At 39.6% G+C, this 72,089-nt stretch overlaps 2 protein-coding genes across 2 annotated transcripts in view; both read right to left on the bottom strand.

Annotated features, from left to right (window-relative positions):
- Nucleotides 1-37,750: 37,750 nt before the first annotated feature.
- LOC131948824 (uncharacterized) lies at nucleotides 37,751-60,218 on the bottom strand. Its single transcript, XM_059310520.1, has 7 exons — nucleotides 59,986-60,218; nucleotides 59,360-59,506; nucleotides 58,002-58,060; nucleotides 57,365-57,457; nucleotides 55,842-56,020; nucleotides 53,494-53,648; nucleotides 37,751-37,892 (listed from the first exon to the last, which is right to left on the bottom strand). Exons 1-7 carry the CDS (start codon nucleotides 60,216-60,218, stop codon nucleotides 37,751-37,753), a joined length of 1,008 nt encoding a protein of 335 aa, XP_059166503.1.
- Nucleotides 60,219-67,346: 7,128 nt separating this feature from the next.
- The window catches only part of LOC131948791 (netrin receptor unc-5), an 18,789-nt gene continuing 14,046 nt past the window's right edge, over nucleotides 67,347-72,089 (bottom strand). The window contains exon 12 of the mRNA XM_059310478.1: nucleotides 67,347-67,503. Coding sequence (XP_059166461.1) covers nucleotides 67,347-67,503 — 157 coding nt within the window. The remainder of the gene's footprint in view (nucleotides 67,504-72,089) is intronic.

The following is a 72,089-nucleotide window of genomic DNA, read 5'->3' as shown; positions in this document are numbered from 1 at the left end:
TACCTAATTAGATTGAGACAGTTGAGACAAGCATCTTGTCTTACCTAATTAGATTGAGACAGTTGAGACAAGCATCTTGTCTTACCTCATTAGATTGAGACAGTTGAGACAAGCATCTTGTCTTACCTGGCCACGACGTAGATGATGAGTGTAGCGATAATGGGGAGGGATGACACGGCCACCAGGAAGTAGATGATCGTGCTGCCCGCTATAAGGATGAAAAAAATATAGGTCACTCAAGCGGAACGGTAGGTTTTTATCAGAATTTTTATCAGAATTTTTATCAGAATTTTTATCAGAATTTTTATCAGAATTTTTATCTGGTTGTCCATCTGAATTTATTTGATCTGAATTTGTATCTAAATTTTGTATCTGAATTTTGTATCTGAATTTCGTATCTGAATTTTTTCATATGAATTTTTAATCTGATTTTTTATTTTAATTTTTAATCTGAATTATTTGAACTGAATTTTTATTTAAATTTTCATCTGCATTTTCTATTTGAATTTTTTTGCAAAGTAAATATGTCGAGCACATGAACACACGGCTGATAGACCGAAGGTCTCGAGTTCGTATTCCTGGCTCGAGTCTGTATGAGCTAACCCAGTTCTAACGGGTACTTGACCTATGTTAGGGAATGTAAAGGCTGCTGGGCATTGTGCTGACCACACTATCCATTTATATGCCTAGGTAACAAAAACAGATAAACTCTAATTCATCTTCTCCACGGACTGTCAGATTTAAAAAATAACTTACTCTTCAATACAAACGGTTGGCAAAGTAGTAGTTTACATTTTCTTGAAGCCTTTATGTATTGTATGAGGTGGGTTGATGTTTAACATGTGTTATATTGTGTACAATACATGGTTGAGGCGATGAAGTATAATTGAATAGAGTGGGTTTGTATAATATTGTGTTCTATACGGCACTTTTTTTTATTTTCTTGTCTTTTTTAATTTTTAAAAATTAATTATTATTATTAGTAGTAGTCTTTGCAAAACATCAGCAACGGAGAATGCTTGTATAAATAAGATGATATCAACTTTCTAAACAGTGTTTCTCAATGAAGATTTGTAAAGAATTCTCCTATAGACTGGTTTCAATGACTTGCTTTAAATACAAATGTTGTCTTTGTTGTTTGTTTGAAGGGAGGGGGGGGGGGGGACCCGGAAAATACTATACAATATGAAGGATTCTTATCTTAGCAGATGCTATTAATTGTATATGAAGAATGGGTGGGGGCGTATCTGTGTAAAATGTCACGTGGTATCTAGAATGTAGAGTGCTTTTATTGCCGTGACAACCCGCAGCGCAGATGAAGTAGTGTGGTCATGTCTGTTATAGCCTAACTCTACTTCACCAATATGACGAACGGCCTAGTTGCGTTTAAAAAAAAAACCGTTTGTTGTAAATAATTCTAATTACTGACAATGAAATTACATGACCGCATTTGTTGATATATTATTGCAAAGTCTACTAAGTTAAATAATGAGTGCATGATTATATTGGGCTTATCGCTGATTAGTTAATGTAATTAACTAATGACGTCATACTTGGACAACTTCCGGTGATGCGTTCCACACAGTCGACGTCACATTTCTTGTAGCAGTCACTGGAACAGTTGAGTCCGTAGGTTCCCTGAGGGCAGCCTGTAGGGGGAACATTAGGTTTGTTGGGGTAATTTAGAGGGAACATCAGGTTTGTTAGGGTAATTTAGGGGGAACATCAGGTTTGTTAGGGTAATTTAGGGGGAACATCAGGTTTGTTAGGGTAATTTAGGGGGAACATCAGGTTTGTTAGGGTAATTTAGGGGGTGGGGGGGAACAACAGGTTTGTAGGTTAATTTAGGGGGGGGGGGAACAACAGGTTTGTAGGTTAATTTAGGGGGGGGGGAACAACAGGTTTGTAGGTTAATTTAGTGGGGGGGGGGGGAGGGGCATCAGGTTTGTTAGGTTAATTTAGGGGGGGGGGGGCAATAGGTTTGTTAGGTTAATTTAGAAACAACATGCGAATTTGTAAAGCTGATTTAGAGGGAAAAAAAATGTGCTTGTTAGAATAGTCTAAATCTAAACCAGGGAAAAATGTGTATGAAAGACTATTAGTACAGAAAGTAGCTACAATGGCTCGTAAATACGTTTGTTACTTTATTTTTTCCTGACGGCCAACGGGGATTTTCCCCAGAAGACCGGCGCGCCAGTCCATCCCTGGGTACGGCTAACCCACATGAGCACGGCTAGACCAGCCTTACCTAACCTTTGGGTACGTCTAACCCACATGAATGCGGGGTACGGCTAACCCACATGAGCACGGCTAGACCAGCCTTACCTAACCTTTGGGTACGTCTAACCCCCATGAGCACGGCTAGACCAGCCTTACCTAACCTTTGGGTACGTCTAACCCCCATGAGCACGGCTAGACCAGCCTTACCTAACCTTTGGGTACGTCTAACCCCCATGAGCACGGCTAGACCAGCCTTACCTAACCTTTGGGTACGTCTAACCCCCATGAGCACGGCTAGACCAGCCTTACCTAACCTTTGGGTACGTCTAACCCACATGAATGCGGGGTACGGCTAACCCCCATGAGCACGGCTAGACCAGCCTTACCTAACCTTTGGGTACGTCTAACCCCCATGAGCACGGCTAGACCAGCCTTACCTAACCTTTGGGTACGTCTAACCCACATGAGCACGGCTAGACCAGCCTTACCTAACCTTTGGGTACGTCTAACCCACATGAGTACGGCTAGACCAGCCTTACCTAACCTTTGGGTACGGCTAACCCACATGAGCACGGCTAGACCAGCCTTACCTAACCTTTGGGTACGTCTAACCCACATAAGCACGGCTAGACCAGCCTTACCTAACCTTTGGGTACGTCTAACCCACATGAGCACGGCTAGACCAGCCTTACCTAACCTTTGGGTACGTCTAACCCCCATGAGCACGGCTAGACCAGCCTTACCTAACCTTTGGGTACGTCTAACCCACATGAGCACGGCTAGACCAGCCTTACCTAACCTTTGGGTACGGCTAACCTACATGAGTACGGCTAGACCAGCCTTACCTAACCTTTGGGTACGTCTAACCCCCATGAGCACGGCTAGACCAGCCTTACCTAACCTTTGGGTACGTCTAACCCCCATGAGCACGGCTAGACCAGCCTTACCTAACCTTTGGGTACGGCTAACCCACATGAGCACGGCTAGACCAGCCTTACCTAACCTTTGGGTACGTCTAACCCACATGAGCACGGCTAGACCAGCCTTACCTAACCTTTGGGTACGGCTAACCCACATGAGCACGGCTAGACCAGCCTTACCTAACCTTTGGGTACGTCTAACCCACATAAGCACGGCTAGACCAGCCTTACCTAACCTTTGGGTACGTCTAACCCACATGAATGCGGGGTACGTCTAACCCACATGAGCACGGCTAGACCAGCCTTACCTAACCTTTGGGTACGTCTAACCCACATGAGCACGGCTAGACCAGCCTTACCTAACCTTTTTGACAGCCCTTGACGTGGTCTGTGTAGCCGGGCTTACAGCTCCCACAGCTGCCGTTGAACTTGTCGCACTCGCTGTCACAGTTGCCGCAGTCTTGGGTACAGCCGTAGTCGAACTTGAAGGCCGGGCAGTCTGGTAATGGGATGGGGGGGGGATTAAGTTAGAAGGGGGAGGGGCAATTTGGTGATGGGATGGGGGGGGGGGGATTAAGTTAGAGGGGGAGGGGCAATTTGGTGATGGGATGGGGGGGGGGATTAAGTTAGAGGGGAAGGGGCAATTTGGTGATGGGATGGGGGTGGGGATTAAGTTAGAGGGGGAGGGGCAATTTGGTGATGGGATGGGGGTGGGGATTAAGTTAGAGGGGGAGGGGCAATTTGGTGATGGGATGGGGGTGGGGATTAAGTTAGAGGGGATGGGGCAATTTGGTGATGGGATGGGGGTGGGGATTAAGTTAGAGGGGGAGGGGCAATTTGGTGATGGGATGGGGGTGGGGATTAAGTTAGAGGGGAGGGGCAATTTGGTGATGGGATGGGGGTGGGGATTAAGTTAGAGGGGGAGGGGCAATTTGGTGATGGGATGGGGGTGGGGATTAAGTTAGAGGGGGAGGGGCAATTTGGTGATGGGATGGGGGTGGGGATTAAGTTAGAGGGGGAGGGGCAATTTGGTGATGGGATGGGGGTGGGGATTAAGTTAGAGGGGGAGGGGCAATTTGGTGATGGGATGGGGGTGGGGATTAAGTTAGAGGGGATGGGGCAATTTGGTGATGGGATGGGGGGGGGATTAAGTTAGAGGGGAAGGGGCAATTTGGTGATGGGATGGGGGTGGGGATTAAGTTAGAGAGGAAGGGGCAATTTGGTGATGGGATGGGGGTGGGGATTAAGTTAGAGGGGGAGGGGCAATTTGGTGATGGGATGGGGGTGGGGATTAAGTTAGAGGGGGAGGGGCAATTTGGTGATGGGATGGGGGTGGGGATTAAGTTAGAGGGGGAGGGGCAATTTGGTGATGGGATGGGGGTGGGGATTAAGTTCGAGGGGGAGGGGCAATTTGGTGATGGGATGGGGGTGGGGATTAAGTTAGAGGGGGAGGGGCAATTTGGTGATGGGATGGGGGTGGGGATTAAGTTAGAGGGGGAGGGGCAATTTGGTGATGGGATGGGGGTGGGGATTAAGTTCGAGGGGGAGGGGCAATTTGGTGATGGGATGGGGGTGGGGATTAAGTTAGAGGGGGAGGGGCAATTTGGTGATGGGATGGGGGTGGGGATTAAGTTAGAGGGGGAGGGGCAATTTGGTGATGGGATGGGGGTGGGGATTAAGTTAGAGGGGATGGGGCAATTTGGTGATGGGATGGGGGGGGGATTAAGTTAGAGGGGGAGGGGCAATTTGGTGATGGGATGGGGGTGGGGATTAAGTTCGAGGGGGAGGGGCAATTTGGTGATGGGATGGGGGTGGGGATTAAGTTAGAGGGGGAGGGGCAATTTGGTGATGAGATGGGGGTGGGGATTAAGTTAGAGGGGGAGGGGCAATTTGGTGATGGGATGGGGGTGGGGATTAAGTTCGAGGGGGAGGGGCAATTTGGTGATGGGATGGGGGTGGGGATTAAGTTAGAGGGGGAGGGGCAATTTGGTGATGGGATGTGGGGATTGGCTCAGGAGTGGGGAGGGGGAGCTTACTTGAGGGTGAGCAATCTGTTGAAAAGATGGGGGTGGGTAATAACTTAGAGAGGTGAGGTGGTGGGGGTAGGTTTACTTGAGAGTGGGCATTATATCGATCGGATGGGAGGTGGGAGATTAACGTAGGGGGTAGGTAGTGGCGGGGTGGGGGTTACTTGGGGGCAGGCAATCTGCCGCTGGGACTTGAGAGTTTTGATTAACTTGAGGGTCAACCAGCAAGTGGACAACATGGGGGGGGGGGGGTGCAGGTGAACTAACAAGAGATGTTAAGATGGTGGGGAATACGCTCAACTTCGGGTCTGTGGCTAAAAGCTGACCAGTGACAGTTACTGACCACTGACCAGCCAGTGACAGATACTGACCAATGACAGATACTGACCGCTGACCAGTGACAGCTACTGGCCACTGACAATTGACAGATACTGACCACTGACCAGTGACAGATACTGACCACTGACCAGTGACAGATACTGACCAGTGACAGATACTGACCACTGACCAGTGACAGATACTGACCAGTGACACATACTGACCACTGACTAGTGACAGATACTGACAACTGACCAGTGACAGATACTGACCACTGATAAGTGACAGATATTGACCAGTGACACATACTGACCAATGACTAGTGACAGATACTGACAACTGACCAATGACAGATACTGACCACTGACCAGTGACAGATACTGACCACTGATAAGTGACAGATACTGACCAGTGACACATACTGACCAATGACTAGTGACAGATACTGACCAGTAACAGATACTGACCACTGACCAGTGACAGATACTGAACACTGACAAGTGACAGATACTGACCAGTGACACATACTGACCACTAACTAGTGACAGATACTGACCACTGACCACTGACAGATACTGAACACTGACTAGTGACAGATACTGACCACTGACCAGTGACAGATACTGACCACTGACTAGTGACAGATACTGACCACTGACAAGTGACAGATACTGACCAGTGACAGATACTGACCACTGACTAGTGACAGATACTGACCACTGACAAGTGACAGATACTGACCAGTGACACATACTGACCACTGACTAGTGACAGATACTGACCACTGACTAGTGACAGATACTGGCCACTGACAGATACTGACCACTTACTAGTGACAGATACTGACCACTGACAAGTGACAGATACTGATCAGTGACAGATACTGACCACTGACCAGTGACAGATATTTACCATTGACTAGTGACAGATACTGACCACTGACAAGTGACAGATACTAATCAGTGACAGATACTGACCACTGACCAGTGACAGATATTGACCACTGAACGCTGACCACCGACAGATACTGACCACTGACCAGTGACAGATATTGACCATTGACTAGTGACAGATACTGACCACTGACAAGTGACAGATACTGATCAGTGACAGATACTGACCACTGACCAGTGACAGATATTGACCACTGAACGCTGACCACCGACAGATACTGACCACTGACCAGTGACAGATACTGACCACTGACCGCTGACCACTAACATATAATGATAACTGACAGATACTGACCGCCCGGACACAGGATACCAGACACACACAAGCCAACTTTTTCTTGCGTGTTCTCTCCCGCGCAATCCTCGCCGCCATTGACGGGCTCAGGGTCGTCACAAAACCTTGGGAGGGAGATAAGGTTGGAGCTTCTTGATGGTCAGTGGGTCAGTAGGTTAGTGGGTCAGTGGGTTAGTCGGTCAGTGGGTCAGTGAGTCCGTTAGTTAGTGAGTCATTGAGTCAGTTGGTTAGAGGGTCAGTTGGTTACTGGTTCAGTTGGTCATAGGGTAAATTGGTTAGTGGATCAGTTGGTCACTGGGTTAGTTGGTCAGTGGCTCAGTTGGTCAGTTTATCAGATGGTCGGTTGGTATGTTGGATGGTTGGACATTTAATCAAGTTGTCATTTAACAGGTAATCTGTTCGTCGGTTAGTTGGTCAATTGGTCAGTTGGTCGGTTGTTCACTACGTCAGAAGGCAACATCACAAATACATACACGAAAGTTTAAAGAAACAACATAACGCTATTCAGCAAGGTACACCAAGGCGAGATACAACACAACACAGCACAACACAATACAGCACAAAATAACACAACAAAACACAACACAACAAAACACAACGCAACACAGCACAACACAACACAACACAGTACAACACAACGCCTCATAAAGCAGCACAGCACAACGCACCTCTCCCTAATCCACGATGAATTGGCACATTTTTCTGAACACCCCCAAGGGCCCCATACGCCCCACGCCCCAGATCCTGTATAAAAAAAAACATGCGTGATACTTGTGATACTTGTATGTGATAAAAGACAATCATTGACACAAGGCAATAATTAATAACGAAGGGAAATTGTATGAAAATTTACAGCTTGCACATACTTCTCGGGTGTTTCCTTAAATCTTCGTCAACCAAAGAATCCCCGTCGTCATCTGAAATAATGCACACACATATAAACACCCAATGTGTCTTTTGTTGTTGTGTTATATTAGGTGACTCGGAGGGGGGGGGGGGAGGGACTCAATGTATACCTGAAGTTACTAATGTTTATTTTAAAACAATTTTGTGTTCAATGTTCGTAGTGAACCAATCAAAGAAAGTTTTACAAAAAGCTTGCATTTCACACATATGTTTAGCAAATGTAGATGGAGTAATGACAGTAACTAATGCAGCTGTAACATTGAATGTTACTCTACCTCGGTCAGCTAATACCGTGCTCCAAAAAAGCTGAGGGCGCAGGTTGAAACCGTTTAGTAGTAGCGTAGTGTAAAATCAGAAGGCCAATTAATGTATGATACCATTCAGCAGGGAAAGCGGAAGAGAGGGCGCCCAAGACAGACCTGGAGACGGAGTCTTCTTGAAGAACTGAAGCCAATAGGGATGTCTTGGGAGATGACAAAAGTAATAGCCGGGGATAGGAAGAAATAAAAGGAAATGGTGGAGGCCCTATGCTCCATAAGAAGCAGACTGGACTAAGTCAAGTAAGTCAAACATTCAGCACTAATTGTTTGAAATTAGATACAGATGTCTAGCAGATACCTCTTTTATTTTCGGACTCTTCGTCAATTTTACCATCACAATCGTTGTCTATCAAATCACCGGCAGACATTGAATATATTGAACTTGAGCATCGCTGTATTCATATATATATATATATATATATATATATATATATATATATATATATATATATATATATATATATATATATATATATATATATATATATATATATATATATATATATATATATATATATAATTTATAAATATTCAACTAGGTAATTATATATATAGAGAGAGAGAGAAAGAGAGTGACGTAAATCTTTGTTGATATACCATTACATCTCAGCTTACGTACAATTTCGAGTAAAACACATAAGACAACGTACCGCGTTAATAGGGCTAGCCATAAAGCCGGCAGGGTGGATATAGCCCACACTGCTGCCCAGGCCGTACAGGTAAAGTCCGAAGGGGAACGGTTCTGCTCCTGCAGCAAGGTGGTTTCCTTCTTCAAGTCTGGTGGTTCCTGTGGTCCATTGTTCCATATCCAGGATATCCTCCCACGCTATACTATATATACATATATATATATATATATATATATATATATATATATATATATATATATATATATATATATATATATGTGTGTGTGTGTGTGTGTGTGTGTGTGAGAGTGTGTATGTCTATGTGTCTGTCTATGCACAACTTCCCACAATACAAGGCAGCCGTACACATAATCGTAAACAAGAACATAAAACTAAAACTAAGTTCACTCAAAATTCAAGACTATCATACATTAATCGAAATCTTCAACACATCATTCAAGACGATCACAGCCAACAGTCCATCATACGTCACTCACGCACACCATCATAATTCACACCCAACTACCACGCCACTCACGGCAAACGCCCCAATACACGATTCACCCACCCGTTAGAAATGAGTCGTTCGTTGATGGTTATAAACGCACGATGTTCCTTCTCCACGATAATGTTGGCGTAATGCAAGAAAATACCACGTGTTGTCATGTTCAGGGTTCTAGAAAAGTAAACAAAGCGTTAAAATTTTGAACAAAGTGTTTAACGCGAACACCCTTTTTTTTTAAACATCAACAATGTATAAAACATGAATGCCGTGTTAAGGGGGGAGGCTCCGTTAAAAAAAAAAAACTTTCTTAATACTCGTTAGAAAACAGTTATTTGTTTACAGTTTTTTTAAAATACATCAGCATATGCATTTCCACTAAAAAAAATTGGTGGAAAAATTTTGTAACTATGACAACGGCGGCTATCTTGAAAAATTAACACCCTCGTAGGTTTTCCACCATTCATAAAATATTATATTTTAAGCCCAGTAAATACTTAATTCATAATCTTCTTCCATATTTTGGGGTACTCAGCTAAAAATTTTAAGTGCATATCTTCAAGATAATTTATTATATCTTGGTACATGAACAATGTGTGTAGTACCAACAAGAACAAATGAACAATCATTTGAACAAGTGCACCGCGTTTAGTAGAAACATGAACTATCATTTCAGCAAGGACATCCAATGTAAGAAAAACAGGAAAAATTAGTTTATATGGTGCGACAAAAGTAGTCTCCAACAAAAAATTATAAAAGGAGGATTTGAAACTTATACTTTTAGGTTTTGTTGAAGATTTTGAAAATGGGACGTCATTAATAATTTGCATGAAAAGATCTATATTTTGGCACCTTTAACCCTAACCCCTAACCCCAACCCCAACCCCAACCCTAACCCTATAGTCGGATAAGAATTTGTGTTGATGGCGTGCGTTTAAATATTCCAATGTCAAGACATCAATAACATGTCATAAGTGGCGGGGCTTAACTTTTCACCCGTGCACTTTTTGCATTAGTGGCTTATCCGGGCATGTCCCGTTTTATTTTTTCATTCTATTTATTTTGTTTCGTACTAATAAAAGTCGCCAACGCAGTATTGACAGAAAACAAAGGAATAATAAATAACAGAAGCTGGCACCCCTAATAAGATGGACTCACCTCCAATAATAGGCATTGTAGAACAGCCGTGTGGGCAGTACCAACGTGAACTCGGGGGCGCCGTGTGCTGCGCCCTTCGTGCAGGGGGAGCGGAGGGCGTAGCTGACGATGATGGGTTTACTGCCGGACAGCTTAAAGGCGTAGGACGGCCCGGAGAACTGGTCAAAGGGCAAAAGGTCACAATGTCAAAGGGTAATAGGTCACTATGTTAAATGGCAATAGGTCACAATGTCAAATGGCAATAGGTCTAATGTCAAAAGGGCAATAGGTCACAATGTCAAAGGGTAATAAGTCAAAATGTCAAAGGGTCAAAAAGTCAAAAGGGTCGAGGGTCAACAAAGGTAACAAAGCACAAAAGGTCAAACGGTCAAAGGTTCAACAGGGCAAAAGAAAAACTGTCAAAAGTTCAAATGTTTAGGTACAAAGGTCAAACGTATACAGACAAAGGACTTATGTCAATTTTATATCACCCAAAGCAAAAAAAAAACAGTTGTATGGAAGCTTCAGAAACAGTGACGTCAATTTGAAACTAAAATTTAGCATAATTTTTTTGGTTTTAAAATGGCGATCTGTTCCTTCAAAGTATTAAAAAGTGATTATCATATCTAATTTTAAAAAAAATATGTGTGTCTTTGGGGATATGGGTGGAGGGGTGATGGAGTGTATGCTGAAAAATTACGTCATTAAGTGTGACAGGGAGTGAAGTTTTGTGAAGTATGTGATGATGTATAAAACGGATTTAAAAAACCGGCAGATATCTGACAATACATACAAATCATACAAAACTAAACACATATTCATGCTATATCAATACATGATTTATAAGAACAAAATACTTTAAAGTAAAAATTATAAGTAGTTTAATCCAATTTTCTTTAAAGCAGATTTACCAAAGAAAAGTAATAGATACTTAATAAAGGGAGATAAGAAAATCAAACTTCTTCTTCTTCTTCTTCGATCTTAATTTTAGTTTTGGAGGGATCACCCTCCAACACAATTAAGGATACGTGTCAACTGGTTATGCGCCATTGAGGCCAGTGACTCCGATTTCAGCCTGCTTTTCTTTTTGAATTTGCTTCCATAGCCTTTGTCCAACCAAGAACAAACTACAAGGCAGCAGTTGTTTGATTTTGGAGTTGTCTCTCCTAGAAGAGTGGCTGTCCCCAGCTAACGAGCCTCATCTGCCCGAGGAAATCAAACTAACAGGAGACTATATACCATGGGGAGTTAACTCTCACAAACGAGAAGACAACTCCACCTACTTACACTTATCCAACTACCAGCATCTGTCAGACGGTACGAGCCAAAGTTGGTAACGCCCTCCCTCCGTTGGATGAAAGTGACCAGTGTCCTGGGCTCCGTGGCCGCCACCGTGATCAGGCCGTACTGCGTGCCGGACATTACGTGGAAGATGATGAACTCACGTCCGTAGGTCTCAGACGGGAGCATAGCATCTGCATGGGAAATCACATTTTTCAAGGTTAATCACATATTTCTAAATCAAGGAAAATCACATCTTTCAAGGGAAATCACATTTTTCTAGGGAAAGCTCATCTTTCAAACTATATATCACATTTTGCTACTCAAGGTAAATCTAATTTTTTTTAACTCAAGGAAAATTACTTGCTTGCAACCTACTTGCCTGAATCTACTTGCCTGCAACCTACTTGCCTGAACCTACTTGCCTGAACCTACTTTCCTGCAACCTACTTGCCTGAACCTACTTGCCTGCAACCTTCTTGTCTATCAACCTACTTGCCTGAACCTACTTGCCTGCAACCTACTTGCCTGCAACCTACTTGCCTGCAACCTACTTGCCTGCAACCTACTTGCCTGCAACCTACTTGCCTGCAACCTACTTGCCTGCAACCTACTTGCCTGCAACAACATTCGGTTGACCAACAGCGCTGGGCCTGTCGTCAAAAATCGTACACCACAGCATCTCCGTGTCGGACAGACAGTTGCCACTGATCACACCAATAGGAGCAGTAGCCTCGACTACAGACCCTGGGGAGAATGTTTATCGAGCATCTTATGTATAGTGGCCTATATATATATATATATATAATATATATATATATATATATATATATATATATATATATATATATATATATATATTTATATATATATATATATATATATATTTATATATATATATAACTGGGTGTATGATATATATATATATATATATATATATATATATATATATATATATATATATATATATATATATATATATATATATATATAAATGTGTGTGAATATATATGTATGGATAAATATAAACTCCGGTAAGTTTAGTATGTATACGGAAATGAAAAAAATGGTGTATTTGCAAAATATAAGCATAAAGTAGCTTTAAAAGGCAAAGGTGTATTTCACACCCACGTTGAAGTAAAAAATGTGACGTCTTATAGAAAAACTACATTGGGCCTTACCTGATGGTACAGGAACTTAATGTTACAGTTAAACTAGGGAATCTTACCTGTCTGTGACGTAGTATATAGGGACCTTACCTGTCTGTGACGTAGTATATAGGGACCTTACCTGTCTGTGACGTAGTATATAGGGACCTTACCTGTCTGTGACGTAGTATATAGGGACCTTACCTGTCTGTGACGTAGTATATAGGGACCTTACCTGTCTGTGACGTAGTATATAGGGACCTTACCTGTCTGTGACGTAGTATATAGGGACCTTACCTGTCTGTGACGTAGTATATAGGGACCTTACCTGTCTGTGACGTAGTATATAGGGACCTACCTGTCTGTGACGTAGTATATAGGGACCTTACCTGTCTGTGACGTAGTATATAGGGACCTTACCTGTCTGTGACGTAGTATATAGGGACCTTACCTGTCTGTGACGTAGTATATAGGGACCTTACCTGTCTGTGACGTAGTATATAGGGACCTTACCTGTCAGTGACGTAGTATATAGGGACCTTACCTATCTGTGACGTAGTATATAGGGACATTACCTGTCTGTGACGTAGTATCAGGGAACCTTACCTGTCTGTGACGGCTACAGGACATTACCCCCCTGGATAATTCCCACCCCCCCCGGACATTTCCCCCCCCCCCCCCCCCGTATTTACCCCCCCGGAGCAATTACCCCCCCTGTCAATTACCCCCTCGGGGAATTACCCCCCCCCCCCCTCTCAAGTTAAAATCCTAACTCTAACTAGAATTTTATACCTATATACTACTTTAATCCAAACCTTAAGAAAAAGACCAAAACCTAAGCATCCACCTTAGCCTAAAACTTCACACAAAGCCAAAATCAAAGCTAGACACAACCCTAACCCTAACACTAGCTCTAACTTTAACCCTAGCCCTAACCCTAACCCTAATCTTAACCCTAACCCTAGCCCTAACAATAACCCTAATCTTAACCCTAACCCTAACCCTAACCCTAGCCCTAGCCCTAACCCAAATCCTAATCCTAATCCTAATCCTAATCCTAACCCTAACCCTAGCCCTAAAACCTAACACTAACCCTAACCCTAACCATAACCATAACCCTAACCCTAGCCCTAACCCTAATCCTAACCCTAACCCAAATCTTAACCCTAACCCTAACCCTAAACCTAACCCTAACCCTAACCCTAACCCTAGCCCTAGCCCTCGCCCTAGCCCTAGCCCTAGCCCTAGCCCTAGCCCTAGCCCTAGCCCTAGCCCTAGCCCCAGCCCTAGCCCTAGCCCTAGCCCTAGCCCTAGCCCTAGCCCTAGCCCTAGCCCTAGCCCTAGCCCTAGCCCTAGCCCTAGCCCTAGCCCTAGCCCTAGCCCTAGCCCTAGCCCTAGCCCTAGCCCTAGCCCTAGCCCTAAACCTAACCCTAAACCCAGCCCTAACCCTAACTCTAACCCTGTCCCGGGGGGGGGTAATGTCCTACTGGGCGGGGGGTAATTGACAGGGGGGTAATTGACAGGGGGGGGGTAATTACTCTGGGGGGTAATGTCGGGGGGGAAATATCCGGGGGGTAATTGACAGGGGGGAAATGCCCTGTTCCCGTCTGTGACGTAGTATCAGGGGACCTTACCTGTCTGTGACGTAGTATACAGGGACCTTACCTGTCTGTGACGTAGTATTAATTCGTCTGTCGCAATCGGACACTGATAAAGTCTCCCATCTGTGTTTAAAAAAATATATAAACAGATTATACGTTAGGTGACGGGAAGAAAGACGCTTACATTTTTTTTAAGTGCACCAAGATTATCTTTTACACGCGATTCTATAAATTATATTCTCTTGATTGGGGGTGGTGAATTAGTCTAATTGTTTCCATGGAAAAAGAAAGAAAATATTGGAGACATGGAGGCGCGCACCAGACACATGTGAAGCTATTCTGGCGGACTGCCTAGAAGTTAGCCAGAGAACGACAAAAGTATAAATATTTTTCTGTGTCGGCTCAACGTGTACTGGGCACGATTTGGAAAAGATGATAATACGTCATTTAAATTTAATTTTAAGATCATCACACGCTTTAAATGAAATAATATAGTGACAGTTTCTCAATTTGTCAGATGAGCTCATGATCGTTGTTCTTGTTCCCAAACGCTCATAAGAATTAGATCTTTGTTCTTTCGAGTTTATATGTCCATAAATAGCGTTCGAGTTTTAAAACAAAGTCCTACATGTGACAATAGGAAGGGGGCAGGGAAAGGTAAACGTCTTTTTTTTAAAGTGTTATATCGTTTAAAAACTATCCATTATATAATTCTACCGAAAAAAAAAGAGCGGAGAATTATGACGTGAGTAACAAATATCCAGTTTTGTATTTTTACTGGTGACCTACTTTACGGCGCGGCGACCTACTTTTTGAGCTGTTTCACCAGCTTCTTAACTGGCTAAAAACGCCTAATCGAATGCATTTACTGATGACCTAGTTAATGGCGTCGCGGCCTAATTGTTAAGCTGTAGCAAAAGATTTTTTAACTGACTAAAAATGTCCACCGATGACCTATTTAACGGCGTCGTGACCTACTTTTTGAGCTGCTCCAACAGCTTGTGATGCTGGTTCAGCTGACTTCTGAAGTGAACCGGCACGGTGAGCGTCACTTCAACTGCAGCGTCTTCAGACGCGGTGATCTGTATGGTGGGCATGCTCCTGTGGGAGAGATCGTAGAGGGAGTAGAGTCGAGCTGTCGAGTGTTCCGAGTTACGCACAATTTTAGAATGTGAATTTCGGACGTTTTGAATCAGTAGGTGTGTTAACGACTTTTTGATAAAGGGAAGAAAAATGTTCAGAAAATCACCAGTTAAAGGCCTTTTGTTTTGTTGAATGGATGAGGGATGTCATATTACATAAGGAACTCACCGAAGCGTGACGACCGAATATTTCTTGCCCCAGCCTTCCACCGGAAGTGCCTGGATCGTAGCGAAGCTGGTGCCTACGCTGTATAAGACGACGGTCAGACTAATCAACCCAGTGCTCTGCAGTCTGTAGGTCCACTTGGTGGTGATTCGTTCATTGGACCTGTGGGTAGAGGTCAACTTGTGGGTGGTGGGTGTGGTCAGTGGTCAACATGTGGGTGGTGGGTGTGGTTAACATGTGGGTGGTGAGTGTGGTCAAAATGTGGGTGGTGGGTGTGGTCAACATGTGGGTGGTGGGTGTGGTCAGTGGTCAGTATGTGGGTGGTGGTTGTGGTCAACATGTGGGTGGTGGGTGTGGTTAACGGTCAACATGTGGGTGGTGGGTGTGGTCTACATGTGGGTGGTGGGTGTGGTCTACATGTGGGTGGTGGGAGCGGTCAGTGGTCAGTATGTGGGTGGTCGTTGTGGTCAACATGTGGGTGGTGGGTGTGGTCAACATGTGGGTGGTGGGTGTGGTCTACATGTGGGTGGTGGGAGCGGTCAGTGGTCAGTATGTGGGTGGTGGGTGTGGTAAATGGTCAATATGTGGGTGGTGGGTGTGGTCAACATGTGGGTGGTGGGTGTGGTCAGTGGTCAGTATGTGGGTGGTGGTTGTGGTCAACATGTGGGTGGTGGGTGTGGTCAACATGTAGGTGGTGGGTGTGGTCAACATGTGGGTGGTGGGTGTGGTCTACATGTGGGTGGTGGGTGTGGTCAACATGTGGGTGGTGGGTGTGGTCTACATGTGGGTGGTGGGTGCGGTCAGTGGTCAGTATGTGGGTGGTGGGTGCGGTCAACATGTGGGTGGTGGGTGTTGTTAGTGGTCAACATGTGGGTGGTGGGTGTGGTCTACATGTGGGTGGTGGGTGCGGTCAGTGGTCAGTATGTGGGTGGTGGGTGTGGTCAACATGTGGGTGGTGGGTGTGGTCTACATGTGGGTGGTGGGTGTGGTCTACATGTGGGTGGTGGGTGCGGTCAGTGGTCAGTATGTGGGTGGTGGGTGCGGTCAACATGTGGGTGGTGGGTGTTGTTAGTGGTCAACATGTGGGTGGTGGGTGTGGTCAACATGTGGGTGGTGGGTGTGGTCTACATGTGGGTGGTGGGTGCGGTCAGTGGTCAGTATGTGGGTGGTGGGTGCGGTCAACATGTGGGTGGTGGGTGTTGTTAGTGGTCAACATGTGGGTGGTGGGTGTGGTCAACATGTGGGTGGTGGGTGTGGTCTACATGTGGGTGGTGGGTGCGGTCAGTGGTCAGTATGTGGGTGGTGGGTGCGGTCAACATGTGGGTGGTGGGTGTTGTTAGTGGTCAACATGTGGGTGGTGGGTGTGGTCTACATGTGGATGGTGGGTGCGGTCAGTGGTCAGTATGTGGGTGGTGGGTGTGGTCAACATGTGGGTGGTGGGTGTGGTCAACATGTGGGTGGTGGGTGCGGTCAGTGGTCAGTATGTGGGTGGTGAGTGTGGTCAAAATGTGGGTGGTGGGTGTGGTCTACATGTGGGTGGTGGGTGTGGTCAACATGTAGGTGATGGGTGGTGGGTGTGGTCAGTGGTCAAAATGTGTGTGGTGGGTGTGGTGAGTGGTCAACGTGTGGTAGGTGGGTGTGGTCAGTGGTCAAAATGTGTGTGGTGAGTGTGGTCAGTGGTCAACATGTGGGTGGTGGGTGTGGTTAACATGTGGGTGGTGGGTGTGGTCAGTAGTCAACATGTGGTGGGTGGGTGTGGTAAACATATGATTGGTGAATGTATGCCAGATACATCAGGCTTTAAATAATGGTTGGTGTGTATGTACAATGATCGCTGGTTCTACCTGAAAAGCTCTTTCTCCGTAAGTAAGGCTATAGATCTCCTGGACAGTTTGATTTCCAGCGAATTTTTTATACTGGGATGGTGGGGCAAGGAGTACAGCACCTGTGGATTTGGATCATCCGTTTATCCATTGAACTGATAAATCCGTTTTTTTTTTCATCGAAAACATTAATCAGTTTTTTCCCCAAAACATTTATCAACCAATTAATCTAAAGGATATATCATACATCCTTTTTTCAACAGGACAGATCAACTTATTAATCTAATACTTAAATCCATTTATTCAATAAGGACATAATTATTTATCAGACTGATATAAACATTAATTTTTCTATGGAATAGAAATGTATCCTACGCATAGATAAATCACCTTATCCATTGGATACATAAATCATATTATCTTCAGATTCTAAAGCCCACTTATTTAACGTACATTATTCAATATTTCACAAGGGCACATGAATTCTTCGTTAAAAAACAACCAAATTGGCACGAATGTGGGATTCAATGCGTGCTCTTCGACCGTTCTACATAGCAGAAAATAGGGCATGAAAAAGAGCTAAGAATACCACTCTTGTGTTATATTATATTGCTTTATACCACACATTATTATATGTAACAATCTTAACATGCTATGACATCAGTGCACTGTTATTTGAGTACTAAATGTGATAACTTTGTGTGTACTCATTGTGATGATTTTGTGTGTACTCACTGTAATGACTTTGTGTACTCACTGTAATATCTTTGTGTGTACTCACTGTAATATTTTTGTGTACTCGCTGTAATATCTTTGTGTGTACTCACTGTAATGACTTTGTGTGTGTACTCACTGTAATAGCTTTGTGTGTACTCACTGTAATATCTTTGGCGGACATGGTAGAGATGTAGAAGTGAACAGAACCGACTAAGTGTGTACTCACTGTAATATCTTTGTGTGTACTCACTGTAATATCTTTGTGTGTACTCACAGTAATATCTTTGTGTACTCACTGTAATATCTTTGTGTGTACTCACTGTAATATCTTTGTGTGTACTCACTGTAATATCTTTGTGTGTACTCACAGTAATATCTTTGTGTACTCACTGTAATGTCTTTGTGTGTACTCACTGTAATATCTTTGGTGGACATGGTAGAGATGTAGAAGTGGACAGAACCGACTAAGTGTGTACTCACTGTAATATCTTTGTGTGTACTCACTGTAATATCTTTGTGTGTACACACTGTAATATCTTTGTGTGTACTCACTGTAATATCTTTGTGTGTACTCACTGTAATGTCTTTGTGTGTACTCACTGTAATATCTTTGTGTGTACTCACTGTGATATCTTTGGCGGACATGGTAGAGATGTAGAAGTGGACAGAACCGACTAAGTGTGTACTCACTGTAATATCTTTGTGTGTACTCACTGTAATATCTTTGGCGGACATGGTAGAGATGTAGAAGTGGACAGAACCGACTAAGTGTGTACTCACTGTAATATCTTTGTGTGTACTCACTGTAATATCTTTGGCGGACATGGTAGAGATGTAGAAGTGGACAGAACTGACTAAGTGTGTACTCACTGTAATGACTTTGTGTGTGTACTCACTGTAATATATTTGTGTGTACTCACTGTAATGACTTTGTGTGTGTACTCACTGTAATGTCTTTGTGTGTACTCACTGTAATATCTTTGTGTGTACTCACTGTAATATCTTTGTGTGTACTCACTGTAATATCTTTGTGTGTACTCACTGTAATGTCTTTGTGTGTACTCGCTGTAATATCTTTGTGTGTACTCACTGTAATGACTTTGTGTGTACTCACTGTAATATCTTTGGTGGACATGGTAGAGATGTAGAAGTGAACAGAACCGACTTTGCTGATGACCATGGGCAGTGCTAGCATGAATTCTTTCCCCTCGTTTGAACTGACAGCTGATTAATATAGAGTTCGTTAATCAATTGAATAAATTTTAAAGTAACGCATATAAAAATCAACTGCTGCTATGTAAAATTACATAACGAATTTGTTGAATGTTTCATTAAATTTAGTTTTCTAAAAGATAAGACTTCCATATGGCAGATAAAGTAGAGTTATTCGAGCTCTACATGAGAGGTCACTCCTTAAAATCAGCGATTACTTTGCCTTGTTCGTGTTTGGGTTAGGTTTACAGTCACAGGTTTGTAAAGGAGTTGGGTCAGGGTTATGATAAGGCTTAGATTCAGGATCAGGATTAAATTAAAGGCAGCTTTAGTTGGTCAGTGTTATGGTCATGTTTAGAGTCTAGATCAGGGTTAAATTAGAGGGCGCGATCGTTGGGTAAAGGTTATAGTCATGTTAGAGTCTAGGGTTATGGTCATAGTTAGAGCCTAGATCAGATTTAATTAGAGGGAGCTATAGTAGGGTCAGGGTTATGGTCGTGATTAGAGTTAAGATAAGGGCAGAGGCGTAGTGACCTTTTCCGGCGCCCGGGGACATACTTTCGATTTGCACACCCTCCTCGAACTTTTGATTTGCCCCCCCCCCCCCCCCCTCCTCAAACTTTCGATTTGCACCCCCCCCCCCCTCAATTTGTTTTTCCAACCCATTTTGGCGCCCCCCCCCCCCCTAAGGTCGGCGCCCGGGGACATATGTCCCCCCGCCCCACCCCCCCCCCTCACTACGCCTCTGGATAAGGGTTACATTAAAGAGAACTATACAAGCAGAAACTGAGTTTCCGTGTTAGCTACGAGTTAATTACAAATATTGTCACTGGTGTTAAATTCATGGCGGGGATCTCACTAGAGAAAAAAAACAACAATTAGTTTAATAAAACGAAACTAAACCTAAACAAACCTTGAACTTGTCTGTGGGGAATAAAACACAAGAACATCATAGCATGTAGAACACGTTCCATCTCCCAGTCTAATGTCTCGTGTTCGTTATGTCAGACAAAATCATCTGCCTAGGTTTGGGGAAGCTGTAAGGCGAAGGCTTGGGAAGGCTGTTAGACTTAGTCATAATTTGTCACAAAGTCTAAGGCTTATTTCGAAGACAACTCATACTTAAAGTATAGGCTTTAAATTCTGGAATTTAAAAAAAAATAATATATTTACGACAAGTACTAACGTGGATTAGAGTATGTATGTGTTATCTATTTCAAATGCAAACATCTAGCAGCGTTTGAATATATCGTGAAATCAGTCTATGTATATATATATATATATATATATATATATATATATATATATATATATATATATATATATATATATATATATATATATATATATATATATATATATATATATATATAGACTGATATAGATATTGACATATCGTGTAAGGGTGAAAATGGTGTATAATAAAAAATGAAAAAGACTGATTATGAGGCAAGGTCTTAAATCGATCGATGATGAGGGGACAGGCCTAAGACAGCCAGAGACCAGATTTGGAAGAATGTGATAACAGAAAAGTTTGCGTCAATTAGGCGTGGTCGAGTCGGTAAAGCTCATGGTTGCTAAACCGAAAAGTCTCGAGTTCAAACCCCTGGGCAGTTGAGGCTCGACAGCTAGGGACAACCACTCATCTAGGAGAGACAGCTCCAAAATCAAACAACTGCTGCCTTGTAGTTTGTTCTTGGTTTAGAAGCAAATCCAAAAAGAAAAGCAAGGTGGAATCTGAGTCAATGGCCTAACTGGTGCATAACCAGTTGACACGTAATACTTCATTGAGTTGGAGGGGATAACTTCCAACACTAAAATTAAGAACGAAGTCGGTGTAGAAGACTAGAGAGCCACAGGGACATAGCCTACAGATCTAATGTCGGCAAAAAGGATACCTTTACAAATAATAACATTTGATAAAAGCAAACAAATTAATCAGTACCTGTGACCTTCCGAGTGACGTATGGATTTCAAAGTTTCAAATCCGAAATCAAAACGAGATTTATGGAAATGGGGTAATATTTACTTTACATTTATCGAACAGGGTTAGATATCGAAAAAGGCGCCATCAAGATTCTTGTTTTACTTGAAAAATGGTTCAATTTTAACTTATTTGTGTTTACTTTTTTTAAAGTTGCAATAAGTGCGCACCGCAATTTTAAGTTTTAAAAAAGTGTGCAATTTTTAAAGACACTTTAAATTTTCATAATTCAAATACATAAGTGCGAATTTTTTTTTACTCAGTTACACTGCTTAATTATGATATAGTTCATGCACAAAATTGATTTCTCTTAAGCGTAGTTTAACTTGGTTCAAATTGATTTGTGCTTTTGTCTTTTTGCTTTCTACTTCCTTGTCCGGACTGGGTATTAAATTGCGATTTGTTTCAACCAGGACAAGTAGGTCAAGATCCGATGACAATGCAATGTAACTTAAAATATGACATAATTATATATTTTTTTAAAAATTTAAAAGCCATCAGTTTAAAAAAAAATACAATTCGATCTACTGATTTTTTCGAACCCTTACTCGCACAATCGTTGCGCTAAGATTTGTTGCACAAGAGTTTGTTTCTGCGATTTTAGTTTTTAAAAAGAATGAAGAAGTTGTTGCTCTTCAAAACTGCCAAGAATATGATCTGTGTATGGTTTAGAACAGTGGTTCTTAAACAATTTTGGAGCTAACGAACCCTAACAGTTTCAAACGCGCATTCATTTACGAAAAACCTCGTTTGCCATTTTGTGATATAAAAATCTTAGCAGGAAAGCTAGTACTTGTAGATTTGCATTATTGTGTAATATTGTTTTGGTGCAGTTTTATCATTGAATATAGTAGTATCCCTTATGCAGAGCTTTAATTTTAAGTACCGTATAAAATAAACCGGGAGTGATCTCCCCTAAACTTTCTCGAATATTCTAATATAACACTACGGGTGATGGCAACTCGGGATATAGACTTCTAGACATGATTTTTAATCCATTTTAAATACTCAAATTTTTAAAAATAGAATATAATCTCGTAGAAAAAAGAAATGCACACCAAGTGAACGCTAAATAAAGATGTGCATAATAGTGCGCAATATTATTAGTACTTTATAAATTTACATGCGTTTTTTGAGAAATCGGAAATAGCGTAAATAAGTACTTCCGGTCAACGGAAATTACTCAAAATTTGACAGAAGGTAGAAAATTAGATCTTTTACTTATATATCAAATTTCATTTATCTATCTGAAATAGTACTCAAGTTATAGGCTTTTGAAAAATTTAAAGTAGAAAAAGAACCACTTTCGGTTATCGGAAATCGCTCAAATGTTGATACGGATCTACGATTTTGATAAAATACTTATATATAAAATTTCATCAACCTAGCTGTAACGGTACTCAAGTTATCGTGTTTACACACGGGGACACACACACACACACACACACACACACACTCACACACACACACACACACACACACACAGACATACGGACAAGATTGCAAAATTATGTTTTTCCGTATCAGTGAGATGTAAAACGTCGAGATTTGCAAAAATCTCGATTTTTTTTTTGCACGATTACAAGACTTTCTCTATACTTCGTATATACGAGAAAGTAAAAAAATGCACACTGCATTTCCGGATTATTTTTTTCGCAGAAACCTTCACAGGAGAATTCCCTATAGCATCCCAATGTTTTATGGCGATCGGATGAAAGGTTTAGTAACGCATGAAAGATAATCATACACAAAGACTTTCATATATATATATATATATATATATATATATATATATATATATATATATATATATATATATATATATATATATATATATATATATATATATAAACACAGACATAAATAAACCGGGAGTGATCTCCCCTAAACTTTCTCGAATATTCTTATATAAAACAACAGGGGATGGGAACTCGGGATATAGTTATGATTTTTAATCCATTTTAAATACTTAAACTTTTTAAAATAAAATAGAATCTCATAGAAAAAAGTATTGCACACCAAGCGAACGCCGAATAAAGATGTTCATAATGGTGCGCAATATTATTAGTACTTTATAAATTTAGATGCGTTTTTGAGAAATCGGAAATAGCGTAAATTAGTACTTCCCGTCAACGGAAATTACTCAAAATTTGACAGAACGAAGAGAATTAGATTTTTTTTACTTACATGTGAAACTTCATTTATCTATCTGAAATAGTACTCAAGTTATAGGCTTTTGAAAAATTCAAAGTAGAAAAAGTACCACTTCCGGTTATCGGAAATCGCTCAAAAGTTGATACGGATCTACGATTTTGATAAAATACTTATATATAAAATTTCATCAACCTAGCTGTAACGGTACTCAAGTTATCGTGTTTACACACACACACACACACACACACACACACAGACACACAGACATACGGACAAGATTGCACAATTATGTTTTTCCGTATCAGTGAGGTGTAAAACATCGAGATTTGTAAAAATCTCGATTTTTTTTTTGCACGATTACAAGACTTTCTCTATACTTCGTATATACGAGAAAGTAAAAAAGAAAGACAAGTGGATTTGCCGAGTATTTTATTCATCACTACTGTGACCTTGAACTCTCGCTCTCCGAGGAGCTGAGCTGCGTCTCGGTCCGAGAGGGATTTGAACTCGACGTCAAGTAGCTGGACGACGGTTTGTCCGCCGTGTTGGTCACCGTCCCTGATGTGATGCCTTCAATCTCCAACCTCTCCCCCTCCTCCTCCTCCGCGGGCTCCTCGTTCGACTCCTCCCTGACGTCGTCGTCGTCGTCCTTTCGCCCACGTCTGCGAAGTCTAACGGAAACAAAAAACAGTGTTTGGTGCAGTTCACTGAAGTCTAACGGAAACAAAAAACAGACAGTGTTAGGTACAGTTCACTGAAGTCTAACGGAAACAAAAAACAGTGTTAGGTGCAGTTCACTGAAGTCTAACGGAAACAAAAAAACAGTGTTAGGTGCAGTTCACTGAAGTCTAACGGAAACAAAAAACAAACAGTATTAGGTGCAGTTCACTGGCGTCAGACTTTCTTCTAGGCATCTCTACCGCCCCCCCCCCCCCGAACGAAATGGAATTTATACTAGAAAATACATACTTTTAACAGTATCGGCCTCGCCGGAAAATTTAATCCGACCCCCGGAAATATCAAGTACCCCCCCCCCCCCCCTCAGAGAAAAAAGTCTACACATTCGATGTGTGCTCAGGCAAGTAAAGGGTGAGAGTGGTCTTCACTTATATTCATATGAATAATCCAACTAGCTGTCACGCCCGTAGTGACGAAACGGAACTACGGAAAATTTGACATTGCCGGTATTGCAAAAAAAAAAAAAAATTATTTTAAACCTACACCCTAACCTTAGCTCTATTTCTTTAAACCTAACTCTAACCCAACCCCTAACCCGAACTCTAATCAATATTTTGATTTTTTTTTTTAACACATCAAAAAAATTCCTCAGTAGGCCCTACAGACAATGCCGAAATCTTAGTACTTTCGTTTCCCCACTACGGGCTAATCACACAACTAGATGTATCAATGATCCCCCCCCTTGTAATTAAGTTAATAATAAATTAGTATTCATTGTAAAAATCTGAGTTATAACACATTTTTTAAAAGTTAAAAGTTTTTTTTACAATTGATAACTACAGTCTTTCACAATAATTTAAAATGTAAAATTATTACCAACGCACAAAGCAAAACATGCAGGCTAAAATAGGGTGAGTACACATCAAGCTCACCTGTACACCAATAGCAAGACAAAGAGCACTGCAACAACCGCGATCGCCCATGGAAGGTAACGCATATAATTAAAACCTGCAGTGATAAAAAAAAATAATTAAGAGACACAAATTTGTTTAGGATATTTATTGAAAAATGTTGTTTTATTATGTATGTGTATAAAGAAAAAATTCAGTAGATCAAAATGTGTTATTAATTTTAGATTAATCTCTCACCTGTAACTCTCTCCTTACCTGGACATTCACCTGTAACTTTTTACTAACCTGGACATTTACCTGTAAATTTGTACTTACCTGGACATTCACCAGTAACTCTCTCCTTACCTGGACATTCACCTGTAACTTTGTACTTACCTGGACATTCACCTGTAACTTTGAACTTACCTGGACATTCACCTGTAACTTTGTACTTACCTGGACATTCACCTGTAAACTTTGTACTTACCTGGACATTCACCTGTAACTTTGTACTTACCTGGACATTCACCTGTAACTTTGAACTTACATGGACATTCACCTGAAACTTTGTACTTACCTGGACATTCACCTGTAACTTTGTACTTACCTGGACATTCACCTGTAACTCTCTCCTTACCTGGACATTCACCTGTAACTTTGTACTTACCTGGACATTCACCTGTAACTTTGTACTTACCTGGACATTCACCTGTAACTTTGTACTTACCTGGACATTCACCTGTAACTCTCTCCTTACCTGGACATTCACCTGTAACTTTGTACTTACCTGGACATTCACGTGTAACTTTGTACTTACCTGGACATTCACCTGTAACTTTGAACTTACCTGGACATTCACCTGTAACTTTGTACTTACCTGGACATTCACCTGTAACTTTGAACTTACCTGGACATTCACCTGTAACTTTGTACTTACCTGGACATTCACCTGTAACTCTCTCCTTACCTGGACATTCACCTGTAACTTTGAACTTACCTGGACATTCACCTGTAACTTTGTACTTACCTGGACATTCACCTGTAACTCTCTCCTTACCTGGACATTCACCTGTAACTCTCTCCTTACCTGGACATTCACCTGTAACTTTGTACTTACCTGAACATTCACCTGTAACTTTGTACTTACCTGGACATTCACCTGTAACTTTGTACTTACCTGGACATTCACCTGTAATGTCCAGGTAAGTACAAAGTTTCAGGTGAATGTCCAGGTAAGTTCAAACTCTCTCCTTACCTGGACATTCACCTGTAACTTTGTACTTACCTGGACATTCACTTGTAACTTTGTACTTACCTGGACATTCACCTGTAACTTTGAACTTACCCGGCAATTCACCTGTAACTTTGTACTTACCTGGACATTCACCTGTAACTTTGAACTTACCTGGACATTCACCTGTAACTTTGAACTTACCCGGCAATTCACCTGTAACTTTGTACTTACCTGGACATTCACCTGTAACTTTGAACTTACCTGGACATTCACCTGTAACTTTGTACTTACCTGGACATTCACCAGTAACTCTCTCCTTACCTGGACATTCACCTGTAACTTTGTACTTACCTGGACATTCACCTGTAACTTTGAACTTACCTGGACATTCACCTGTAACTTTGTACTTACCTGGACATTCACCTGTAAACTTTGTACTTACCTGGACATTCACCTGTAACTTTGTACTTACCTGGACATTCACCTGTAACTTTGAACTTACATGGACATTCACCTGAAACTTTGTACTTACCTGGACATTCACCTGTAACTTTGTACTTACCTGGACATTCACCTGTAACTCTCTCCTTACCTGGACATTCACCTGTAACTTTGTACTTACCTGGACATTCACCTGTAACTTTGTACTTACCTGGACATTCACCTGTAACTTTGTACTTACCTGGACATTCACCTGTAACTCTCTCCTTACCTGGACATTCACCTGTAACTTTGTACTTACCTGGACATTCACGTGTAACTTTGTACTTACCTGGACATTCACCTGTAACTTTGAACTTACCTGGACATTCACCTGTAACTTTGTACTTACCTGGACATTCACCTGTAACTTTGAACTTACCTGGACATTCACCTGTAACTTTGTACTTACCTGGACATTCACCTGTAACTCTCTCCTTACCTGGACATTCACCTGTAACTTTGAACTTACCTGGACATTCACCTGTAACTCTCTCCTTACCTGGACATTCACCTGTAACTCTCTCCTTACCTGGACATTCACCTGTAACTCTCTCCTTACCTGGACATTCACCTGTAACTTTGTACTTACCTGAACATTCACCTGTAACTTTGTACTTACCTGGACATTCACCTGTAACTTTGTACTTACCTGGACATTCACCTGTAATGTCCAGGTAAGTACAAAGTTTCAGGTGAATGTCCAGGTAAGTTCAAACTCTCTCCTTACCTGGACATTCACCTGTAACTTTGTACTTACCTGGACATTCACTTGTAACTTTGTACTTACCTGGACATTCACCTGTAACTTTGAACTTACCCGGCAATTCACCTGTAACTTTGTACTTACCTGGACATTCACCTGTAACTTTGAACTTACCTGGACATTCACCTGTAACTTTGAACTTACCCGGCAATTCACCTGTAACTTTGTACTTACCTGGACATTCACCTGTAACTTTGAACTTACCTGGACATTCACCTGTAACTTTGTACTTACCTGGAAATTCACCTGTAACTCTCTCCTTACCTGGACATTCACCTGTAACTTTGAACTTACCTGGACATTCACCTGTAACTTTGTACTTACATGGACATTCACCTGTAACTCTCTCCTTACCTGGACATTCACCTGTAACTTTGTACTTACCTGAACATTCACCTGTAACTTTGTACTTACCTGGACATTCACCTGTAACTTTGAACTTACCTGGACATTCACCTGTAACTTTGTACTTACCTGGACATTCACCTGTAACTTTGAACTTACCTGTTCATTCACCTGTAACTTTGTACTTACCTGGACATTCACCTGTAACTCTCTCCTTACCTGGACAGTCACCTGTAGCTTTTTACTTACCTGGACATTCACCTGTAACTTTGAACTTACCTGGACATTCACCTGTAACTTTTTACTTACCTGGACATTCACCTGTAACTTTGTACTTACCTGGACATTCACCTGTAACTCTCTCCTTACCTGGACATTCACCTGTAACTTTGTACTTACCTGGACATTCACCTGTAACTTTGTACTTACCTGAACATTCACCTGTAACTTTGTACTTACCTGAACATTCACCTGTAACTTTGTACTTACCTGGACATTCACCTGTAACTTTGAACTTACCTGGACATTCACCTGTAACTTTGTACTTACCTGGACATTCACCTGTAACTTTGTACTTACCTGGACATTCACCTGTAACTTTGTACTTACCTGAACATTCACCTGTAACTTTGTACTTACCTGGACATTCACCTGTAACTTTGAACTTACCTGGACATTCTTCTGTAACTTTGTACTTACCTGGACATTCACCTGTAACTTTGAACTTACCTGGACATTCACCTGTAACTTTGTACTTACCTGGACATTCACCTGTAACTCTCTCCTTACCTGGACATTCACCTGTAACTTTGAACTTACCTGGACATTCACCTGTAACTTTGTACTTACCTGGACATTCACCTGTAACTTTGAACTTACCTGGACATTCACCTGTAACTTTGTACTTACCTGGACATTCACCTGTAACTTTGAACTTACCTGGACATTCACCTGTAACTTTGTACTTACCTGGACATTCACCTGTAACTTTGAACTTACCTGGACATTCACCTGTAACTTTGTACTTACCTGGACATTCACCTGTAACTCTTTCCTTACCTGGACATTCACCTGTAACTTTGTACTTACCTGGACATTCACCTGTAACTTTGTACTTACCTGAATATTCACCTGTAACTTTGAACTTACCTGGACATTCACCTGTAACTTTGTACTTACCTGGACATTCACCTGTAACTTTGAACTTACCTGGACATTCACCTGTAACTTTGTACTTACCTGGACATTCACCTGTAACTCTCTCCTTACCTGGACATTCACCTGTAACTTTGTACTTACCTGGACATTCACCTGTAACTTTGTACTTACCTGAACATTCACCTGTAACTTTGTACTTACCTGGACATTCACCTGTAACTTTGAACTTACCTGGACATTCTTCTGTAACTTTGTACTTACCTGGACATTCACCTGTAACTTTGAACTTACCTGGACATTCACCTGTAACTTTGTACTTACCTGGACATTCACCTGTAACTCTCTCCTTACCTGGACATTCACCTGTAACTTTGAACTTACCTGAACATTCACCTGTAACTTTGTACTTACCTGGACATTCACCTTTAACTTTGTACTTACCTGGACATTCACCTGTAACTCTCTCCTTACCTGGATATTCACGTGTAACTTTGTACTTACCTGGACATTCTCCTGTAACTCTCTCCTTACCTGGACATTCACGTGTAACTTTGTACTTACCTGGACATTCACGTGTAACTTTGTACTTACCTGGACATTCTCATGTAACTCTCTCCTTACCTGGACATTCACCTGTAACTTTGTACTTACCTGGACATTCACCTGTAACTTTGAACTTACCTGGACATTCTCCTGTAACTCTCTCCTTACCTGGACATTCACCTGTAACTTTGTACTTACCTGGACATTCACCTGTAACTCTCCCCTTACCTGGACATTCACCTGTAACTTTGTACTTACCTGGACATTCACCTGTAACTCTCTCCTTACCTGGACATTCATCTGTAACTCTCTCCTTACCTCTACATTCACCTGTAACTTTGTACTTACCTGGACATTCACCAGTAACTTTGCACTTACCTGGACATTCACCTGTAACTCTCTCCTTACCTGGACATTCACCTGTAACTTTGTACTTACCTGGACATTCACCTGTAACTTTGTACTTACCTGGATATTCACCTGTAACTCTCTCCTTACCTGGACATTCACCTGTAACTCTCTCCTTACCTGGACATTCACCTGTAACTTTGTACTTACCTGGACATTCACCTGTAACTCTCTCCTTACCTGGGCATTCACCTGTAACTTTGTACTTACCTGGACATTTACCTGTAACTTTGTACTTACCTGGACATTCACCTGTAACTCTCTCCTTACCTGGACATTCTCCTGTAACTTTGTACTTAGCTGGACATTCACCTGTAACTTTGTACCAGATTGGACATTCACCTGTAACTTTGTACTTAGCTGGACATTCACCTGTAACTTTCTCCTTACCTGGACATTCACCTGTCGCCCTGTCCAGACAGTCCTCGTCACACTTCTCCTTACATACGCCCTTACAGTCTGCCCCATAATACCCACTCCGACATTCTGCAGATACATTTGTCACGGTATTATTGGTTAATTTATTGCCTTAGTAAAATTTATGTTTCAGTAACATTAAGTAACAAAATATGAAAATATCTTCCTAACTACAGGTAAATAACTACTAAACGTTATAGCTTTAACATTAAAGGGCGGCGCGCTATGCAAGTTATATATATATATATATATATATATATATATATATATATATATATATATATATGTGTGTGTGTGAGTGAGGGGGGATGTATGTATTTAGTGGTGGACTTAGGCTGATTGCATAACCCTAACTCCACCTACCAAAGTCAACAACTCCACCTACCAAAGTCAACAACTCCATCTACCAAATTCGACAACTCCACCTAGCAAAATTGATAACTCCACCTACCAAAGTCAACAACTCCACCTACCAAAGTCAACAACTCCACCTACCAAAGTCAATAACTCCACCTACCAAAGTCAACAACTCCACCTACCAAAGTCAACAACTCCACCTACCAAAGTCGACAACTCCAGTTACCAAAGTCGACAACTCCAACTACCAAAGTCAACAACTCCACCTACCAAAGTCAACAACTCCACCTACCAAAGTCAACAACTCCACCTACCAAAGTCAACAACTCCACCTACCAAAGTCAACAACTCCACCTACCAAAGTCAACAACTCCACCTACCAAAGTCAACAACTCCACCTAACAAAGTGAACAACTCCACCTACCAAAGTCAACAACTCCACCTACCAAAGTCAACAACTCCACATACCAAAGTCAACAACTCCACCTACCAAAGTCATCAACTCCACCTACCAAAGTCAACAACTCCACCTACCAAAGTGAACAACTCCACCTACCAAAGTGAACAACTCCACCTACCAAAGTCAACAACTCCACCTACCAAAGTCAACAACTCCACCTACCAAAGTCAACAACTCCACCTACCAAAGTCAACAACTCCACCTACCAAAGTCAACAACTCCACCTACCAAAGTCAACAACTCCACCTACCAAAGTTGCATAACGACAACTCCACCTACCAAAGTCAACAACTCCACCTACCAAAGTTGCATAACGACAACTCCACCTACCAAAGTTGCATAACGACAACTCCACCTACCAAAGTCAACAACTCCACCTACCAAAGTTGCATAACGACAACTCCACCTACCACAGTCGACAACTCCACCTACCAAAGTTGCATAACGACAACTCCACCTACCAAAGTCAACAACTCCACTTACCAAAGTTGCATAACGACAACTCCACCTACCAAAGTCAACAACTCCACCTACCAAAGTTGCATAACGTCGTCTCGCTGAACTGAAACCCTGGCAGACAGCTGGTGCACGCGCCATCTGTCCTACACTTGCTGTCGCAGTTGTTGCAGTCGAGCACGGGGACGGGCACGGTGGTGTTGTGGTGCGCCTGAAGGGAGAGGACCTCGTCCGCGTGTGGCTGGAGCTTCATGCGCGCTGGGTGCTCCGTCCCGTTCAACGTTGGGCTAAGGCCATGATGCTCTTCGTGTTCACGATGTTCGTGATGCTCATGATGTTCCTCGTGTTCATAATGCTCCTCATGATGTTGATGATGCTCTTGATGCTCAGGATGTTCTTGATGCACAACTTTCACTAGGAATTGAGTTTCTAAAGTATTTTTTTAAACATCAAAATGGTTACGTTTTTTTTTTTAAAATTAATCTATTTTTCTGCAACCCCGAAATGCACCATTCATTCTAAATGAATATTTGCAACAAGGGATTTAACAAAAAAAAAAACCCTCTATCCTGGAAATTAGATTGTAATTTATGTTCATTTTCTTACTTATGGGATTTTAAAATGAAATATCATTATACAAATATTTTTTTCTTCAATGCTTTTCAATGAATATTTTTGTATAAATTGTAATACAATCAAAGCTCTACTGTATAATTTAATGACCTTAAACTGTTGATACGAATCTATACAAATGTTGTTTTGAACATGAAATAATTTGTCTTTATAGAAAACATTGTTGACGATTTTACTTTAATAAAAGGTGGACTGTTTTACCAACGAAAATGTTTTAAATTTTTATGTTCAGTTCAAACAAAAAACAAACATGTCGCAAGTTAATATACAAACATGTTGCAAGTAACCAAAAAGGAAACTAAAAAAAAAAATGAAAGAAATAATCCAAGCAATTAGCCAAAAACATGTTGTAAGGACCAGAAAAAAACTTTTGCAAATAACCAAAAAAAAAAAGCAAATAAAAAAAAACTTTGCAAATAACAAAAAAAAAACATATTGCAAATAACAAAAAAGGCATGTTGCAAGCAACCTAAAAAGAACAAGTTGCAAATAAGCAAAAAAAAAAAAAACCCTATTGAAAGCAGCCAAAAAGCACTTGATATCTCATTACAGTGTACACACAAGACATCTTTTAACCCAGACAAACTCTACTTCCTCTAGACACAGTATCGCTGTAAGCATGTCCTTATAAACCTTACACTGTCACTAATGATCGTTTAATAACTTATTAATCATGAGCAGTTCTACACGTGCCTACCTGTGACTTGATGCACGCATGGGGTCAAACACAGCCCCGCCCTGGTCTCCTCCAGCTGACCCTCACAGCCCAGCCCCTCCCCGGGCAGCTGAGGGCTGCTGCAGCTCCTATGGGATAATCGATACCGGGATAGAGCTTTCCATTTTGTTTAGATAATTGAATCCGTAGAAAAATTTAGAGAATCGATGACGTAATACAAAGTTTTGTGTGAGGTTTAGATAAAATTGTATGTGATATTATAATCGCCACGGTGAATCTTTTTTTAAATATACCAACTTGGGAACAGAACAAAGCTAAACACAAACACAAAAAAAAAACACAAACACAACACAAAAGAAAACAGAAAAGAAAACACAAACACAACACAAACCAACACAAACACAACACAAACACAACACAACACAAACACAACTGCAACAAAAGTGTATGTGTTATTGTGATAATCTAAACCCTATTAAAAGTATATGTGACGTTATGATAATCGATACCACAAGAACATTATCCGTGATATTTAAATAATCGATGCAGTAGTAAAAAAAAGTCAGCGATGTTTAGATATAAAAAGAATAGACGCTTTTGACATCAACTTTATTACAGTGTTGTTCATGTGATACCACCTCTTCCCAAAGATGGTATTTGAAACTTAGTTTAGAAATTACATTTACATAAACGTTGTAAGTTAGCATGGTAGTTAGAAATTCTTATAAGAAAATCTCACAAATAATACTTAAATCTAGTGTTATATTAAAAAACAAACAAATAAATAAATGTACATAGTAAAGTAAAATTTAGTAAAATATAACAAGGTAAATAATATATTAAAAATATAAAAATTCTGACCAAAACGAAACTTCATAAAAAGTTGTTAACTTTAAATAGTAAGTGATAAGGGTTAATCTCAATAACTAACGTTTGGGACCAGTGGCGTAGCGAGGTCGGGTGTCACCCGTTGCGACTCTTCCCGGGGACAAACTTTCAATTTTCGATTTGCAACCCCCCCCCCCCCCTCAAATTTTTCTCTATTTATTTTACTATTTTTTGCCTTGGTGTCACCACCCTAAATGGTGTCACCCGGTGCGGTCCGCACCCCACGACCCCCCCCCCCCCCCCCCCCTTGCTACGCCTCTGTTTGGAACATACCTGTAACGTATCCATGTTGAGTTGGTGCAGTTCTCTTTACAAGTCCAGGAACTCCATTCTCCCAATGGCCTAGACACTAGAGAAAAATAAAGCGGGAGTGAGCTCCCCTTTCAACGATCTATTATTTGCAACTTTTTTTTTGGGGGGGGGGGGGGGGGGGGCGGGGGTAAAATAGTGCAGGAGATTTGACAAAGAGTAATCGCCCTTAGTGGTAATATAGTGTAAGAAAACGGAATGAAAAGGTGGTATTTGGCAGTGGCTTATTGTTTATGGATGTGCTGTGTGGATATAAGCACAACCGAGAAAATGGTGGATTTTAAATGTAAGCTTATGCCGTAGGTGCAGTAGATTGCACAAGGGGGGGGGGGGGGGGGGGAGATCCACCTAACATTTGATGGTGTTATTTTGCCTAATATTAGATTCTCACATACTTCAGCTAACGAGACAAATAAAATAACTTAGAATATGAACATGACCTGTTTGAAACCAAATTAAAACTTGATAACAAAATCAAATCTTTACGAAAATGCTAATTAGAGCTTACAGCCCCCCCTCCCACCCCACCCCCCCCCCCCCTCTGTAGGCAAGACATATTTACCTTGAGGGTCGCGCGTCAGATCTTCATCCACCATAGCATCCCCATCGTCATCTGAAATATTCCGGTAATTGGAAAACGGGAAGCGGAAATTTTACACATAGGCTAAATGTCGAAGTATTGTGTTCAGACAAAATAACTATTATTACAATTTGTAATAAAATCTTCCATTTTCTTTTACTTTTTTAAATATCCAGTTATGGCGTGATGGGACGGTAGTGCGTCTGACTCATATCATATTTAAATATCAAAACTCGCGCTTAACAAAACAAAAATATTTAAACTTTGAGCGCACTTTAGATTATAATTATCAACCCCCCCCCCCTCCCCCTCCAAGAAAACTACCCGTGTGTCTGTCAATTTTCATCTATCACATTCCTCACCCCCCCCCCCTTCAATTAAGAAACTCTTGTGTGTCGACCCCCCCCCCCCTGCCTAGCACAAGACTGTTTCTCTCACCTTTAAAGTTGCGCAACTCCTCATCAATGTGACCATCGCAGTCGTTATCTATCATGTCGCCTTGGACAGATGGACTAAACAAACACTGCTGTGATGTAAAAAAAAAATTTCTGATAGATTCATGCTAACATATTTTCTTAACAATCACACTAACTGGGAAGGCGTAGCAAAGCGGGGAGGGGGGGGGGGGGGGGGGAGGGGAGAGGGGAAGAGGCAGTACCCGCCGAAGAGACGTTTGAAGGAAACTGGTTCCTATGAAATTAATATTAAAACACGTTATATAAATATAAACCAGCGACTATAGCTAGAGTACCTTGTGATATATAGCCGCAGCCATAAACCCCGCTGGCTGCATGACCTTTGAACTGACCCCCGAGGTCGAGGTGTAACATCCGAACGGATAACCTTGACCCGTGTAGGCCTCGTGGAGTGACCCATTGACCTCCAGACTGGTGACCACCCAATGTGGGGCGCCAACCACAGACATCCACGTGTCAAGTCTATTGCTGAAAAAGTCAAGTCTATGTTTCAAAAAGTCAAGTCTATGGCTGAAAAAGTCAAGTCTATGGCTGAAAAAGTCAAATCTATGGCTGAAAAAGTCAAGTCTATGTTTCAAAAAGTCAAGTCTATGGCTGAAAAAGTCAAGTCTATGGCTGAAAAAGTCAAGTCTATGTTTCAAAAAGTCAAGTCTATGGCTGAAAAAGTCAAGTCTATGACTGAAAACGTCAAGTCTATGACTGAAAAAGTCAAGTCTATGGCTGAAAAAGTCAAGTCTATGGCTGAAAAAGTCAAGTCTATGTCTGAAAAAGTCAAGTCTACGTCTGAAAAAGTCAAGGCTATGTCTGAAAAAGTCAAGTCTATGGCTGAAAAAGTCAAGTCTATGTCTGAAAAAGTCAAGTCTACGTCTGAAAAAGTCAAGGCTATGTCTGAAAAAGTAAAGTCTACGTCTAAAAAAAGTCGAAGTCTACGTCTAAAAAAAGTCGAAGTCTATGACTGAAAAAGTCGTCTATGTCTGAAAAAGTCAAGTCTATGACTGAAAAAGTAAATTCTATGTCTGAAAAAGTCAAGTCTATGTCTTATAAAGTCAAGTCTACGTCTGAAAAAGTCAAGTCTATGGCTGAAAAAGTCAAATCTATGGCTGAAAAAGTCAAGTCTATGTTTCAAAAAGTCAAGTCTATGGCTGAAAAAGTCAAGTCTATGGCTGAAAAAGTCAAGTCTATGTTTCAAAAAGTCAAGTCTATGGCTGAAAAAGTCAAGTCTATGGCTGAAAAAGTCAAATCTATGGCTGAAAAAGTCAAGTCTATGTTTGAAAAAGTCAAGTCTATGGCTGAAAAAGTCAAGTCTATGACTGAAAACGTCAAGTCTATGACTGAAAAAGTCAAGTCTATGGCTGAAAAAGTCAAGTCTATGGCTGAAAAAGTCAAGTCTATGTCTGAAAAAGTCAAGTCTACGTCTGAAAAAGTCAAGGCTATGTCTGAAAAAGTCAAGTCTATGGCTGAAAAAGTCAAGTCTATGTCTGAAAAAGTCAAGTCTACGTCTGAAAAAGTCAAGGCTATGTCTGAAAAAGTAAAGTCTACGTCTAAAAAAAGTCGAAGTCTACGTCTAAAAAAAGTCGAAGTCTATGACTGAAAAGGTCGTCTATGTCTGAAAAAGTCAAGTCTATGACTGAAAAAGTAAATTCTATGTCTGAAAAAGTCAAGTCTATGTCTTATAAAGTCAAGTCTACGTCTGAAAAAGTCAAGTCTATGACTGAAAAAGTCAAGTCTATGACTGAAAAAGTCAAGTCTATGGCTGAAAAAGTCAAGTCTATGGCTGAAAAAGTCAAGTCTATGTCTGAAAAAGTCAAGTCTACGTCTGAAAAAGTCAAGGCTATGTCTGAAAAAGTCAAGTCTATGGCTGAAAAAGTCAAGTCTATGTCTGAAAAAGTCAAGTCTACGTCTGAAAAAGTCAAGTCTATGTCTGAAAAAGTAAAGTCTACGTCTAAAAAAAGTCGAAGTCTACGTCTAAAAAAAGTCGGTCTATGACTGAAAAAGTCGTCTATGTCTGAAAAAGTCAAGTCTATGACTGAAAAAGTAAATTCTATGTCTGAAAAAGTCAAGTCTATGTCTTATAAAGTCAAGTCTACGTCTGAAAAAGTCAAGGCTATGTCTGAAAAAGTAAAGTCTACGTCTAAAAAAAGTCGAAGTTTACGTCTAAAAAAAGTCGAAGTCTATGACTGAAAAAGTCGTCTATGACTGAAAAGGTCGTATATGTCTGAAAAAGTCAAGTCTATGACTGAAAAAGTCAAGTCTATATCTGAAAAAGTCAAGTCTACGTCTAAAAAAAGTCGAAGTCTATGACTGAAAAAGTCAAGTCTATATCTGAAAAAGTCAAGTCTACGTCTAAAAAAAGTCGAAGTCTATGACTGAAAAAGTCAAGTCTATATCTGAAAAAGTCAAGTCTACGTCTAAAAAAAGTCGAAGTCTATGACTGAAAAAGTCAAGTCTATGTCTGAAAAAGTCAAGATGTTTTTGTTAAATGTTAGAATCGATACTAGGAGCAGGTGTTGATATGGCACAATGTAATGTTGTATTCTATCATTATGACGTCAACGTACCCACCGTCCACTCTACCCACCCTGAGGTCACGTGCACGTGGTCCAGGACTAGGGTTGCCGCGACCTCCCTTTCGACAACAAACGTGACGTGGCATCTCACCTGTACGCTGCAGTTGGTCAACGGCCTGTTGGGATAGAAAATCAATGACGTCATTAAGGCAGCGGCCTCTAGACATATAGTAACAGCATCTACCGTTAAGAAACTATACGTCTTCGCGAAGAGTGGATGGGGAGGGGGGGGGGGTAGAATATGCGGGATAAAATCGTCTTGCTTTTTTACTTTCTCTATATACGAAGTATAGAGAAAGTCTTGTAATCGTGCAAAAAAAAAAAATCGAGATTTTTACAAATCTCGACGTTTTACACCTCACTGATACGGAAAAACATAATTTTGCAATCTTGTCCGTATGTCTGTGTGTCTGTCTGTGTGTCTGTCTGTGTGTCTGTCTGTCTGCCCGTGTGTAAACACGATAACTTGAGTACCGTTACAGCTAGGTTGATGAAATTTCATATATAAGTATTTTATCAAAATCGTAGATCCGTATCAACTTTTGAGCGATTTCCGATAACCGTAAGTGGTACTTTTCCTACTTTGAATTTTTCAAAAGCCTATAACTTGAGTACTATTTCAGATAGATAAATGAAATTTCACATGTAAGTAAAAGATCTAATTCTCTGCCTTCTGTTTAATTTTGAGTAATTTCCGTTGACTGGAAGTAGTACTTTACGCTACTTCCGATTTCTCAAAAAACTAATGTAAATTTTAAAGGTACTAATAATATTGCGCACTATTATGCGCTTTTTTATTTGGCGTTCACTTGGTGTGCAATTAATTTGTCTACGAGATTTTATTCTATTTTTAAAACTTTAAGTATTTAAAATGGATTAAAAATCATGTCTATAGCCCGAGTTCCCATCCCCTGTTATTTTATATAAGAATATTCGAGAAAGTTTAGGGGAGATCACTCCCGGTTTATTTTCTAACGGGATGAAAAGACTCTTTAATGCAGTGGCGTAGCCAGGAATTGGTCAAAAATGTTTCCATACGTATATAATCCTATATACATATATATATATATACTAGCTGCATCCCGTGCTCCGCTACGGTAAATCTTTTCTAAATGTACCAACTGGGGAACAGAACAAAACTAAACACAACAAAAACGAACGAAAAAAAAACACAAAAGAAAAAACAAACACAACACTCATAACATAAAATCCCCCCTCAAACTTTCGATTTCCACCCCCCCCCCCCCCGCACATTTTTTTCAACCCACTTTGGCGCCCCCTTAGGTCGGCAACCGGGGACATATGTTCCCCCCCCCCCCTCACTACGCCTCTCCTATAAAAACCCCAGCAGTATTTAAAATATCCGTGTTTTACCTACCATATTATATCACTTTATCAATTCACGCATTTTTTTCCCAGTACTTTAAATTTTAAAAATTTACAATAGAGTTTCATAACTAAAACCATTTCGCACCAAATGAACGTGATGACGCGTCTATAATAGTGCTTAATAGTTGATTAAAAATTATAAGTAGTAAACATTACATTCAGTGAATAAAATAAATAAAAAATAGCCTTTTATCAATCAATGCTAATTATAATATTCCAACAATAATGTACTCTTACACGTCTGCATAATTTGCATTCACATTTTGCTAATTATATTATTCCAACAATTATTCCTTCTTGCAGATTCTGCATTCACATTTTTAGCGTGAGTTCTATTTATTTTTAAAATACCTCCTTTGGCAAAATTACTAAACAGTTTAATTAGATTTTTCTAACCTACAGTTATTATGTTATGAAAATGTATCCACTTTTTCTAGGAATATAAAGTAAAATGATATTTGACATTAATCTTTTTAATCTATATTAGCAAAGTGCGAATATTTAATATGTTTATAACGTTATGCAAAAAATTAAACACAGTGGCATTTATAAAATAGCTCTATGCCGCTATATAAACAAACCCTACTCTAATACTTATAATAAGACACTGCGGTGCACTGAAAAGCACAGCATGGTGCGAATGTTTACTTTTATGGTTCCAAAATCTATAGCGATGACGGAAGGAAGGAAGGAAGGAAGGAAGGAAGGAAGGAAGGACTGACACACTACTTGCCCGCTTATATTATAGATATATATATACTAGCTGCATCCCGTGCTCCGCCACGGTAAATCTTTTTTAAATGTACCAACTTGGGAACAGAACAAAACTAAACACAACACAAACGAACGCAAAAAAAAACAACGAAAAAACAAACACAACACTCATAACATAAACACAATTTAAATGCAATCATAAAGGCATATTGCTCACAGTCTAGCCCGTAGCGCCAAATCGCGCCCTTTCCGGTGATTTGCATCCAACTCAAACTTTCGATGTGCACCCCTTTGTGGTGTTTAATTTAAGAATGTTTTTATTTTCATCCTGTGTAACATCGTGCTAATGGATGATACTGTGGTTTTTATATTGATTCTATCTATGGGTTTTAATAGGAAAGTGTTTATTTTGTACGAATGTCATGGAGCCCTATTTATTTTGTACTATGGTTTGGTTGCTAACGTTTTTAATTATGGTTTTAAAAATGAATTCTAGAAACAAGTTAAAATAGTTAGCTTGATTTTCCAGTACGTTATTGTTAGATGTCGTTTACTCACTCATATTAATTAAAATTCATATTTTATTTTTATTTATTTTATTTATTTTATTTATTTTATTTATTTTATTTATTTTATTTATTTTATTTATTTTATTTATTTTATTTATTTTATTTATTTTATTTATTTTATTTATTTTATTTATTTTATTTATTTTATTTATTTTATTTATTTTATTTATTTTATTTATTTTATTTATTTTATTTATTTTATTTATTTTATTTATTTTATTTATTTTATTTATTTTATTTATTTTATTTATTTTATTTATTTTATTTATTTTATTTATTTGATTTATTTGATTTATTTGATTTATTTGATTTATTTGATTTATTTGATTTATTTGATTTATTTGATTTATTTGATTTATTTGATTTATTTTATTTATTTTATTTATTTTATTTATTTAATTTATTTTATTTATTTTATTTATTTTATTTATTTTATTTATTTTATTTATTTTATTTATTTTATTTATTTTATTTATTTTATTTATTTTATTTATTTTATTTATTTTATTTATTTTATTTATTTTATTTATTTTATTTATTTTATTTATTTTATTTATTTTATTTATTTTATTTATTTTATTTATTTTATTTATTTTATTTATTTTATTTATTTTATTTATTTTATTTATTTTATTTATTTTATTTTTTTTTAATTTTTTTTTTAAATACTTTTTTTTGCAATTTAAAGCAATTACATCAACATCAAATTCTTTAAATAATATCGAACATCAAATGAAAACGAAAGGTTTTGCAAATTTACATAATGAATATTTACATGATGTCATGTATATGATTATACAAAATTGAAATGGATAACAGTAAAAAAAATTCATAAAAAAAAAAACGTTTTAATAACAAGCTTTTATGTAATAATGCACTAAAAAGTAGAAAATAAATTATACACTACTATTTAAATAACTATAAAGAAAAGCGTGTGTCTCTTCCTAAATATTAGTAATATCCAATAGATACTAAAGTGACCCACGCTTTTCTTTAGTGATTTAAATAATAGTGTCTAATATTTAGGAAGAGACCCACGCTTTTCTTCATAGTTATTTAAATAGTAGTGTATAATTTATTTTCTACTTTTGAGTGTCTTATTACATAAAAGTTTGTTATTAAAGAGTTTTTTATGAATTTTTTTTCAGTACTTTACATGCTTTATTTACAATAGTTACATGACTAAAAACCATTGTCAAGTTTATAGCTAAAGTTTCAGTAAAGTATTATGGGATGGCGTAGTCTAGTGGTAAAGAACTAGACTGCTGACTCGACTAAAAACCATCGCGCGCCTATTGAACGTGATGACGCCCTTTTGTCGTAGAGCCCCCCCCCCTTGCTCCACGCCCAACATGGTCGTGATGACGCGTGTGGATAGAATTGCCTACTAATTCGGTCCAAATTTTAATTAATTCATAAAAAAATTAATTAGGCGACCAATTAAGTCAAATTGAATGACACGATGCATTGTCTTCATGTCTAAACCCACGTACCAACTACGAACCGTATCTGTCAGTTAGAAGTGCCTGCAATTTCACACGGGCGTTTGATCTAGACATACTGACGACTGACGATAGACAGAGGAAGTGAGTTAAATAAAAAGGGGTGAAGGTCAAATGAAAGTATCTGGAGTCCGGGTGGGGAGTGGAAAGGAAATTGTTCAAAGAGGGTCAATGGGACAGTGAAGCATTTTCTATGTAGTGAAACAAATTATGTTGACCAGTTGAAAGAGTGTTTATTTATATACTGGTCGCGTTGAGTTTTCAAAAGGTTGCTGTGTGAATGATGAGAGGAAAGAAGCAAGAATTAGAACTTTAAATAAATAAATGAAAAGATATTCGAAATTGATGTTGGGGTGGGTGGTGGGGTCGTTGGAACAGTTAAAAGGGATGTGGGGTTATCATGCCTGAGGGTGGTGTGGGCAGAGGGGGAGGGGGTAGATCTGTCTGACCAGAGTTTCTTCCAGGCATCTCTTCGGGGGGGCAAAGCCCCCCCCCCCGAAAAATTTTTACCGCCCCCCCGAACGAAATGAAATTTATATAATTTATATAGAAAATATATACTTTTAACAGTGTCCGCCCCCCCGAAGAAAGTTTACCGCCCCCCCGAAGATTTCAAGTGCCCCCCCGGAGAAAAAAGTCTGGAAGAAACACTGTGTCTGACCAGGCGTGGAGAGGGTGTCTGTGTGTTTTTAAGGCAAGCCAAGCGTCAAATTCTGTGCTGTGTTATTTAACTGCTGAGTTGTTACTATTTATAGTGTGTGTGTGTGGGTGGGGGGGGGGGTGACGAACAGATTGCTGTGTGAGCGATTTAGCGGGAGAGTGAAAGTTCGGTATGTTCAAGTCCGTGTTTATGTTTATTTGGATGTTTTGTCCCGACAGGTTAGGTGTAGCTATCCCGGGGTGTGGGGATACAGTGGAGTTTTAAAGGTAAAAAATTGGTTAAAAGTGTTCTAATAAAAGAGTTCAAATAAGGCCGTACATGTTACTAAAGTTAACAAAACAATTGTAAGTATTAATTTAGGGATAATAAAATGAATACAAAATGAGGAGGGGTTATTGGGGTCATTTTGTACGTTTTGGACCAAAGTACCGTACATATATGATAATAGTAAAATAGTGTCAAATAATGACTTTACAATGTTTGTTATTAAGATGTGTAAATAAAACAATACACACATAAGCAACAATAGGAAACTGAATGACAAATGATAAATGATGCGAAACAAGGTGGGGACATGGGGGTTGTGGGGGTGGGAGTCAAATTAATGTTGTTAGAAATGTATTTGGATAATACACCATCTTCAGTATTTAACATAGTATTTCAACACTGGGGTGTGGTCAAGGGGACGAAGGGGATGCAGTTAAGGGGGCAATATGATATTGGTATCATGAGGTTTAGGCGCGTGGAGGGTGTGATGAAAGGGAATGTGTCGGTTTAAGATTAGGCGGGCCAGGTGGTAATGCCTAACTTTTTTTTTTTCTTTTTTTTTTTAAACTTTTATTTGCAATTTAAAACAAGTACATCAGCATCAAATTCTTTACATAATTTCGAACATCAAATGTAAACAAAAGGTTTTGCAAATGTACATATTAAATATTTACATGATTTCATGTATGTGAATATACAAAATTGAAAGAGATAACAGTAAAAGGTCAAATGAAAGTGTCAGGAGTCCAGGTGGGGAGTGGAAAGGATAGTGTTCATAGAGGGGGGGGGGGGGGGGGGGGGGGTTGGGGAGAGTCAATGGGGCAGTGAAGCATTTTCTATGTAGAGAAACAAATTATGTTGACCAGTTGAAAGGTCGCGTTGAGTTTTCAAGGGATCACATTTTTAAATTTTTTTTTTAAATCAATTGTTTTAAACATTTAAATCAGTAATAATAATTTGTTTGATAGTTTTACACAGCATCAAAGATATGAACATCAATTGCATATATAATAATCAAAGAGAGAAAATAAAATGGCAAAAGACTAGACTAAAATAAGGTGTGCTAACTCGGTTTCTCTTCACTGCTCAGTTTACTGTGCTCCGTCCTTAGCTGCCTTAGCTGTGGAGTCAAAAGTTCACATTGTATCCACCCATGGACAGAAATAGAAACGACCGTGGGAGAAGTGTCTCTGTAATACTCATACTGATCTATCACGCTACCTTGAAATATCCGCCTGTCCGGTTGAGTGTGGGGGGGGGGGGGGAAATGTGTGTTTGTGGGGGGGTGGGGGGGTGAGGTGTGTATCTCTTTCTACCATTCAGGTTGTGCACTCTTAAAAACCTGGAAACAGAAGACTGTTCTAATGTTAATTTACTTAATGGCTGATTGAGTGATGTTTGGCTTGAGACTGTCTCAATTAAAATTAATACTTTATTGATTGCTTTCCTGTACATTTTTTCCCCGGTTAAGTGAGAGTTCCCAGTCTATGTCTTAGCTTTGTTTGAAATATTTCTTTTAACTAGATGTCCGTGTATTTTGTGAAAAAATATCTGGATTTGTTCCTAATTTGCCATACAGTCGATCTATAAATAGCCGTTGCTACTAGTCTGTTTTCGTCTTCTGTTCTTTGTCTAGTCGTGTTAATTAAATTAAGTGTGATTGCTTTATTTGTTGTGGTTGTTTGATTGGTGGTATTTAATATTTTCGCAAGTGTTTGCTTTGCTTTCTGTACTGATATACAATCTAAATAAATGTGTTTCTCAGTTTCTTGTATATTTTGTTTACACGTTTGACATGTTATTTTAACATTTTGATTTGACTTTGTATTTCGTGAAACTGGAGTTGTATTAAAAATCAGTCTGTATGCTACTTCCCTTTCTTTTGGTGTAATGCGTTTATTATGTAGGTTTCTAAATGTATCTTTAATGTCTATTATATTGTGTTCCCTAGCCCAACTAATTCTCGTGTATAAGGGTGTCGCTTGTTGTTTGATTAGGATGTCGTATTTTTTTTTTGTGTCTTCCCCAATAATGCTTTTGTTTCCTTGGAATATTGCTAGCGTTTCTTTATAAAAGCTGCCTATGTCATTTCCCCCATAGTGTGGTGTTATGATGTTTAGTTTTAAAATACTCTTTATGTTTAACCCTATGTAGTATTGTGCTAATGGATGATAATGTGGTTCTATCCTTATTCTATCCAGATGTTTCAATCGGAAGGTGTTTATTTTAGTATGAATGTCGTGTAGCCCTATACCTCCATTTAATTTGTTTTGTATTAAGGTTTTGTGGCTAATGTTTCTAATCGTGTTTTTGAAAATGAACTCTCTAATGTGCTTGTTTGTTTGTTTTATAAATGAGTTGGGTATTGTAGAGTTCGTCGCTACGAAAATTATTTTTGGAATGATATATCTGTTTACTAATGCAGCTCTGGCAAAAATGGTTGTATTGCAGTATTGGTATTTCTCCAGATTGTGATTTATCTCATTTTTCAGTGTGGTCCAAGTTTCTTGGTCGTTTTTTGTGGGATCGCTGGTATAGGTTATTCCATAAATTCTGAGTTTATCAGTTATTGTTATGTCTATGTGATAGTTATCTTTACCTTTCCATTTACCTATACCCATTACTTTTGATTTTTCTGCGTTTATTTTTCCCCCGCTTCCTTTCCCAAAGTTGTTGAATTTTTCTATTACAGTCTGTATTGCTTTTTCTGTTTGTACTAAGAAAGTAGTGTCGTCTGCGTATGCACGTATTTTCTTGCCTACCGTGTTTGGAATGTACAGTCCTTTAATCGAGTTGTCTTGTCTAATGTTTTCTAGTAGAGGTTCTAAGCTAAGGATGTATAGTAGGGGAGATAAAGGACAACCTTGTCTAACTGATTTCTGTATGTGAAAAGCGCTTGTAACACTGTTGTTTATTAATAAATGACAATGTGCATTGTTATATATTATTTTTATCCATGTTTTAAAATAGTGTACTAGGTTGTAAGCATCTATTGTTTTTATTAACCATGTATGATCTACTCTATCGAAAGCTTTCTGTTGGTCGATGCTAAGAATTGCTAGTTGTGTGTCTTTCTGCGTGCTATAATGTATGATGTCTCTGATTAAGTGCGTGTGGTTGTGTATGTTTCTACCTGGTAAGCTATACTGTTGATCGGAGTGTATTAATTTAGATATGTAAGGTTCGAGTTTCTTAACTAAAGTTTTTGTCAATATTTTATAATCACTGTTCAGTTAAGATATAGGTCTATAATTTATAATTTTTGTCCTGTCCGTATCATTTTTGGGAATGAGTGTTATATATGCCCTGTTAAAATCTGTAGCACAATCCTCTCTTTCATGTATGTCCTGAAATGTAGCGTGTAAAAGGGGTATTAAGTCATTTTTGAAGGTTTTATAAAATGTCACTGGTTAGTCCGTCTGGTCCTGGAGCTTTATTTAGTTTTAGTCCGTCTATAGTCTTAGATATTTCCTCTTTAGTAATTGGCGCGTTGATTTTGGTACAGTCATCGTTGTCTAGCCTTTTTGTGTAATTAAGATAATGTTCTTGTATTTCATAGTCTGTATCTTCCTTATTGAAGAGGTTTTGATAATATAAAGTAAACTGACGTTTTATACTTTCCAGGTCATTTGTTATAGTCCCGTCGTCATCTGTTATGCTACATATCTGTTTACTGTTGCAGTGTATTTTTTCCAAAATTGTGTTGTAATGGGAGGGGTCTTCGTTGCCTATCATGTCTATTCTACTACGTATTAGCGCTCCCTTGTGTCTATGTGTTTGTATTTTGTTTAATTATGATTCTACTTTTTCAATTTTGTCCTGCGATGCATTATGACTGATTAACGTATCTAGTTGTCTGTCTAGTAGTTCTTCCATAATTTTCCTATCTATGTTTATTTGCCTTGCTATTTTGATAGAGTATTCCCGTACCATATATTTAAAATCTTCCCAGTGCTCTAGTGCATGTGTGTTTGATGCTCTCTGTGTGAATTCTGATGCTAGCTTCTTTATTTCTGTGATGTATTCGCTATTTTCTAGAAGAGTGTTGTTGAGTTTCCAATATGTATTCTTTGTTCTGTGAGTGGGGTTAATTTGTAGTTGAGCAATAACTATTTTGTGGTCTGTAAATGTAAGTGTCTGAGCGAGGTGTTTTACTTTGTTTACCGTTATACTTTCATGAGCATATATTCTGTCTAGCCTAGCTGCGCTATGATGTGTTCTGCTGTAGTGCGTTGTTTCAGTGAAATTTAGTGTATTCTTGTAGGTGTCTTTTAAGCTTGTCGTTTTTATTATATTGTTTAATGTATTAATTTGTTCTTTATCGTGTTTTAGCCTTTTCGTTTTCCTGTCATCTTGTCCTATTAGGTCTGTATTATCAATGACCATATTAAAGTCACCTGCTAAAAGTATCGTCTTGTTTTTGTATTCGGTATTTATAAGTTCATTAAGCGTGTGGTAGAAATGTTTTTGTTCTTGTCTATGTGTTGGGGCGTATATATTGATGATTGTTATTTCTGTTTTGTCAATATCCTGCCCTGTTTATCCGTATATGTACTTTTAATTTTGTGTTTGTCTGATGCACAAAGTATACTGGTTCCTCTGCAGTTGAAACCTGTACTGTGCAGTGAGTTTTTTTATGCCGATGTATGCATCTAGTTTATTTGCTTCTTCTGTAGTTCCAATGTTAGTTTCCTGTAAAAGTAGGATGTCAATATTGTGTTTATTTATTATGTTGTTTATATAATGTGTTTTGTCCCTAGCCCCCCTGATGTTCAATGTTGCCAGAGCTAGCATGAATTGTTTGGGGTTTTCTTTCGAACATCTGTTTCTGGAGGGCTGGATGGTGGTGGTCTTTTAACGCCAAACTTTCCAGCCGCTGGTTTGCTATCCCGTTGGGCCCTGGTCACGACCCTTTGAGGTGGCTTTACTGTGGGTAATTGATTTTTACTTGAACTGATTGCTTGACTATATGACAGTTGACCTGATACCTTTGTTGCTGACATACTTTGTGAGCTTTTAATTTCCTTTAGCGGTTTCGTTATGTTTTCTGAACTAGAGTTATCTTGAAGAATATTAGTTATTGTTTCGTCGACAGCCTCCAAATTTTCGTGATTCCCATCTTTTTGAGACCCGGTTACTATGGAATTCCTGGTTGCTATTGTCTCCATGGCTTCGGCCTCTATGGTGGTTTCTGTTACGCTTTCGTTAACTTGCTCTGATGCTGCAGTAGTATGATGTTTCAGTTTGGCCATCTACTTCAAAGGCATCTTCTACCTCTCTAAGCCTTGCTTCTCTAAGCATTTCATTTTGTCTTTCTCCGTCAACATCATAACTGTCCCAATGCTTTAAGAAATTTCTATTGTTACTTAGATGCTCCCTAACTTCTTCTTTATTATTTGCATCCCAAGGCTCAATTGCCCTGTACTGTCCATCTACTAGCTGGACGCCGTCAAGAGCGCGAGTCCTCAAATGCTAAGACATTTTAGGCAGGTGTCTGTCTGTGTTGCAGTGGCAACATTGCACCCTCCTCCCATTGAGGATTATAAGGACTCTGCTCTCCTTGTTGGCCTCATTTGTAAGTATAATATAGTGTGGCACACTCTCCACATCTTCTTTCTCCAGAGAGATAGTGAATTGGACCACATTTGATTGTTCTATTCTCTTAAATGTTGGTGTTGAGTCCTGACTGCCTATAGATTTCAGAATCGCCATTATATCATCGTCGCTTGTCTTGGAAGGCAGCCATTTCAGCATGCCCCTTTGCCCAGATTTATCGGCGTGGGTTATTGATATTCTCTGCATCTGGATGTTACCCCAGGTGGCAAATCTCTGTGAAATTCTTTTAGGTGCATTTTCTCATATAATTCCTTTGATCTAATGGTGACATACCATTTACGCAGTGTCCCATAGTTATACAGTCCTTCAAATTCAGCTGGTGATAGGCTACATAACATACATAGCTCTCTTTTTAGTTCGTCAGGAGTGAGGGTAGCTAAAGAAAAACCCTCTTCTATGAAAATCTCTAGAGTTTTGGCGCATGTCCTGCCATGCCAAACTTAGGCAGGAATAGCCGTTTGATGTATTTTTCCGACATAGTTGTGCGTGAGGCCCACCCGGGGCCAGGCAACACACACAAGAAATAAAAAAAGAAAAAAAAGTACTTACAATGTATATAATGTGGAAAAAAAAACAACACACACACACAAGGTTCCAAATAGAAATACACACAAGTTTAAATAAGTAGCTAAAAATTCGTGAGATAATATTAAGTTAAAGTAAAATTGTTAAACACAGTCACTGCATCAACAAATCCTTCTCATGATTCACCAACTACACACCATCACAAATCTTGCTGAATTAAAAACTCCACTTAAGTTGTAACGTCGCTCAGTTGATTTTATAATGAATGTATAATATAAACAAATTTAGACTCAGCAGCAACCAGTTTACAGAATAACTTGTTTTAGCACCTCAATGTAACTGGACCGTCAACCGTAATATTTCTATCTTAATTATGTTTTAGCAACACAAACCTTCCAAATACAAACTTTTTTTTTTTTTTTTTTCCCAAATACAAACAAATGGCAATCGGGTCAAATTTTTCCGATTTGAGGAATATCTATACATTGCAATAACTGATTAATAAATGCAAATGGTTAATAAATGCTAACTGGGTTCTTATTTAACCATAAATCCAATTATAATTCTAGCCTCCATCTATATACTACTAAAAGTCAAGTTTGTTTACATGTTTGAATATTTATTTTTTTGTTTTTTTGTTTGTTTGTTTGTTTGCCTGATCAAGTATCCTGATATGTTCGGCTCTATCTGGAGAGCTGTAAAATAGTATGTAGGTAGAGAATAATTTTTTAATGCAGACAGACTGTTAATCACAAATTTATTTAAAGAAGTTAATTAATTTATTGATTTATTCATTGTTAAATTAACCGTATTTTTTAAAAAATGTTAATACTTTGAATAAACTTTGTGGGGATAGTGACGTCCCTTGATAGTGACGTCAGAGTTTTTTGTTGACTCTTTAGTACAATAAAATGGCGGCGTCTATCGAAGAAAATTGTGTTCCCATTCCAAAGTTTAACGCGTTCTAAATCTAATTTTCTGTCGGTCATAACTTTAACAATACGTCCGTTTGCTGTATTTATTACGTTCCAACACTTATATCAATTTTCAACTGTCTTTTTTCATTTAGTTTTACAATAAATTTCTCTAGATCTAAAGATCAGCTGTCGAAGGAAATTTATGAATCTAGCCTAGATCTAGATCACTAAACTCAATGTAAATTCTAAATCTAGACTTAATGTAAATTCTACATCTAGAATCTATTTCAGGCCTTAATACATCTAGAATCTATTTCAGGCCTTAATTATTTTATATAAATCTTTGTTTGGCTAATTTAAGATAAAATTTAATTTGAAAGTTACTACTTCTAGACTAGACGCTCGAAATCAAGTTGCATCAAAGTATAGTATAAAAATTCATTTGTGACGTCAGGAGTAAATAGCTAAGTTTGTAGCGTAGTCCGCTCTCATGCGAGTGGTACAGGTTCTAGACCAATATGTCAATGATATTTTTTTTCAATTTTTTTTTTTTTTAGATGTTAATGATAAAAAATGATTTTTTTTTTTCAATTTTTTTTTTTTTTAGATGTTAATGATAAAGTTGCCTATCTGAACTTGGCAGGATACAGGGCAGGTGAAGTAGAGTTCATCTGTTTCTTTGTCCTAACCATATGAAAGGATAGTGTGGTCAGAGACATGCTCGGCTGGAATCGTTTTTTAAACGATAAAAACATGTTGTCTGAGACTTGGCGGGACACTGGGCAGGTGAAGTAGAGTTGAGTAGGTCACATGTGACGTCAGTATATGAAGGGATAGTCCGAAATCGGTGTTTTCGGTGTTTTTAAAAGATAAGAAACATATTTTTGAATGTGGGCTCTGTTTTTGTGACGATAAGTGACACTGCAGTAGCGTAGCGAGGAGGGGGGGGGGGCGGGTGGGGAGGCGGGGGGGGGGGGGGGGGGGGGGGAAGGGGAGGCGGGGGGGGGGGGAAAGGGGAGGCGGGGGGGGGAGGGGAGGCGGGGGGGAGTGAAGGGGGGGGCGGGGGGACGTATGTTGGGGCGCCAAAATGGTTTGGAAAAATAAATTGAAAGGTTGAGGGGGGTTCAAATCGAAAGTTTGAGTGGGGGGGGGGGGGGGGGGGGGGGGGAGGGGGTGCACATCAAAAGTTTGAGGGGGGGGGGGGTTGAAAATCGAAATCTTGGGGGGGGGGGGGGGTTAAAATCGAAAAGTTTGTCCCCGGGCGCCGGGAAGGCTCGCTATGCCTCTGAGTGACAGACGTGATGTTTTTTGATGGATGACCCCCGAAACCCACAGTTATCCAAGGGATGACGGGTATTCTAGTATACTACTAAAAGTCAAGTTTGTTTACATGTTTGAATATTTATTTGTTTTTTTGTTTGCCTGATTGACTATTGTGATATGTTCGACTCTACCGGGACAGCTGTAAAATAGTATGTAGGTAGAGAATAATTTTTTAATGCAGACAGACTGTTAATCACAAATTTATTTAAAGACGTTAATTAATTTATTGATTTATTCATTGTTAAATTAACCGTATTTTTTTAAAAATGTTAATACTTTGAATAAACTTTGTGGGGATAGTGACGTCCCTTGATAGTGACGTCAGAGTTTTTTGTTGACTCTTTAGTACAATAAAATGGCGGCGTCTATCGAAGAAAATTGTGTTCCCATTCCAAAGTTTAACGCGTTCTAAATCTAATTTTCTGTCGGTCATAACTTTAACAATACGTCCGTTTGCTGTATTTATTACGTTCCAACACTTATATCAATTTTCAACTGTCTTTTTTCATTTAGTTTTACAATAAATTTCTCTAGATCTAAAGATCAGCTGTCGAAGGAAATTTATGAATCTAGCCTAGATCTAGATCTAGGTCACTAAACTCAATGTAAATTCTAAATCTAGACTTAATGTAAATTCTACATCTAGAATCTATTTCAGGCCTTAATACATCTAGAATCTATTTCAGGCCTTAATTATTTTATATAAATCTTTGTTTGGCTAATTTAAGATAAAATTTAATTTGAAAGTTACTACTTCTAGACTAGACGCTCGAAATCAAGTTGCATCAAAGTATAGTATAAAAATTCATTTGTGACGTCACGAGTAAATAGCTAAGTTTGTAGCGTAGTCCGCTCTCATGCGAGTGGTACAGGTTCTAGACCAATATGTCAATGATATTTTTTTTCAATTTTTTTTTTTTTAGATGTTAATGATAAAAAATGATATTTTTTTTCAATTTTTTTTTTTTTAGATGTTAATGATAAAGTTGCCTATCTGAACTTGGCAGGATACAGGGCAGGTGAAGTAGAGTTCATCTGTTTCTTTGTCCTAACCATATGAAAGGATAGTGTGGTCAGAGACATGCTCGGCTGGAATCGTTTTTTAAACGATAAAAACATGTTGTCTGAGACTTGGCGGGACACTGGGCAGGTGAAGTAGAGTTGAGTAGGTCACATGTGACGTCAGTATATGAAGGGATAGTCCGAAATCGGTGTTTTCGGTGTTTTTAAAAGATAAGAAACATATTTTTGAATGTGGGCTCTGTTTTTGTGACGATAAGTGACACTGCAGTAGCGTAGCGAGGAGGGGGGGGGGCGGGTGGGGAGGCGGGGGGGGGGGGGGGGGGGGGAAGGGGAGGCGGGGGGGGGAGGGGAGGCGGGGGGGGGGGGGGGGAGGGGAGGCGGGGGGAGGTGAAGGGGGGGGCGGGGGGACGTATGTTGGGGCGCCAAAATGGTTTGGAAAAATAAATTGAAAGGTTGAGGGGGGTTCAAATCGAAAGTTTGAGTGGGGGGGGGGGGGGGGGGGAGGGGGTGCACATCAAAAGTTTGAGGGGGGGGGGGGGGTTTGAAAATCGAAATCTTGGGGGGGGGGGGGTTAAAATCGAAAAGTTTGTCCCCGGGCGCCGGGAAGGCTCGCTATGCCTCTGAGTGACAGACGTGATGTTTTTTGATGGATGACCCCCGAAACCCACAGTTATCCAAGGGATGACGGGTATTCTAGTATATTATAAAATCAACAATACTTGTGAAAAAAAATTATTTTAAAATAAATTATTACTATAAATACAATTATTATTTAATTAAAATTGAATTACAATGCATCTATAACGGTTTTAGAGAACATAATTTTAAGTTACCTCCCTTAATTTAAAAAAAATTCAGAAAAAAAAACACAAATTAACAGTCAACGTTCAGCAGTAGTGCATACACTTTTTAAAACTGTTTTAACCAGTTGCACTAATGGCAAAGTTCATGGTTCAGTGAACTCGGCTTGTAAAGGTATTTGTGTAGCCAGCACTTTAACCAGTTGCCTTTACTATCCCTAACGAGAGTAAGGTAGTTTTTAGCGCTGGGTGGACTCAGGGACATCGTTGGGAATAGAACTCAAATCTATCGAGTTAGCAGAATATATATATATATATATATATATATATATATATATATATATATATATATATATATATATATATATATATATATATATATATATATATATATATATATAGTGGTCTTACCTCCACAGATACGTGTTGTAAAACAAGGACGTGGGGAGGATTAAAGTCGGCGTTCCCATGGCGACGGATGACCCTTGACATCTGACCTGCAGTGCCACGGTCACGAGGACTGGCTTGGTGCTGGAGAGTAGGCGTGGCCTGGAGGTCAAGTTGACCTGCATCAGAGAAATATACTATTCATTAAAGGAACATATTAGTCATATGGGGGGGGGGGGGCTTTTATAAACTAATTTTTTTTACCGCTATTTTCTCCCCTCCCTCTAGTTACACGTTGTCAAAACTTTCTAGCCCGACCCCCTTAAAATGACGTCACACCAAGCATACCACCCACCTCCATTCGAAATTGTTACGTTTGTTTTTCTAACCAGTGATTTGTTTCTTAAAATAATCCATGAGTTCGGTCAACATTTAGATTGTGGATCAATATTTATAAAAAAACTAGCCGTCCCGGCCAGGCCCTGCTCTGGCTTCTGTGAAAAACCTTTCTGTTAAAGACCATTACCTGTGTGTTTAGTAATCATCATAAACCTGGCATTGCCCACCCAAACCACAACCAACCAAAACAACAAAACGCAAACATAACGCTAACACAATTACAAATACAAACGAAAACAAAAACCTAACAACAAACCCAACCACAACCACAAACACCAATGCAAACACAAAGAAAAAACAAACAAAAAAGCAAACGAAAACAAAAACCTAACAACAAACCCAACCACAAACACCAATACCAACAAAAAAAAAAAACAACGAAAAAGCAAACGAAAACAAACCAAATCCAAACGCAAAACCAACCAAAAACACAAATACAAACCCAAACAAAAAAAACAAACAAAAACGAAAAAAGAAAGAACAAAAACGAACCAAATCAAAACGCAACCACTAACGCAAACCGACCTAAACACAAAGAAAACACTAACGCGAACATAAACGCCCGGGGCGGAATCACCTGTTTTAGCTTAATGAACGACTATAGTACCCCAACTTATTCATAGTCTTTTGCACTCACTTAAACGAACGCGCCTGTTTCAATTTAATGAACAATTTTAATACTCCAAGCTTATCCGTAAAATACCAACAACATTTGCACTTGATCAATCCCCGCTAATTATGTAATTATTTTTTTTTCCCAACACTAAAACAAAGTAATAAAAAGTAAATTAATGCAAAGTAAATGCAATGGTTTTATAAAGGGAAGTAATTGTGTTTTCCTAATTTATCAAAGGGAAGTAAATGCTATAGGGCTAAATAAAGACATAATTAGAATTTTTGTAAAAGATGATATTTTTTTAAAATTTGTGTTTAATGAACACGCCGACAATTATTACTATAATTTGAAAAATGAAAATTATTTCCCAACACTTTCAATAGTAATTTTTTAACTCATAAATTTAGAGAAATGCGCACGATAATATTATAACACTTTAATCCATCGAAGACCATCGACAAACATATGCATTACATACAGAACTGAGCTTTATATATTAGATATATTTTAAAAAAAAACAACAACCCGAAATAGCGGTTTATACTCAGTTCCTAACATTACTTTAAAAATACAGCAGTGTGTGGCAACACATTTTGAACACACCTCCTCCCCTTTGTCGCACGAACAAGACCGACACCCCCACATCCCACCTAGGAGTGTGATGTTTATGACCTGACCAACCCCCTACTTCATCTACTTACATCTACCTGCATCTACCTGTATCTACCTTCATCAACCTGTATCTACCTTCATCTGTCTGAATCTACCTGAATCTACCTGTATCTAATCGTATCTACATTAATCTACCTGCATCTACCTGCATCTACCTGCATCTACCTGCATCTACCTGTATCTACCTGTATCTACCTTCATCAACCTGCATCTACCTGCATCTACCTTAATCTACCCGAATCTACCGGAATCTACCTGCATCTACCTGCATCTACCTGCATCTACCTTAATCTACCCGAATCTACCTGCATCTACCCAAATCTACCTGCATCTACCTGCATCTACCTGCATCTACCTGCATCTAACTGCATCTACCTGTATCTACCTTAATCTACCTTAATCTACCCGAATCTACCTTAATCTACCCAAATCTACCTGCATCTACCTGCATCTACCTGCATCTACCTTAATCTACCCGAATCTACCTTAATCTACCTTAATCTACCCGAATCTACCTTAATCTACCCAAATCTACCTGCATCTACCTGCATCTACCTGCATCTACCTAAATCTACCCGAATCTACCTTAATCTACCTTAATCTACCGGAATCTACCTTAATCTACCTTAATCTACCCGAATCTACCTTAATCTACCCAAATCTACCCGAATCTACCTGCATCTACCTGAAGCATATCCCCCGTGTTAGTTATCCAGGTGCTGACGTCATTCGAATCCTCCAGCCACAGTCCTATCAGCGTCAAGTTCTCTGACGTCACTACCGTCACCAGGGTCGTGTCCATCTGATCGAGGTCAGTGACCAGGACAAAGTTCCAGCCGTAGGTGGCGGCGGGCAGCAGCATCTCTGTGGTCAAGTGAAGACCAGTGGCACATTACATGAGGGTCACTTTACTGGAGGGTCTTTTACACAAATGTCAATTAAGTAGAGGTCTTATACACAAAGGTCACTTTAATGGAGGTCTTATACACAAAGGTCACTTTAATGGAGGTCTTATACACAAAGGTCATTTTAATAAAGGTCTTATACACAAAGGTCACTTTAATGGAGGTCTTATACACAAAGGTCATTTTAATAAAGGTCTTATACACAAAGGTCACATTACTGAAGGTCTGATACACAAAGGTCACATTACTGAAGGTCTTATACACAAAGGTCACATTACTGAAGGTCTTGTACACAAAGGTCACATTACTGGGGGTCTTATACAGAAAGGTCACATTACTGAAAGTATTGCACAAAAAGGATACCTGGTAGTTGTTGTTGTGACTCTGTTCGTGATTGTCGTTGTCGTGAATGTGGTTGTGATAGTTTTTGTTATGGCTGTGGTAGTGATTGTTGTTGTTGTTGTTGTTTTTGTGGATGTGACTGTTGCGTGGTTGGGTTTGTGGTGGTTGTCGTGTTTGTTATTGTTGTGTTTGTGGTTGTGGTCGGAAATGTTGTTGTCGTAAATGCTGTTGTTGTGGCTGTGGTCTTACACTGACTGTAACCATGTACCCTGTGTTGTGGTCTTACACTGACTGTAACCATGTACCCTGTGTTGTGGTCTTACACTGACTGTAACCATGTACCCTGTGCTGTGGTCTTACACTGACTGTAACCATGTACCCTGTGTTGTGGTCTTACACTGACTGTAACCATGTACCCTGTGTTGTGGTCTTACACTGACTGTAACCATGTACCCTGTGTTGTGGTTTTACACTGACTGTAACCATGTACCCTGTGTTGTGGTCTTACACAGACTGTAACCATGTACCCTGTGTTGTGGTCTTACACTGACTGTAACCATGTACCCTGTGCTGTGGTCTTACACTGACTGTAACCATGTACCCTGTGTTGTGGTCTTACACTGACTGTAACCATGTACCCTGTGTTGTGGTCTTACACTGACTGTAACCATGTACCCTGTGCTGTGGTCTTACACTGACTGTAACCATGTACCCTGTGTTGTGGCCTTACACTGACTGTAACCATGTACCCTGTGGTCTTACACTGACTGTAACCATGTACCCTGTGTTGTGGTCTTACACTGACTGTAACCATGTACCCTGTGTTGTGGTCTTACTCAGACTGTAACCATGTACCCTGTGTTGTGGTCTTACACTGACTGTAACCATGTACCCTGTGTTGTGGTCTTACACTGACTGTAACCATGTACCCTGTGGTCTTACACTGACTGTAACCATGTACCCTGTGTTGTGAAAACGATCCCGGCATCCCCCTCGCACGTGACACACCTGCCTGACGTCACACCAACCGGCATGGTCGAGGTGATGATGGTACCTGCAGGAAGTCAGAGCGTCAAATCATCAAGTCAAAAAATTATCAATTCAACAAATTATCAAGTCAACTAATCATCAAGTCAACTTATCATCAAGTCAACTTATCATCAAGTCAACATATCAAGTCAATATATCAAGTCAATATATCAACAAGTCAATATATCATCAAGTCAATATATCATCAAGTCAATATATCATCAAACTGCTAAATCGTCAAATCATTAAATCAAGTCATTAAATGAACACATCTTTAAATTATTTAATTAAAACAAATAAAGTATCGCCTGGCAAGTATCTAAGAAATAATAGATGTTCACATGTATTGTATGTAAGATCTGTTCACATCCGTGTAACTATGTTGTTGTGCCATTATATCAATGTATTTGTCGTCATGCGCCGTTACAGTACACCTATGTATTTAATAAGTGGTACCATTACACCGATGTATTTGTAGTGCCATTACACCCATGTCATTGATGTGCACTTCAATTACACCTATGTAATTAAGATGTAAGTCTGTAATGCAGGGACCAAGTCTCACTCACCGGTGACGTCACCAGCATATGTGTTGTTCCAGCAATCGAACAAAGGCAGCACCTGCCACCTGTCAGCAGGTAGAAAGTACAGGTGAGACCAGACCAGCATGCAGGTGGGGGGGGGGAATCCTAGAGGGTACTACGGTGGGGGTTTTCTTATGTACGATGGAAAGAATTTTATAGGTGTTGGGGAGGGGGCGAAGGGTGTAAAAAAATTGGGGTTGTGACTATGTAAGGTGTGAATATTTTATAGGTGTTGGGGAGGGGAAGAGTGTAACATTTTAGGTTGTCTTATGAACTATGGGTTTATTTTATAAGGTTGGGTGGGGTGGATGAAGGTGAAGGATGAATAATGGATAATGGAGTTTGTCTTTTTGTACGGTAAGAAGTACTTTATATGTGTGGGCAGTGGCGTAGGCAGGGGGGGGAGTTAGGGGGGTCATAACCCCCTTAGACATCTCGATATATATATATATATATATATATATATATAAAGTATGAGGGGGGGTGTAAATCGAAAGTTTGGGGGGTGTGGGGGTGCAAATCAAAAGTTTGAGGGGGGTCCAAATCAAAAGTTTGAGGGGGGGGGGGGTGCAAATCGAAAGTTTATCCCCAGGTAAAAATTTGAACCCCCCCCCCCCCCATGAGACGATTCTGGCTACGCTACTGTGTGTGGGTGGGGGGGGGGTGGAGATAATAATAATGTGGTTTCTCTTATGTACAGTGGGATGTATTCTATAGGTGTGTGTGGCTGTGTAATAAGTGGGAGATACATGAGGTAACATGGTAATTTTCTCTGCGCTCGTTAAGTGATGTTGTATTGATTTATCTGCAATCCAACAAATGGTGATACCTGTTTTATACTAATTTTAATCACCAACCTAAGGGGTTAGTTTGGAAAAGGGGCGGTTGTGGAATAGTTTAGAGGCGATCAGATAAAAAAAAACATAAAGTGTATATAGAAATTATGTTCATTACCTATCGATTTATTATGATTTCAATTATGAATATTATTTATATAAAAATTATAGAATTTGCCAATTGAATGAACCTTCTTGAAGGTGTAACAGGCCTTCGAATTTGCTATATATCCCACTTGTGATTGTTTTTTTTTTTTTCATTAACTGTGCCGTCGTAAATAAACCGGGTGACATCTACCTGTCTAGCCTTTAATTAGACTAACGTCATGTACCTGCCTTTAATTAGAGTGACGTCATGTACCTGCCTAGCCGTTAATTAGACGTCATATTCCTGCCATTAATTACACTGACGTCATGTACCTGCCTTTAATTAGAGTGACGTCATGTACCTGCCTTTAATTAGAGTGACGTCATGTACCTGCCTTTAATTAGAGTGACGTCATGTACCTGCCTAGCCTTATATGTAGAGTGTCCCCGTTCCTGTACGTCTTGGCCAGGTACTTTAACGCAAAGAGCGCGGGTTCGGAACTCCTCAGCACCACCTGGATCCCCGTGCTGTCGTCTGCCGTCACCAGGTGTACGGCCGGCCTTGACCTTACAACGGTAACACAAACACACACACACAACACTATTAATTAAGCAGATGACGTTAAGGTGGCTTTAAGTTTACAGTTTTAACGAGTTAACCCCCTACTTATATCACTGATTTTTAGTATTTCTTTCTAAATTCTTTTGTCCGGGGGGGGGGGGGGGGGGGCACTTGAAACATTCGTGAGTGGGTGGGGCGGAATAAATTTTCCGGGGGAAGGAGGAGGACAAGGGTAAAAGTAGATATATTTTCTATATAAATTCGGGGGTTGAGGGTAGGTGGGGGTGATAGACGTGCTTTGGGGGGGGGGGGGGGGGAAGGGGGGGTCGACAAGTCCATGTTTTCTTTTACCTGACAACACAATTGATGATTGTAGCTAATCCCTTCATATGCCGAGATTACAGAAACAGATGAACTCTATTTCTGACCTCCAGGTTTTTAAAGAGTGACACACACACATGATTTGTTTACACGTCGAACTCACTGAAGCGTGACCAGGAAGTACCGCACCCCCCAGGCTGAGACCGGCACCGCCAGGTAGGAGTCTGCGACTCTGACGTCACCACCACCGCCGTCTCTGGCACCGCCGGCGTTGGGCGGACTGACGTCACCGGTGTCGTATCCGCTGGCGTTGGATCTCGTGACGTCGGGGCTTGTGACGTTGGTTCTAGTAACGTCAGCGGCCATGATGTCAGCTCTGGTGACGTCAGCGGCCATGACGTCAGCTAGACGTATGACGACACTGACGCTGAAGGTGCCGTTGATGCCCTTCAGGGTGTAGGCTTTGGCCCGGCTTTCGCTAGGGATATGGCAACATACGTATCAACATAAATATAAACATAATGTCAACATACAGATCACCATACATATAAACATAACATTAACGTAAGTATCAAAATAAATGTAAACATAATATCGACATACGTATCAACATAAATATAAACATAATGTGAACATACGTATCAACATAAATATAAACATAATGTGAACATACGTACCAACATACATGCCAACAAAGATACCAAAATATGTATAAACATTGTATTAATGTACATATCTCTCTCTTTCTCTCTCTCTCTCTGTATATATATATATATATATATATATATATATATATATATATATATATATATATATATATATATATATATATATATATATATATATATATATATATATATATATATATATATATATAAGTGGAGGTCTAGATTTTTACAAAATGTACAACGGATGAAGGTGTATGTGTGAAAATGGAGGGGAGGTCAGACAAAAAATGCGACGTCCATTAGGCACCATCACTATATAAATACAATGTTCCAGATTTTGATTAAATATTAATAACCAGCCTCCGTAGTAAACCTTTCATACGTTTACAATTAAAATGTCGTGTTTTTACCATAAAAGATTGAGTTACGTTTATAAATGACGTCATTGTTTAATGTAATGGGATTATTTGGGAACTTGCACGTGAAAGATACTGGACAAAAAAAAAACGCGTCTAAGAGAAGATGAGTACATTACACGTGCATCTTACTGGAACTGCGGCACCTTGTAGACGTAGCCAGCGTCTCTGGTGACCAGTATGACGTCAGGTGGCGCTGAGTTAGACCGCCATGACGTCACAATCACCTGGGATGAAATTGTGCGGTAGAGAACATGATAAGTTTGGGATAAGTTAACTTTCTGATTTATTAATTTATTTGCAAACCTGCATCAGTAGTAGATTCGTTGTAATATTTTCATAACAATAAAAAGGCAAAAAAAGGAACCAAAAATGTAATATCAATTTTTTTTTCAATTACAAAAATGTAACGTCATACTTTTTTATGTGGCACTAGAGATGCCCTTAATCCAATGCCCTTAATCCAATGCCCTCCCACACTAAACCAACATATCCCATAGAGCATTGCTGTATGTAGCTTAGATAATGTGGAATAACAAGGGTCGGCGCGGTTGGATGGTAGAGCTTACGACAGCTTATCTAAAAGTCTCGAGTTCGGATCCCGGGTTCGAGTCTGTAAAACGTCCCTGAGTTCACCCAGCTCTGATGAGTACCTGGCACATGTTAGGGAAACAAAGGCGGCTGGAATAGTAATCACCACATTGTCTTCATGTATTCTGGGGTCTCTGAAACAGATGAACTCTACTTCATTCGCCCAATGTGTCTTCGGCACCAACCGGAAAAGATGATGAAATTATACAGAGGGGGGGGGGGGGGGGGGGTAATTTACCCTTTAAGAATAACCAGTAATTAAAAACGCCAATGGAGATTTAGTTACAAAAAGTAACTTAACTTTTTTATGGCGGAATCTCGTTAGTGGTTTAAGGTTAGTTTGTGTAGAATGCTAATCAGCTAATTAGAAAACAAACTTCACTTACCGCGACAGGACGGTTGGATGACGTCACGAGGTAAAACTCCACCAAGATGGCCGACCTGTTCTGCTGGGGAGCTGGGGGTACGAGAGCAGAGGGTACGGGAGCTGGGGGTACGGGAGCTGGGGGTACGGCTAACACGAACACCGGGCCGTAGTGTGTGCTGTCTGCTGGAGACAAGAGACGTGTGGGTGCTAGACAGTCAGTTGACATCTAGACAGTCAGTTGACATCTAGACAGTCAGTTGACATCTAGACAGTCCGTTGACATCTAGACAGTCCGTTGACATCTAGACAGTCAGTTGACATCTAGACAGTCCGTTGACATCTAGACAGTCCGTTGACATCTAGACAGTCCGTTGACATCTAGACAGTCCGTTGACATCTAGACAGTCCGTTGACATCTAGACAGTCAGTTGACATCTAGACAGTCCGTTGACATCTAGACAGTCCGTTGACATCTAGACAGTCCGTTGACATCTAGACAGTCCGTTGACATCTAGACAGTCCGTTGACATCTAGACAGTCAGTTGACATCTAGACAGTCAGTTGACATCTAGACAGTCAGTTGACATCTAGACAGTCAGTTGACATCTAGACAGTCAGTTGACATCTAGACAGTCAGTTGACATCTAGACAGTCAGTTGACATCTAGACAGTCAGTTGACATCTAGACAGTCCGTTGACATCTAGACAGTCCGTTGACATCTAGACAGTCCGTTGACATCTAGACAGTCCGTTGACATCTAGACCGTCAGTTGACATCTAGACAGTCAGTTGACATCTAGACAGTCAGTTGACATCTAGACAGTCAGTTGACATCTAGACAGTCAGTTGACATCTAGACAGTCAGTTGACATCTAGACAGTCCGTTGACATCTAGACAGTCCGTTGACATCTAGACAGTCCGTTGACATCTAGACAGTCAGTTGACATCTAGACAGTCAGTTGACATCTAGACAGTCAGTTGACATCTAGACAGTCCGTTGACATCTAGACAGTCCGTTGACATCTAGACAGTCAGTTGACATCTAGACAGTCAGTTGACATCTAGACAGTCAGTTGACATCTAGACAGTCAGTTGACATCTAGACAGTCAGTTGACATCTAGACAGTCAGTTGACATCTAGACAGTCAGTTGACATCTAGACAGTCAGTTGACATCTAGACAGTCAGTTGACATCTAGACAGTCAGTTGACATCTAGACAGTCAGTTGACATCTAGACAGTCAGTTGACATCTAGACAGTCAGTTGACATCTAGACAGTCAGTTGACATCTAGACAGTCAGTTGACATCTAGACAGTCAGTTGACATCTAGACAGTCAGTTGACATCTAGACAGTCAGTTGACATCTAGACAGTCAGTTGACATCTAGACAGTCAGTTGACATCTAGACAGTCAGTTGACATCTAGACAGTCAGTTGACATCTAGACAGTCAGTTGACATCTAGACAGTCCGTTGACATCTAGACAGTCCGTTGACATCTAGACCGTCAGTTGACATCTAGACAGTCAGTTGACATCTAGACAGTCAGTTGACATCTAGACAGTCAGTTGACATCTAGACAGTCAGTTGACATCTAGACAGTCAGTTGACATCTAGACAGTCAGTTGACATCTAGACAGTCCGTTGACATCTAGACAGTCCGTTGACATCTAGACCGTCAGTTGACATCTAGACAGTCAGTTGACATCTAGACAGTCAGTTGACATCTAGACAGTCAGTTGACATCTAGACAGTCAGTTGACATCTAGACAGTCAGTTGACATCTAGACAGTCAGTTGCAATCTAGACAGTCAGTTGACATCTAGACAGTCCGTTGACATCTAGACAGTCCGTTGACATCTAGACAGTCCGTTGACATCTAGACCGTCAGTTGACATCTAGACAGTCCGTTGACATCTAGACAGTCAGTTGACATCTAGACAGTCAGTTGACATCTAGACAGTCAGTTGACATCTAGACAGTCGGTTGACATGTTGGTGCTAGATTTATAGTAGAGCGGTGTGGTGTAGAGGTAGTACAGGAGCCTGCTAACCCAGGGAGTGTAAATTCGGTACGTGGAAACTAGGTGACTACTTCTGCTAATTCACCAGATACTTGTTCAGAACAGAACCTACTACATGTCGAAATATGGCACGGCATTGCCGAGTGGTAAAGACTGCTAACCCGAAAGTCTCGAGTAGAACATGCCTGAGTCCACCCAGCTCTGATAGGTACCTGACTCAAGATAGGGTAAGTAAACGCGGTTAGGCATTGTGCTGACTACACTATCATATGCCGATGTCACTGAAACAGATGGAATCTACTTCATCTGCTCCAAGTGTTTGGGGAAAAATTGGAAAAAGATGAAAGCTACATGTCAAAATACACCAACTAACTACTTTTCTGAATACTAACTGCTTGTCCAAATAAAATGCATACAAATTGTCGTACTTTCCTAAATACACCAAATATGTTTCGAAATTCAACAGCTAATTGTTCAAATACACAAAATTAATACTTGTCAAAATACATCAAGCAGCTACTTTTTTCTAAATACACCAGCTACCTAATCCAAAATAACTACATACAATTTGTCGAAATACACTACTTTTCTAAATAAACCAAATACCTATCCGATCCAAATACACATCAACCCACCTACAAACTTATATGTAACCTACCTGAAATACTCTCACACACAAACTGTACCATGAAGAACAGAACAGTAAACCATCTAACCATCGTGGTGATATGTCATCACATAAACAATGGAGAGGGTCTGTGAAGACATTTGAAAACAAATGTGAGAAGCGTTCAATAGCTAGGGTCACACAGTCCAATATGAAATACATCTAGATTTGTTATTTTCTGATGAACACTTCAGCATGATAGGTAACTAGTTGTACTGCTATATGTATGTGCAGGGGCGTAGCGAGGGGGGGGGGTGCGGACCGCACCGGGTGACACTATTTAGGGGGATGACACCAAGGAAAAAAATAGCAAAATATATAGAGAAAAACTTGAGAGGGGGTGCAAATCGAAAGTTTGAGGGGGGGGGGGGGGTGCGAATCGAAAATTTGAAAGTTTGTCCCCGGGAAGGGTCGTTACGCCTCTGGGGGGGTGACACCATTAAGTGCCGCACCGGGTGACACCCGACCTCGCTACGCCACTGTGTATGTGTGTGTGTTTGCTGACATTTGTAGTAAGCTAGTCTATATGTCTGTGTGTGCTTACAGATGTAATGAGCTAGTCGTATTGCTAAATGTGTGTCTCTATGGTTACATATGTAATAAGCTAGTCGTACTGCTAAATGTGTACTGCTAAATATTATGTGTGTTAACTTACAGATGTAATGGGCTATTCGTCCTACAACGTGTGTGTGTGTGCTTACAGATGCAGAGTGAGGGTCAAGATTATGGTAAGGGATAAACTTAACGACAGGATCAGCAAAATGATTACATTTAGTTTTAGGTCTTAGGAGTAGGCCAGCGTTAAGGTTAAGATGTCGATACTTATAAAAGTCATGATCTAGTAACTCTCTGTCAATGATTTCACAATAACCATTAAGATCCGAACTTTTAAAAATCGCCTGTTTACAGATTGTTTTGACGGCTTACGATTTTACTGAAGCTAAACAATACAATTTGTATTAATGTTATAACTGAGAAAAACAAACCTAACATATAGTTATTTTGTAGCTAAATCTTTTATAAACACTGGTATTGTTTAAAATGTTGCTCTTGTTTATTTCCTGTTTCATGAAACGAAACTAAGTTGTGTTCAGTAGAAGTGTCTTTAGGTGCGCGCACAAACAACATACAGGCGAAAACTGAAAATGCAATAATATTAAATCACCATGGATTCGGACTTGAACCCGAGAACAGAATTTGGCGTGTTCCCAACTGTGAGGACACAGGTACAAGCGTTGAATTCGTCAAAAATGTTTCGCATAACTTGGTCTTCTGCGTTCTTAATTTTAGTGTTGGAAGGGATCCATCCAACACAATGGAGGCGAGCGAGTTGACGAGATTCCGTCCCCAATGTTGTTGACATGGAATAAAAACGTGCTTTTTAGATTTAGACCGTAAAAAAAAATAAAAAAAAAAAACTTAAGCCTAAAATTAATTTAGAAATGTTATATTTTTAGAATAAATGCTATAAAAGTTGCAAATCCAGAGAACTTGAAAATAATTTGTTGAGTTTAAGGCTACATTTCTATTTATTTTCATCAAGCCTAAGTTATAACCGGATGTTTCACTTTCGTAAGACAAATATTGATTGGCTGTACAGTAACTTAGTGATCGATAACTATTTGTTTACAAAACTTTGCAGATCAAGTTTTTAAATGACAATGCAAATTTAAAACCCCATGACCTAGTTTTCTATTTTTAGCTTACAATGTGTACAATAAAATCAATGGCGGCCTATCCAATAGCAGGATGCCATTGTTTATGTCGCCATTACACGTGAAAACCAAATTGTTTTTGCTTTTTTTTTAAATTTTTATTTAGTTACCGAAAATATTATAAACATCAAATACATCCAATCTTTAGTAAAGTCCGAAAAAAACCAGATAGACAGGATTTTATAACCATATTAATTGTAACTACGCTGTGCATGATTTTTAAATGAATTTATACACCTCTCAAATACCTTTGAGACTTTTCTCGCTGGTGTCCATTAAGTAGGCATATACGTGTCAACTGGTTATGCGCCATTGAGGATTTGACTCTGAATTCAGCCTGCTTTTCTTTTTGGATTTGCTTCCATAGCCTTTGTCCAATCAAGAACAAACTACGAGGCAGCAGTTGGTTGATTTTGGAGTTGTCTTCTCCTAGAAGTGTTGCTGTCCCCAGCTAACGAGCCTCATCTGCCCGAGGGTTCGAACTCGAGACTTTTTGGTTTAGAAGCCAAGAGCTTTACCAATTCGACCAAGCGGACCCCTAACTTGTTGATAGCATGATATTTTTGGCAGGTAACAGATGATACTATTGTCAAGTAATGTAAAAGTGTATTTTTAAAGTAGTCAACTTTTTAGTCGTGACGATTTATATCGAAAGATGAAGTAGATTCCATCTGAATCTCTGACCCATGCATATGAAAATTATAGTGTGATCAGCACTATGCATAGCCACATTTACTTTTCCAAACGAGTCAGGTACCAATTATAGCTGGATGGGCTCAGAAAAACAGAACCAAGTTTCCTGCATTACTCATATCGGCAGCTGTTGTGGATATCAGTCTTAAGCGTCAATTTATGTCAATGTTTCATCTCCCATCTCCTTACATCACACATGATGTGACCAGAGACTCTATCTATTCGCATCACTATGAACTTAATGACATCTCAGACACTACTTGAAAACTATTTTTAAGAAACTAATTTTAAAATCATAAAAAAAGAGCGAAGCATAAGGTTAGATAAAAAAAAGTTTTTAATTCACATAAAACAAAAAAAAAAGCCAGTTTCCATGGCAACGGTCTAACTGGTGTCTGTGGCTGAGGTCTGGTCCGAGCCGCCCTTCTTGGCCGCGACGATGGACTTCTCCTTGAACATCTTCTTCAGGGTGGCGATGTTGGGCACGTACGTGTCATTGTCGTCGTCGTCGTCGTCGTCATCCTTAGAGCCGCGGCGTTTTCTGAAATACGGAGAGGGGTGAGGATGGTGATGTAGGGGGGGGGGGTAAATACAGCGCATACGAAATTTGATTTAATTTACAGCAAGTATCTGAACAACCCCCACGGTTAAGCTGGGTACCATGTGGTGGGCCGTTGAACGAAAAAAAAATAAAAAGTCACAGGAAAAAAAAACAGAAAAAAGTCACAGTTTTTGCTAGGAAAAAAGTCACAGAAAAAAAGCAACTAAGGAAAACTTTTATCGGAAAAAAGTTACAGAAATATATTCACAGAAAAACGTCACAAAAATATTTTAAGAAATAGTTTTTAAAATTCAATTGTTGTGTATTGTTAAATTTTGACTGTTTATTTATGTGAGTGGTGCTTTTTTGTAGCATTTTTGCAAACTTTAAAGCATTACTAGAATACCCGTCATCCGTTGGATAACTGTGGGTTTCGGGGGTCATCCATCAAAAAACATCACGTCTGTCACTCAGAGGCATAGCGACCCTTCCCGGCGCCCGGGGACAAACTTTTCGATTTGAACCCCCCCCCCCCCCCCCCCCAAGATTTCGATTTTCAACCCCCCCCCCCACCCCCTTCAAACTTTTGATGTGCACCCCCCCCCCCCCCCCCACTCAAACTTTCCATTTGAACCCCCCTCAACCTTTCAATTTATTTTTCCAAACCATTTTGGCGCCCCAACATATGTCCCCCCCCACCCCCCCCCCCCCCCGCCTCGCCTTCCCTCCCGCCCCCCCCCCCCCTCCTCGCTACGCTACTGCAGTGTCACTTATCGTCACAAAAAACAGACCCCACATTCAAAAATATGTTTTTTTATCTTTTAAAAACACCGAAAACAACGATTTCGGACTATCCCTTCATATATTGACGTCACAGGTGACCTACTCAACTCTACTTCACCTGCCCAGTGTCCCGCAAAGTCTCAGACAACAAAAACGATTCCAGCCAAGCATGTCTCTGACCACACTATCCCTTCATTTGCTTAGGACAAAGAAACAGATGAACCCTACTTCACGTGCCCTGTGCCCCGCGAGGTCCTGATAGTCAACCTTATCATTCACATATAGGGCTTAAGAAAAAATAATTGAAAACGTAAAAAAAAAAAAAAAAGTTCTATTAATGTTTATGACACTGGCTTTAAAATTTAGCCTTCATTCTCCAAAGCAAATTTTAAAATGCTTTTCTGGCATATCTAGCCCTGGCCACCTATACCATGTTTAAATAATGTGAACACCCGCCATTTTGCTCGTGGTAAACATGGCCTAAAAATGGTAGGAAGTCATTCGTCCGGTCCGTACGCCATATTGTTGTTAGCAGCCGACCACGCCTCCAAGTTAGTGAGTAATCCTACTATATCTAGATATAAAACCTAGATAACAAAAAAATCCCATGTATTCTCGAATTAGATGATCATTGAAGCTAAACAAAGATTTATATAAAATAATTAAGGCCCGAAATAGATTCTAGATGTAGAATTTACATTAAGTCTAGATCTAGAATTTACAATGAGTCTAGTGACCTAGATCTAGATCTAGAATCTAGGCCCTAGGCTAGATTCTCGACAGCTGATCTTTAGATCTAGAGAAATTTATCGTAAAACTAAATGAAAAAAACAGTTGAAAATTGATATAAGTGTTGGAACGTAATAAATACAGCAAACGGACGTATTGTTTAAGTTATAGCCAGCAGAAAATTAGCTTTGTAACGCGTTAAACTTTTGAATGGGCCACAAAGTCTATGATGGAGTCCGCCATTTTTATTGTACCAAAAATGTAAACACATCAAGGGACGTCACTATCCCCACAAAGTTTATTCAAAGTATTAACATTTTTAAAAAAATACGGTTAATTTAACTATGAATAAATCAATAAATTAATTAACGTCTTTAAATAAATTTGTGATCAACAGTCTGTCTGCATTAAAAAATTATTCTCTACCTGCATACTATTTTACAGCTTTCCAGATAGAGTCGAACATATCACAATAGTCAATCAGGCAAACAAACAAAAAAAATAAATATTCAAACATGTAAACAAACTTGACTTTTAGTAGTATACTAGAATACCCGTCATCCGTTGGATAACTGTGGGTTTCGGGGGTCATCCATCAAAAAACATCACGTCTGTCACTCAGAGGCATAGCGACCCTTCCCGGCGCCCGGGGACAAACTTTTCGATTTGAACCCCCCCCCCCAAGATTTCGATTTTCAACCCCCCCCCCCCCCCCACCCCCTTCAAACTTTTGATGTGCACCCCCCCCACTCAAACTTTCCATTTGAACCCCCCTCAACCTTTCAATTTATTTTTCCAAACCATTTTGGCGCCCCAACATATGTCCCCCCCCACCCCCCCCCCCCGCCTCGCCTTCCCTCCCGCCCCCCCCCCTCCTCGCTACGCTACTGCAGTGTCACTTATCGTCACAAAAAACAGACCCCACATTCAAAAATATGTTTTTTATCTTTTAAAAACACCGAAAACAACGATTTCGGACTATCCCTTCATATATTGACGTCACAGGTGACCTACTCAACTCTACTTCACCTGCCCAGTGTCCCGCAAAGTCTCAGACAACAAAAACGATTCCAGCCAAGCATGTCTCTGACCACACTATCCCTTCATTTGCTTAGGACAAAGAAACAGATGAACCCTACTTCACGTGCCCTGTGCCCCGCGAGGTCCTGATAGTCAACCTTATCATTCACATATAGGGCTTAAGAAAAAATAATTGAAAACGTAAAAAAAAAAAAAAGTTCTATTAATGTTTATGACACTGGCTTTAAAATTTAGCCTTCATTCTCCAAAGCAAATTTTAAAATGCTTTTCTGGCATATCTAGCCCTGGCCACCTATACCATGTTTAAATAATGTGAACACCCGCCATTTTGCTCGTGGTAAACATGGCCTAAAAATGGTAGGAAGTCATTCGTCCGGTCCGTACGCCATATTGTTGTTAGCAGCCGACCACGCCTCCAAGTTAGTGAGTAATCCTACTATATCTAGATATAAAACCTAGATAACAAAAAAATCCCATGTATTCTCGAATTAGATGATCATTGAAGCTAAACAAAGATTTATATAAAATAATTAAGGCCCGAAATAGATTCTAGATGTAGAATTTACATTAAGTCTAGATCTAGAATTTACAATGAGTCTAGTGACCTAGATCTAGATCTAGAATCTAGGCCCTAGGCTAGATTCTCGACAGCTGATCTTTAGATCTAGAGAAATTTATCGTAAAACTAAATGAAAAAGACAGTTGAAAATTGATATAAGTGTTGGAACGTAATAAATACAGCAAACGGACGTATTGTTTAAGTTATAGCCAGCAGAAAATTAGCTTTGTAACGCGTTAAACTTTTGAATGGGCCACAAAGTCTATGATGGAGTCCGCCATTTTTATTGTACCAAAAATGTAAACACATCAAGGGACGTCACTATCCCCACAAAGTTTATTCAAAGTATTAACATTTTTAAAAAAATACGGTTAATTTAACTATGAATAAATCAATAAATTAATTAACGTCTTTAAATAAATTTGTGATTAACAGTCTGTTTTAAAACAAAAATTTTTCTCTACCTACATACTATTTTACAGCTCTCCACGATGAGTGCAACCATGCGAGATAGTCAATCAGGCAAAGAAAAAAACAAACAAAAAAAACAAACAAAAAAATAAATATTCAAACATGTAAACAAACTTGACTTTTAGTAGTATATAGATAGATAGATGGATAGATAGATGGTTTAAAACAATAATACGTAAAAATACTATAAGATAATTTATACAGCAAACCTCAAATTTTGTTACGTATTTAGCTAAATACGCGGTAGTAAAAAAAAAATTTATTAAAGACATTTAGGCACATCATTGTGTTTTGCATGTGTTTTTTTTAGCCGCAGGTCATTCCTTGATCGGTTTTTCCTGTGTCGGCCTAATCCGTCCATATTGTGTGTTTTAGACTTTTGCGTCAATGACAGTCTTTGTACCGTGTCGGCTTTCTGTTTTGATCCTATGCTTTGTTATGTAATGCGCGTGAAAATCAGTGTTTCTTCCAGACTTTTTTCTCCGGGGGGGGGGGGGGCACTTGAAATTTTCGGGGGGGCGGTAGACTTTCTTCGGGGGGGGGGGGGGCGGACACTGTTAAAAGTATATATTTTCTATATAAATTATATAAATTTAATTTCGTTCGGGGGGGCGGTAAAAATTTTTCGGGGGGGGGGGGGGGGGGGGCTTAGCCCCCCCCCCCGAAGAGATGCCTGGAAGAAACTCTGGTGAAAATGTGGTAAGAAATGATGGTTGAACTATTTGTTGCGATGAGTTGAAGGCAGCAAGTCAGATTATTTACGTTTTATGCTATCTCACGCTAAGTTAAAGTTAGTGTGTAAAAAAACACGATGAAAACCAAGAAGGTTAGAACGTTCTATCAAATTCTATTAAATATTACATATAGACATATAGACCTATAACGGAATTAAAACCTACTTACTTCATACGTATACAACCTACACGCAATACATTTAATTAATACAACAAAATAAACAATAAACCCTAATGCAACACAATAAACAATAAACCCTAATGCAGCA

The sequence above is a fragment of the Physella acuta genome, unplaced genomic scaffold (genome assembly GCF_028476545.2).
Source record: "Physella acuta isolate Inbredline_101_S28 unplaced genomic scaffold, ASM2847654v3 ptg000661l, whole genome shotgun sequence".
NCBI lineage: Eukaryota > Metazoa > Mollusca > Gastropoda > Physidae > Physella > Physella acuta.
The sequence above is the reverse complement of the archived record's forward strand: the minus strand, read 5'-3'. Positions and strand labels throughout refer to the sequence as shown.

Coding starts and splice junctions, on each gene's coding strand:
- LOC131948824 (XM_059310520.1), bottom strand. CDS start 60,218: ATGGCCGCTGACGTCACCAGAGCTGACATCATGGCCGCTGACGTTACT. Junction 57,458..58,001: donor ATATGCTGGTGACGTCACCG/GTGAGTGAGACT, acceptor GACTTCCTGCAG/GTACCATCATCACCTCGACC. Junction 53,649..55,841: donor ACACGGGGGATATGCTTCAG/GTAGATGCAGGT, acceptor TCTCTGATGCAG/GTCAACTTGACCTCCAGGCC.